Here is a 72,089-nt window from a genome sequence, read left to right on the forward strand (position 1 = left end):
TTATAACTCCCTTAAGCACAGTAAGGAAAACACAGGACGAGGGAGACATGCATGGACCAGCGCTGGTCCTCTTCTCCCTCGTCCTGTGTTTTCTTTATTGCGCTTAACGGAATTACAATAGATTGCCAACTCGCACGTACTCACACATTCTTCCAGGCACAAATCGTGTCGTAGCGTAGTTTCAAGTGACCGAAGAAAGTGCGATGACGCACCGGCGGTCGGCCGACTGACTCTGTCGGAGGGTCGGCGAGCCGCGCAGTAGTGCTGTCAAGCCAAGCCATGTCGTATGGGCGTCATACGAAACGTCATAGCAAATCGACAAGGAGAATGAAGACAGGAGGACAGCGCTTTTGAAAATATTTCTCTACGCGCACTGAGAGTGGTCGAAACATGGCGTGGGTACTCCAGACTACAATCTGCGCTAGTAATCCCACAATGTTTACAAATTACTTCAGTGTCGCTTGACATCGGGTCGCCGCCTTGCCACCAACGCCGCCTTGCCACCAACACCGCATTCTCCCCCGCGCTTCGCCACAAATTCTACGGCAATGACCCCGCCGAAGGACTCTGTCTGCAGTGTCGCCTGCCTGCAACGGCCGCACATTTGGTCTGGGACTGTCAGTGTTACGCTCCATTCCGTGCTCGCACGCTCCATACGCTCCCCGAGGACATTCGCCCGACGTCCTACTTCGACTGGGTGCTACCTTTAACGCGGGACATCACCACGCTCACTTTGCTATGGACCTCTCACGCCGCGTTTGTCTATGCCGACGAGGGTCCAGGGGGCGTGTTGGGTAACTACCACAGACACTCCCACCATCCCACCCGCCCTCCCTGACGACCCAACCACCCTCACAAGCCACCACTGATGCAGACAGCAAGAGTGCTCTCGTACATGTCTGCAATAAAGCACGCATTTCTCTCTCTCTCTCTCAGTGTCGCTTTAAAAGTGTGTTCGGAAAATCACAAGGGGGTGGGGGCGCTCCGATCAACGAAGCGAATGTATGCGTTCACATCGGCTCTGTCGTGTAACTTTTTCGCAGTGATAATAAGCTCGCACCACACTTTTTCTTCACAAATGTGGTCGTGAAGTTGAAAGACATCGACGGATACCAATAGTCCCCGGAGGAAAGTGTTTGTCACGGAAATTTTCGCCCTCTTGAGCCACCGCCGTGCGAAGGACTGCTAAGCATAGGCCTCGCCGTCACACCTGCTGCGACCCGCCGGCTCGGCGGGTGCCGCGCTGGTCCTTGATGGAATCGTCCACTCGGACATCGATCTCTGATGCTTAGATGTGCGTGCAAGTAATGGGAGAGGAAAAGCCACCCGAAAAATATTAGGAAGACGCCGGATGGAAACTCGCAGGAAAGTGACGGTCTAGAAACCGCCAACGCAGACCCGACACGAAGCTTGCCGGCAGCAACACCCAAGCCGGGAAGCCAGCGATAGTAGCCAAGAACACCAAAGCTTCAATTATGAAGGCTTCGTAGGATGCCGGCAATGCCTCTCGAGAAAATCAAGGTAATTGTCAGACTGACACATCGCCTGGACATCGCCAAGACGGGAACCACGACGGTTGCCGCAGCCATTTCGCCGCATCCGATCTCACCACCGAGGAAAGCTGCTCGGACACGATATGCCCGAACACGCAATATAACGACATGGTGATCAGCACGCCCAAAGAGGACAACGCTGCTCGCTACGAAAGAATCCAAGAAATCAACATCCAAGGCAAGCTGCACGAAGTGAGCGCGTACCGCATAGCCTCGCACGACACCGTGAAAGGTGCGATCAGGGGCTCCCCTACCGACGTAAGCTCAAGGGAAATCGATGCCAACATTGCCAACGCATGAAATCCACTGGCCTTGGCGACAAAACGAATTGGGAGCACTACAACGGGTCATAGTTGCATTCAGAGGGCCGAAGGTGCCCAATTTTGTCAAGAACGGATTCACGCTCGTACCATGCCATCTGTACCGGAAACAAATAGACGTCTGCCACAAGTTTGGACGCATCTGACTCCGAAAAGACGTATGCCCAACGCCGACTAACTGGATCTGTAGAGAATGGGGTCGTGAGTACCCGGCGGAGGGCCATCCATACACCCCCAAATGGAAACTGTGCGGCGGCGAACAGTTAACCACTGACAGAAAATGCAAAGTAAGATACATGGCACCGTACGTAGTGCGCAAGCTACAGTGGGAGCGGCGAAAGGTTATTACCCAGCTGTCATTCGAGCAAGACTTCCCACCGCTCGGCAACCAGCTGCACACAGGTCGAGAACGCCTTCCAGAAACCACTCACAGTCACGAGAGACCAAGCCAATAAAATACAGCCCCGATGCGAACGACCCTAAAATCCTAAAATTAAGAGATTCCCATCGAGAGAGAGTCAACTAGGCCGAAATTGCCCTCGCAACCATGAAAAACACGGCGATCAACATCCAAAAGGAAGACAAGCAACCGACAAAAAGCACGTAGAGGGAAAAGATCAAGGCACTAAGACAGGAGAACGCAACTTTGAGAACCGCAATCCAACACCTGAACGTGAGTCGGCGCTGTGGTTTGTCGCCTCTTTTCCTAGTGCCCGTGTCTAAGTGCGCTACCTTCAAGATGTCCCAAATGCATTACCAACTAGCCCAGTGGTCACTTCTACCTGAACAAAGAAATTGCGTATATCCCCAATGAGATTCGCACCAAGGAGCCACCGAAGAATACGCCGAGCACAAGTAAGGCTAAGGAGGTCAGCCCATCTAAGGAGCCAGCACTGAAAAAGAGAGCGGTATAAAAGCGCAGCGCCACGAGCAGCGTCGGTAATAACGACGACTGGTCATGCGGAGACAAGCAAGCAAGAATCAAAGAAATAATAATAGCAGTAAAGAGCGCCATTGAATCCATCCAAGCCACACTCTCAGAGGAAGCCAACAAGTACAGCTTCCAGGAAAGGAATCATCAACTAACGCTGAGCCAACCCCATCTTCGCACAGATGCAGCAAGGACCCCAAATGCAACAACCCAACGACTTTCACCTCGAACAAACATGTCCACCAGCCCATCAAGCAAATCGTGTGTCAGTGAAACTGCGATGCTTCGAAGGGAAACGGGCAGTACTTCAACAACGCATACAGCACGCTGGAGGCCAACCCTGTTTGCTGCCACTGCAGGGAACGCTCAAATAGACCATCTCTTCGCGGTTACAGGAACGCACGTGAGCCTGGCCGGCGGCAGAGGCCCGCGAAGCCCAGTCAGGAAGGGACTGGCTTTCACGAAACACGAACTGAAGAACGTCAAGATCGAGCGCACGCTGCCAGAACTTGTCCCAACTAAGCAGAGAAAAGGCAGCATCTTCATCCTGAACGTTTACAGCAATTCATCACAAAGGCTCCAAAAATTCAGCACCGTGCTATACAAGGCAAGCACGGCAGCCGGCGAGCACACGTTGATAGCATGCGGCGAGTTCAACGCCATGGATCAAGCGTGGGCCTACGCGAAGAGCAACGCCCAGGGAAGAGAGCTGGCACAAGACGCGCTAGAGCTGAACTGCGCCCTCATCCCTGACCCGGCACATCCGGCCAGTATGGTAAACTCGGTATCTAGAGATACCGCCAGTTACCTTACCTTCATCAAAAACAATGAGCCGATCGCGATCACGTGGAGCAACACGGGCACCGATCTTGGCAGCAACTACATGATCGTCGAGGTCAAGGTATCCACCCAGGGGAATCCGAACGACAACAGGAAGAAATGCACCTAGATCGACTGGACGTAATTCAGAAAATCCAGATACTGGAACCAAGAACGGACGGAAGAAGACGAGATGAACGACATCGACGAATGAACGGACAAGATCGGCCAAGACGTCCGCAAGTAAACCAAGAGATCGAGACGGACATTGAAACCGAAAGATTGGAGACCAGAGCCGCCAACGTGATGAAGCCAAGAACTCCATCCAGAACAGTCAGAAGGGACAGTCTCAACTACAAACTACGCAAGAGAGTGGCAGAGCACACCCCAGCCATCGAGAGAACTGCCGCACACTATGTGCCCAACAATGAACAAACTATGCAATGTTGCGGATGGACACATGCACAACGGCAAAACATGGAACCTATTCAACCCTCAAGCACTTCCTCGACGAGCCCAAGACCAAGTTGCACCAAATGGACCGACTAGAAAAGCTCCTACACCAAGAATTCATGACGCCGAGGTAAGGATGAAGATTTTTGCGTATGCAAGTACAAACAACATTACATGTATTTGTTCAGTTTAATTGTCCTCCTTGAGAAGCCAGATTCAGAGATATGAAAAAATAGTCTCCGGTTTTATAATTTTCATTTCTTCAGTTGTGCTTTTTGCCTAATAGAAGAGTGAACCATTTGTTACGGCATTTTTTTGGCTAGAAAAGCAGCACTTGGCAGATGTGTTTAGGAATATCAAGCAGACATTGCCCATCGATTGCAAGTTGTTCACTGTCGCAGATAGTGAGTTAAAGAGCATCAAAGTAAGACGTTCGCGTCCGGAGCAATTTTACAATTTTAAGGACCTCTATATCCTTGGTCGCAGAACGCTAAATCTGCTTGATGCTAACATTTTGGTACCGTTTCAAACAAATTCTAGACGTAGCTTTAGTGCTTTTTCCAGAGCAACGCCCGAAATTGGCAAAAGAAAGTGCACCCACCCAAAAAAGTAGATCATTACATTAAATTTCAATATTGCTTTTCTACCCGCCGCGGTGGCTCAGTGGCTAAGGCGTTGCGCTGCTGAGCACAAGGTCGCGGGTTCGATTCCCGGCCGCGGCGGCCGCTTTTCTGATGGTGGCGAAAAGCAAAAACGCCCGTGTGTACGAGATTTCGGCGCAAGATAAAGATCCCCAGGTGGTCAAAATTAATCCGGAGCCCTCCACTACGGCGCGCCTCATCGCCTGCGTTGCGTCGGCGCGTTAAACCCCACGATCAATCAATATTGCTTTTCTCTCAAAGTACTAATGAAACGGAGTTACCTTCTACAAAGTAAAAGTTACGCCGCATTAGTGACAAACCAATAAAAAGTGCTCTTGCGTAAATGTGTGTTTCATTTGTCGTAGGATGAGCCTGCCGCAGCTGCAATCTAAGCAGGACCTTTTTTTTAACGCAGTGTCTAGAGTGCCGTCCAACGGCTCTCTCGCGGGGCCTTGTAGTGCCGTCCGACGGCGCTGCAAGCGTATGTTCCCGTGACGTGCGGCCGGCCAGCCAGTCCGGCGCTTGAGCGGCGGAGCTTTCAGCGTGCGGCCAGCACCGCCCCTTCGAGCTTCAGTCGTCTTTTGATACCGTTACGATTGATTGATTGATTGATTGATTGATTGATTGATTGATTGATTGATTGATTGATTGATTGATTGATTGATTGATTGATTGATTGATTGATTGATTGATTGATTGATTGATTGATTGGTTGATTCTGGGGTTTAACGCACCGACGTAACGCAGGCGATGAGGCGCGCCGTAGTGGAGGGCTCCGCATTAATTTTGACCACCTGGGGATCTTTATCGTGCGCCGAAATCTCGTACACACGGGCGTTTTTGCTTTTCGTCTCCATCAGAAAAGCGGCCGCCGCGGCCGGGAATCGAACCCGCGACCTCGTGGATACCGTTACGAAAGAAAATAATTTTCTTACGACGCACTAGCTAGCTCAAGATCGGACGCTCGCGGGTGGTTATGTAAGACGTTGTGGTAATGTATCCCTATGAGCACCAAGGTGCAATGAGCGCTCACCCAGTGACTCGGGCACGTCGGGCGCGCGACGCGTGTCGCGAGATGAGGCGGTGTTCGCACTTGCGACGAGAGATGATGCGATTTCATGTAGCTACAATGCAAGACCTTTACGACTTCCTTGATGCTTCAAGCATTTGCAGTCAAAGAAAACTATGTTACATGGACGCGAAAAAAACAGGTAGAAATCGCTCTAAAACTCATGTTACTAACCTGGAGTTGTACCGAAAGCATTGCGGGTTCGGGAAGAGTCGAAAATAACGAACTCAAGCAGACACTTTTCAACATCTCGTTGCAGGAAGAAATAAATTTAATACACACGTACGTTTGCTTCCACGCCACAACACATGTATCCCAGATCGCAAAGTTCGCTTCTTTCAACAGACGCAGAAGTTTTGGCACCTTGGAACTCCACGATGAAACTCTACGGGTGTTTACTACTCGCCGATAGAGGTACGAAAAGGCTGCAAGTCAGCCTACCGTACCGGTATGCATCCAGCTACCTACGAAGATGACTTGCTTTGACAAGTCAAAGTAGTTTCTGCGCACTGATGAGTCACATGCTGTACGTCGATTGTACGCTGAAGCCACTGACCAAAGAGCCGGTGAGCACGGACGCTGCTTGCCGGCCCAGCGGGCCCGCCTCGGCGGGCTGGGCCAACCTTGACCGTGCGGCGGCTCGCCGCCGTTTCCATTGCGGATGTAAACAAACGTTTTGTTACCGGCTACGTCCGGTGACTCTGTTCGGTTTTCGTGATTAGCTATTGTTTTTCGATGGCGTCGCGCGACGAGGTACGAGCGATCGGCTCCGCCGTCGCAAAGCGATGTAAAGCGAAGGCCGCTTCATTGCTTTGCTCACAGGGATACATTAACACAAAGGCTTATGTAACCACTCGCGAGCGTCCGATATTGTGCTGGCTATAGTGCGTCATAAGAAACTTCTTTTCTTTCGTGCTGGCCGTGCGTTGAGAGTTCTGTACAGGAGCTGTTCAAGCGCCGGACCGGCCGGACGGCACGGGAGCATACGCTTGCATTGCCGTCGGACGGCACTGCAAGGCCCAGCTAAAGAGCCGTCGGATGGCACTCTAGACACTGCGTTTTTTTTTAAAAAGAGCCATTAAGATGAAATACAAGTTTGTTTTATTCGACCATTTTGGTGTTTTATAGTGCCCCCACGATCTGACCGGCAGCAAACGATGCTTTATTTACGGGGAAGTAAGCACTCTAAGCCAAAATTTTGCTCCTCCCTATGAATCCTGTGTTTCGTGATGTCTACGATGACGCATCTAGGGCAGGTACAGAAGCGAACGTAAGTATGCTGAGAAGGGCTGCACCCATGCTGCAGCGAACGGCGAAACGCTTTCTTTGACGTCAGTCCTCCTTGGTGGCGCCACAATACTGGTCAGAACCGCTGTCCGCACTTCCATTGTTTTTGACCGGTTTGTGCCTGGGTAATTTTTGTATCGCTTGATAATAATCGTGTCCTGCAACATTTGGTATGCTCGGAAAACAGAGTCACATAAACAATGTCGCTTTTTCCAGTTGGACAGTGTAAGCTCAACGCGCATCTAAGCAGCATAGTGGGCGTAGTACAGACTGATGCTTTAATGTTTACATCTGCGTTCGTAACATCCATTGTTTACCCAACCATTCATTGGACAGTGTACGCTCAACGCGCATCTAAGTAACATGGTGGGCGTAGTACACACTGATGCTTTAATGTTTACGTGTGCGTTCGTAACATCCATTGTTTGTACAACCATTCTTACGGATATAAAAAGATCACCCTATTCATCGTCGTCAATCGTCAACAACAACAACAGCCAACCAGGTCCACTGCAGGGAGAAGGCCCCTCCCATCAACTTCCAACCGCTCCTGTCCCGCGCCGCTCGAGTTCATTCTTTGCCTCCGAAATTTCTTATTTGGTCCCTCCATCAAGTTATGGACCTTCCTCTTTTACGGAACTGCTTCTCGGTGTTCGCTCAGTCACCCTGGTACTCCACATATGCATTAAATGTAAGGGCAATGTTCTGAGATCTAATCAACCACCCCACCCTAACACGCGCTTGCTTTTGCCAGCCTCGGCCAATAACACAACTGCCCATATTACGTCACAAGTTCTAATCCGGGAAATGAGCTAGCGGCTCGCATGGACATTCTTTCAATGCGTAGCATCCTTAGCCGAGAACCCCCACAACCACGACCGTGTAACGTCCTGCATTTCCACAAAAATGAAGAGTTGGGGGAAGTAACAGCTGTAGTCGCTTTAATTGTGTAGATGGGGACAATTGGTCGAACAGAATTTTAAAAACCAAAAAGTAAGAGAAATAGACAAAAATAACACGTTCATAAAACTGACCTGACAAAATTGAAAATATGTAGCTCATACACCTCCCCCCAAAACCCAAGAATGGATGGATGGATTGTGGGGTTTAACGCGCCGACGCAACGCAGGCGATGAGGCGCGCCGTAGTGCAGGGCTCCGGATTAATTTTGACCACCTGGGGATCTTTAACGTGCGCCGAAATCTCGTACACACGGGCGTTTTTGCTTTTCGCCTCCATCAGAAAAGCGGCCGCAAAACCCAAGAATCAACAAAAACTGTTAGCAAGAAACCGTTCAAAATACGAATAAAAAAGGGAAAAATAGTGAAAACCACGGAACGCTCTGAATTTCTACAAAAATCCAGATCTGGCGAACAAAACACCAATAGTCGTTATAACAGCGTAAATGAAGATAATTGCTCGAACAGAATTTTTAAAAACCCAAAAATCAGAAAATACGAAAACTAAAATTCCCAAAAAAAGTTATTACAAAATCAAAAATATTCATGTTATACATCTCCCCCAAAACCCCGAGAATAAACAAAAAAGTCCGAAAAAGGCGTTCAAAAAACGATTAAAACTGACCAAAATGTGCTAACTCTGCAGTACCCCTTGCTTCTTCGGAAAAAAATCAATAATTAGCGAAGTAAAGGAACTTCGTCGCTCTAATCAAATATATTTACACCTTTGGTGGAAAGAAACAAAATGAAACCTGAAATCAGTATAATAATCTGATGTCTTTCGCTGGTCATAGCATATATGGATATAACTTGCTCCCACCCTAGACAAGCGGCGTAAGAATGCCACGCATTAGTTCACAATTCTCTGAATTTCTGCAGATTTTTTACCTCTTTATGCAGCTCATTTGAGTGATGTTTGCGTTAAAAGTAGTGTCAGTGTTGTTTTTTAACAAGGCAATCTTTTAATGAACCAAACTTGCAATTTTGACTGCATGACCCCTTTAAACAGTGGTTGCTGTTACCTGCGCTTTGGCTGTGAGCGCGCATTGCTACTTCGGACATGGAACGACTCGTTAAACATGGGGCACTTTCAACGTGTACACGCATGCCACAAGAAAAAGTGTTTACCTATGGAGTTCAGCTCCGGACATGGAGGGAAGCTCCGGCGTTCCTCCCTTGGGAACTAGTACCACTTGCCTGCAAGACACCAGTGAAGAGTCCAAATGAACCATGTTAAAGGAGTACTGACACGAAATTCTCGTGCTACGCTTTTTTTTCGGTGCCACAGGTGTCTATTAGCCCACTAATCATAGAATGGCACATTAGACGATCGATCGTAGCGCAAACAATCATTTACGGCGTCGCTTATTCGTGTCAGTTTCGGTTTCGACAATACGAACGCCGAGCGGCCGCCATGACAGGAGGTCGCACCTGTCGTCACCATTCTTGTCGCAGCGAGCGCACGCGCTCGCCCAGACCGGCCGACGTCTTCACCATCCCCGCGCGCCCGGGCAGCATGACGTCCGTCCCAAAACCATGAGGTGTACACACAGTGTAGCAGTGCGCACCAAAGCATGCAGCCAGCGCGTCGGTTACGTCACGGGCGCCCCGACGTCGGCAGTTTGGGGCAAGTAGCAGATGATGTCATGCTGGCCCGCTCTGGGCTTTCTCGTGCGGGTACAGATAAAAATGTATTTAAAATATGTTAAACTGAACGGCTACCGTTCAAACTTGCTGGGAGATATCTTCTGTTAGAAAGGAAGCATTTTACATCGTTATCTCAGCTTTGAAATTTCGTGTTACTACACTCTAAGAAATCGGGGGAGCAGTTGAAGAGTCCAACCGTCATTGTACTCTTGCAAGCGTTGGTGGACTCCCCTCGAAAGCTGCGGGGAGTTTGATGCAATGCTCGCTCCCCATGAGGAGGAGAGCAAAACTGACCGCGTACTCTTCTCGTGCGCGGCGGAGTGCAGCCCCAGTTCTGCTCCCGCACCAGTGAAGAGTAAACCTGCGCATCGTCTCCCATCTCCAGTACGAAGAGTAGAATTGCAATTTCATTCTTGTCCAGTGCGGGAGTAAGCATGGAGATGCACTCCTGCCATCTGCGCACACCAACTCATCACCGATGTTTTATTTGCATACGAATATATTATATAAAGCGGTTGCGTAAAAAGCGCCCGATTACTTCTGCCGCGCATTCTAAACGTGTAAGATTATGAATTCGTGTAACGATTGCTCGCAGCGTTCAGTGGCGGCAGGCGGCAAACCGAAGGAACTAATCTACGGACCGCTGCAGACGGTCGCTTTGAAAGAGTTTGATCTATAGACGTACGCTTGTCCCTCGCCTAGTCGAGCTAAAAAAAACGGATTGTAAATCTGAGATCGATTGAGAAAAATGGTGTTGCAAGAAGTGAAGTCCGCGCTCTTCTGATAGCTCAAGCTGCAAGCGCAACACGAACCCGACCCAACAACCGTGGCTAGTGTCGCCGAGATAGGCATGTACATACGATAGCTTTTACTAGGTTAAATAAAGGAAATCCGTTTACATAACTGGTATTAACAGCAATATGGGGCCTATCTGCAAGATCGGAGTGTGAGGAACAGGCGATATCACTGCGAGGGCATCTCAAGTAGACCCGTACACACCGATCGGTTGCTGGAACTCAAGCGCCTTTGTTAAGCAAAGAGAAATGATGACCACCCCGCCCCCCCCCTTACCCCCCGCGGCGGCGCAGGCGTGGGTCACGATACATAACGCGTCATACATCCGGGGGATCAGGTAACGCGAACCGCCCGAGCAAGCGTGAGAAAGGCACCTTCAGCGAGCCACGAAGTGCGCGTGTTCTGCAAAAACCTACACAGGCGGTGAACCCGCCAAGGCCGGACGGGCGACTTACAGGCCGCGCCATACCGTGATGTCAATGTGCTACGAACGAAGTGGGCTTTCAAGCAGACGCTTCGTGCAACATGGGAAGTTGGACCTGCCCTTGTCGTCATACTTGCTTCGACACAGTATACGACGCGTGTTGGCTAACCGCTGGCCGCTTGTGCGTCAGCGCGACATTAGAGTGAACTAGAATATTGCGACATCATGCACACGCGAGCAAGTCGTATATTCGTTCATTCGTGCGTACGTGCGTGGTACTAGTTTTTCTTTCGGACGAACATCACAGCGGCGACAGCGCTGAGGCAGCTGAGGCCGATTTCGGAACTATGCGCACTGTGTAGCGATGCGCGCGCTATGGCCGGACTGTGTCCGCGGCCGTCGCAGGCTTCGCGCCTTGAGCTTGGGATCTTTCGCAGCTATTACCACCTTGGATTTATCTACCGGACGAAGAAACGCTGGCAGGAAGTAGAGGTAAGCCATTAGTTAACCTCGTATTCTTGTCTTGTGTATTTAACGAAGCAGAGTTACTCTCGGTACTTCGGTCCGCGGAAGCGGTTAGTCCTAACGTTTTCGTGACTGATTTTGACCGTTGCTTAGTTTTGAAGGGCGGCTTTTGTACCCGTGTGCAAACAGCGTCGATTCTTGCACCGTTTCAATCCCTTTGATTCGTGAAGTGTTGGTATCCTTGCGGAATGTTTTCGCAGGTAGGAAGCATGGTCGCGCGAGTAGTCGCCGCGCTACTCTGTACTCTTAGCTCGGCGGCTAGGGTTAGAGTGGCGGCCGTGCAGTAGCTGTGGCTACCTGCGCGGCTCCAAAGAATTGCGTACAATAGGCTGAGTGATAGGAGCGCGTCTAGCGCGTGGTAGTCACTAAATTACAATAATTTTAGTGACCGCCGCGCGTACAAGCAGACTGAAATGCTGTTCAGACAAGTTTTTTTACGTTTTGCTTGAGGGCAGGATGGACGAAAATGGGACTTTTCGGTGCGTACTCACCGCACTGTTAAGGGGTAATTACATGCGTCTAAGGCGATGAGCGACGCGAGAAACCTCACTCAGTGTGTACGGCAAACAGGTATTGTGTGCGACACAGACAAGCGAATTTTTTATACACAGGCCGCTGACGGCGGCGACAGCGGCAGGCGACGGGCCGTCGCCGTCGCGGGTTTATTCCCGGACAGAAGCAGCCCACAAGCGAGCGGCAGCAACGACGACGAAGGGCATTTGCAGCAATGCATTACTTTTTTTCGTTTGTCGCTGTCGCCCACACTGTTTGTTGTACCCATTACATTACTTTTTTAGCGTCGGTTGTCGCTGTCGCTCGAGCGTTCTGATCGTTCAATAACGAGCCTATTGGTTCTCATCAAATGTTGCGATCTGCAGCGTGCATGCAACGAAGCGTACTCGAGAATGAAGAAAACAGTAGCTATATGACCCATTAGCAACTTTTCCACGCTAGTCTTGTGAACGTATAATTGGCCCTACGTTGCAGTCGGCTGAGGACAAAATCCAATGCAAATTATTCAGGGATTATAACCTTACAAAAAGAGTTATGTTTCCTTAAATTTTGTGCACTGTTTTTATACCGGGAAAGATAGCGGGGTAAACAGTTGAAGCTACGGACACGTAAGCACTAATGGGTTTGGGGCGCAGTGCGTAGGCAGACAGCTGTAGGGCGCGCTGTCTGACATGACATTGGCCAAGTGGTACAATGAGCGTGGTGGCATCCAAGGTCACCACATCCGCACCTAGACTGGTTACTGCGCCAAGCAGTATGGCATTCCAATACGGGTTCAGTGCGTGCTGTCGGCGCAAAAACTAATCTATCACCCAATAAACTTCATTTAACGTTGTCAAACTCGTTAATATTTTTTTCATTGTAGAACTTATCTTTGCTGTCCCCCTCTTTCTGTATATGTAGGAACCACGGGAAGACGCTACTTGCCCGAAGGTTTTTTTTTTTTTTTTTGAGAGAGAGGAGGAGATCCCCGAGGGACAGCAGCAGTGGCCGTCGCATTCAAGACACTTCTCCTCACACCCTTGGACATCGTGGATGGGTTCCCATTGCTGCTGTCTGTGTTTTGGCCGTTCATTGTGTAATACGCTTCAAAGGCGAAGCGCACCTTCTTGCTTCTGTAGACGTTACTTTGGCTCAAGCACGGTGCCCTGGCCGGTACTGTTCTGAAGGCCGCCACCAACATTATGAAGCAGTCAGCTCGAACGTGTTTGTTTTTAATACCAAGTTATACCTTTTTAAATCTTACTAGCGCATCCTCATTTGAGAACCACCCGCCTAAAAAACCCAGTGGGAATGTTTCCTGCGGTTTCCTATTGTACCACCAAAATATATCTGTTGCAAAGTTGCCGTGTCAATGGCTTTGTATCTTTGTGTTGATTGCACCTTGTAATGCGCTAATAGTAATCCACGCTGAATTGTTTTAGTCCCAGATTTTTCTTTCGCAAAATTTATTTGTAAATATTTTTTGTGTGTTAAAGAAGAGCTGGCTTTTTCAGTCCATGTGAAGCACTCACTGATGTACTAAGGCCATTTTGTTTTATGTTAATGCTGTTAACTATTCTCCCACTGCTGTATTTCTACTTACGCTTTTCGTGCTAATGCCAGTACCTTTTTATTTGTGGATGTTAATGTCATTTTTATCGTCATAATTTAATGTTTATATTTCAGTGTTTTCAATTGCTTTGCTGCATTTTTATTTGTGATTTTTTTCTTGGATGTATCCTAAATAGGCGCTACGTCTCCTGTGTGCATGTGGAGTAGGAACCGTTTTTATGCCGTGATATTTTAATTCCCAATAAATTGCATTTTGTGTTAAATTGCAGAATGAACCGATTGTTGTGGTATTTTGAAAAATAAAGTCTGAGCTTGTTTTTTCTTCTTTTCCATGTTTCAAAATAGCTTGTCCTGTTTTGTTTGCTTGTAACTGCCTATAGTACCATCGTGGGGAAGGGGGGGGGGGGTCTAGTAGCAGGCGGAGCGAAAGCACGCTGCCTCGCTGTGAATAGCGGAACGCTCTTGAGGCGTAACGAGATGCTTTCCAAGAGAGAGTAGTAGTACCCGTCTGCAGTATCCGGGAACGCCGCCAATAGAGCTTATTTACGCCTAAAGGGAGTGACGGAACGCTTCCTTGGAGATGGCATTGCAATTCCCACACAGGGTTCAAGTACTCCGCTTCGAAAGCAGCAAGTAAATCCCACGGGGAGTGTTTCGCCTCTCGTTCGGCCGCCACGCGCTACTCCTCGGAAGAGTCGCCCAATGCTTCCAAAGGGAGTGAAATATGGGACAAAAGTTTTTACTCCTAGACAGAGTGCCCAGCACTCCTCGAGTTCTTAGAGTGTACTCCTTTACGTACACTCCACGCAAACAAAATCAGAACGAGTCCTCTGCTTTTCTTTGCCCAACGTATGTTCTGCATTCAAGTAACTGATCCCAGCCGCTCCAAATTCACGTTCTGTTGCAAGTGTGACACAGTGCGTGCTGTATATTCAGAGAAAATAGTTTTACAGAGGGGCATGTTGCATTCTTCTTCAAGATTTTGTGACTCAGCCGACCACCGCACGGGCCACTTGGTGTATTCAAGGTATCGGTACTGGCAACACCGTAGACCCCGAACCTTCCTACCCCCCACCCACTCACGCCGTGACCAATAGTGGCAAAGAGTTTTAATGCGAAGGGTAAAAACCTAACGGTGGCCGTAGAAGCCCTGGTCAAGCCCCCGGCCGATTGGCCCCTTGTCTGTCGATCAGGCAGAGAGCTCCGGGACCAAACGACCATCAGGGTAAAGTTAGCAAATAAAGTACCCTAATTTGCTGCTTTTTTCTTATGCCATATGAAATGCTCAGCCTCCACAAAAAAAAAAAAACGTGATAGGGCCCTGAAAAGCGGCCGCATCGAAGTCTAGTTTCCTTCACTTACAACCATCAAATTCTTTGAGCCAGACAACTACTTTCGCTTTCTTGACATTGAACCCCTTGCTACAGCCCAGCTTGTTGTTTCGCAGTCAGTATTTCTGATTTCAAAGTTTTTGCAGCTTCCTAGCGAAGTCACATAATGCAAAAAAAAAAACAAAGAACCGGCGAAATTGTTGTCGAGGTAAATATCCAACAGCAAGCCACACAGCTTCTAGCTGAGGCTCAAATGGTCGATCTTGTACCAAAGGTCGTACCCCACCGTAGCCTAACAGCTCGCAGGGTGCGATCTCCGAACCAGATCTGCTGTCCTTACAAATTAATTTCAAAATTGGGAAACGTGATTGAGGATGGGATAATTACGAATTGGGTGAAAAACTTCGCACGCGACTGCTAACAATTCGTGGTTTTCGAAGGTGCATCATCGGGGGCAGCGTCTGCTAATTCAGGTGTGGGTCTGCTAATTTAGGTGTCTGTCCGTCTGTCATTATTACTTCTTTACATCGATGACATTTCGCCCAGTATAGAATGTAAAATTAATCTTTTCGTGAAAGACTATCATTTAGACAGAGATCAATGTATTTGATTCCTTACGACACTAACTATTTTATTGGATAAGATTGCTCTGTGGTGTGCGGAATGCCAGATGGTTATCAACCTAACAAAAACAGTCTGCATGAGTGGGAAAAGAAAAAAGAACCACCAGAGTTTACCTGTGCGATAAACAACACACCTTTACATAGAGTTACGCAGTATAAGTGTCTCGGCGCCACGTTAACTTCCATACTGAAATGGGATGTGCGCACAACCAATGTCACAGGAGCGGCTTTGCGTAAACTGCTTTTGATACGAAGGAGTGTACTATTCGCAATAACACCAACTAAGCTTTTAACATACACAACATTCGTCCGAGCAATTTTTTCAACGATTTTTATTCCCTCGGATGAGGAGGCAAGCTGGGACTAAAGGCTACAAAGCTTGACAGAGGCCCCAGCCCCCTTTGGTTCAGTACAATGATGAAGCAAAATCAAACAAGCAGGAAATTCTAATGTTTAAGTTAATAAAATACAAGCGACATGCAGACTACAAGACATTAAAGAAGAATATGAGAAAGACACGGTAAAGTACATCATAGTACAAAGAGTAAAGTAAAACAAAGTATAAGTGGACAATTAGGGTAGAACTGTGAGTTTTAAAGATTGACTCAATTGCAAAACCTGCACAGTAATTAAGTCTAAACAGAACTTCCACCGTTCTAGCCACTGAAGCACATATTCTGATTTAAGATGTATTCTTTCACCTGTGTTTTAAATATGTTTCTACTGCATTTGAAATCAATGTGGTCTCTAACTTTGTTGAGTATGTTGGTGCATTGAAACAGAAAAGACCACTGTCGTAGTTTGTTCGCAATTTCGGTGTGTGTATTTTGGCACACCTAAAACAGTATATACTGCTAGTGTCGTTCTGTTTGCCATGGAGATTTTCTTTGTGCATAACTCGTAAACGATACATATAATAAATTTGGTCAGCCTTAAGCATACTGTACTGAACAAATAGTGGACCTGTTCTCAAGTCGGCACAGTATCCGTGAAAATTGGCAAATAGACGGACAACTCTTTTTCGTAAGACGATCAGCCGTTTGTAATTTGCTTTGTCGTTCCCCACGCTAATATTCTGGAGCAAAGCCTAGAATAGACAAGAGTGTTAAAAAGCTGTGTTTTCAACCGAAGCGAGACCACTATCTCCGCGTATGCCTGGAGTCTCGAAACGACTGCGTGCTGGGTGTCAGGTCTCGTTCCCAGCGATCCCAGAGTCTGGGGTCGCTAGGAATGAGACCGCGCATCAAATGACCGTGGCTGCTGCACTCAAGAATACAGTGGACAATGCAACAGTGCCCTACATCGACCTTAATCCTCACATCAGACAACACCTTCGTAAAACATGGCAAGCGGACTGGGGTCAACAAACAGACAACTACACTTAGTAAAACCACACGTGGGACGACACACAACTTGTTCACACAACGGACCAGCCGAAATTACATTAGAAAGATTACGGAGAGGCCACACACATGTAACAAAGCACTACTCTTTGGTTCTTCGCTACCTTTGCGCAGCAGGTTTGGAGAACACTTAACTGTACTCCACGTTCCGATTCCATGTATAAGGTCCATGACAAAACATGGCACATACACTCCGTTGAACTCGACAGACAGCATAACCAGTCCGCACAGCGTTCTTCTTGTCTGACAATTCTATGGTGTCGTTGGGGTGAGTTTTTAAGTTCTCGTTCGAGATTTTTTAGAGCTGATTTCATACGATGCTTAATCACAAACTGCCAACTACACCAACCCTCTTCATTGTTTCTAAATGATGTTACACTGATTCTTGTTTATAGGTTTTAGTGGTTACCTCATTTTCTCTATTGGTTAATTACTTCTTTTTGGCGTTCTTTGCCTTAACTGGGCTTCCGTCATAAAGATCCAACCCTTGTCATAATCGGCTTAGCCCCCTCCCTCCAGCCACTACCCCCAGAAAAGAACTTGTTTGCATGACATTTTGACTTGCAGTGTCATTACCGCTTGTTAATAGAGAGTTTTAGCTGACCGTTTCTGACGGTCCGCTCCGCTCCGATAGCAAGCGGGAGCGCCATTGCGCATGCCTGGCGCGCTAGCGCGCTACCGGAGATACCGCAGCGGGGCCCCGCTCCGCTAACCGGGGCCTCTTAGCGGTCCGTCGCGGCAGCTTACGCTACCGTACGGAATTTTAACATGGCTGCCCCCGCGATGCGAGCGCGCTACGGCGAACTTCGTTTCTTCAGTTGAAACACGAGCGACGAAGCCGCGAAAGCGTTTCCGAATAGGCAATGGTGCCACACACCTCAAAGATCTTTAGAACGGAAGCGAAAAATGCCGGCCGAAGCGCGGGGCTGCTTCTATGCAGCGCCGAGAAGGGCAGCCTTGGCTAGGCTATTCCAAATTTTATGGGCTTCTTTTGTTACTTAGAAAAATTATACCTTGTCATCGACTACATTATACAACAAAAAAGGTTAAATGCGGCCAAGAAACAAGGTATTTTCCTTTGTTTGGGCGACCAAATACAAATTCGTTTGTTTCCTTTAGGATGAAGTTATGGCTGACACGCGCACGCGAAACGACCAGTCACGACCCGCCGCGGTGGCTCAGTGGCTAAGGCGTTGCGCTGCTGAGCACGAGGTCGCAGGTTCGATTCCCGGCCGCGGCGGCCGCTTTTCTGATGGAGGCGAAAAGCAAAAACGCCCGTGTGTACGAGATTTCGGCGCACGATAAAGATCCCCAGGTGGTCAAAATTAATCCGGAGTCCTCCACTACGGCGCGCCTCATCGCCTGCGTTGCGTCGGTGCGTTAAACACTACAATCAATCATCGAAACGACCAGTCACGCGAATCATTCCCCGTCGAGGGAGATACGGTTATCGCTTAGCTAAAAGCCTCTCGGCTGCTGAAGCTCCGGTTGTGCTGAGCGGGACGTCGGGAGCAAAGCGGAGCGTCAAAAGCGGAAAGCTAAAACTCTCTATTATCAGCCACCAGCCACCAGCGACGCAGAGGGTGTCGTTGGTGAAAGCAGGAAAAAAGGAACCTTCAGGGCTCCTTGTTTTTGTCGTAGCACAATGCAAAATCACCGAGAAATGCAGTCCCCGGAGCCACTTAGGTACGGCGATTCTCGCAAGGTGCATTCGGCTAAAGTGCGCCCGCAGATGTACACGTGCAAAAAAAAAAATGAAGGAAGCTCACACTAACGCGTAAGACTTGAATGTAGCGAAGCTGTACGCAACCTTCACGACCATCACGAAGGTTTAAATTTACAACCGTGGTCGATTTGCTTCTTTTTTGCTGCCGCGACGACCTTTGCTCCATCATTGTTGCTATAAGTGTGATGTTCCTTCATTTTTTTGGAAGTGATAATATTTGGACATCCCCTTGGAGGGGCGTTTGCTATAACGTGTCTTTCTCTTTCGGCGCAAATGTTGCACGATTACGGCGAACGCTGCAGTCTTTCTTGTTCCGAGCAAATGTTGCCATGATTACGGCGTTTTTTTTTTTTTTTTTGTCAATCTTGGCTAATCTCCCTAAGTATGCTTTGCTTGACAAGCGTGTGCCGGGGACGCTGGGCAGTTGTCGTGAGGCACGCACACGCGCGCTCGGCGTTTTCTTGGTTTTGTTAACTGCCGGGCGTCGACGCTCGGAAATGTCTTGGTATTTTTAACTGCGAACACGAAAAATTACGATTTGCTGAACAGCTTCGCTGTTTAAGATATTCACGCCACGTTTCACGCTACACTAATGAAAGACGAGACCGAGAAGCACAGAAACTGCGCTCGCTGAACCTGATCCAACGGTTCCTGCGGTTCCAAATAACAGGGCCGCAATTATTGTCAGCCAAACGCGAGTGCCTGAATGGGGAACAGGCGTTATAGAGGAACGGCCCAAGCTAGGCTTCCGGGAATGGTGAACCAGGCCGAAAAGGTGACCTGTAGCCGAAATAGAGTTAGTGCACTCCCCATGCGCACCTCAGCGCGAAGTCGCTGACGAGCACTTTCAGCAGGGCCCCGACGCCCGGCACGGGCGGCGCGTGGAACTTTTTGCCGCCGGCCATTGTGTGCTTGATGGTGGGGGACCAGTGCGCTCGGTAGTGGGCGAAGTCTGCGATGTCCACGAGGCTCCCTGCGAGGCAGTCGGTGAGAATGCTGGCGTGAATGGTGTTTTAAAGACGATAGTCTTTCCTTGGGCTACTTAAACGCAGAAAGTTTGACTTATCCGTACGTCTGTATGTCTGTCTGTCTGTCTGTGACTCGACTGAGACACCCCGCCAAATTTAAACGAGGTTTCCCAATAGTCTTATATACCCACAGCCAAATCTAAACGTCTAAGTCCGGTTTATATGTTCATACTTGTCAACACTGTTGAACAAAAACAAGACACTACGCAAATATAAGACAGAAAATTCATACACAAGGAATATTTAGTTTCCTTTATTAAAAATTCATAGATGCTTGATTTGCGCGAAAGGAAATACAACATCCACAGCAGAAAAAAAAACAAATTCACAGTGTCGCTTGCTGTCGCCTGCGCCACTGTAGCTTCTGGAGGAATTTTAAGAAATGAGGCGGCAAACGTTACAAAAGGTTCCACTAGATAGGTTCCACGTTCTGCTTGGAACGCACGTGGACTAGGGCAACGCGGTACTATAAACGTTTAACTAGGGCGCCTTCACTCAAGCGGGACTCGGCCGTACGGCAGCGCTGCATCGAGACCCGCCGCGGTGGCTCAGTGGCTAAGGCGTTGCGCTGCTGAGCACGAGGTCGCGGGTTCGATTCCCGGCCGCGGCGGCCGCTTTTCTGATGGAGGCGAAAAGCAAAAACGCCCGTGTGTACGAGATTTCGGCGCACGATAAAGATCCCCAGGTGGTCAAAATTAATCCGGAGCCCTCCACTACGGCGCGCCTCACCGCCTGCGTTGCGTCGGCGCGTTAGACCCCACAATCAATCAAATCAATCAGCGCTGCATCGAGGCACCCGGCTTGGAGCAGTGAAATGCGGTAAATTTAAATTGTCTTGACCAAACCATTAGCGCGGTCACCTTTGAAGGAGCGCGATGCAAGAGACAACGTGAGTCGTGAGCGGGAAAGCGAAGGGAGGCATTTACTTTGCAAATGTCAACAAAGACTATCGTCTTTTGTCGAAATTTGCGACAAAACGAGCAGATACGCGGCCATTTTTTTCGTATACGCATCGCGTGTGACTACTCCATTAATGGATATTTATTACGCCGCCTGCACGTCCAAGGCAATCAGTTGCGATCACTTGGTTTGAAATCGGTCATGTAGAGACTGGTTTATTATAATAGACACATACAGTAATACCCTCTTAACTCGAACTCGCATATCTCAAACAATCGCCTAAGTCGAAATTTTCCATGGCACCGAACCATTTCCTATACATCCCATGTATTGCTGCACTTTATTTCGAAGTATTTTTGGGCCAAACTGCGAATATCCCGAAACCTTGACTGGGAGTGGCACGAAAATCTCGCCGCTGCGAACCGTCTCACAAGCTTCGCGCGATACTGCCGCGCCTAAGTCTCTCGGTTTTTTTCTCGTGTAGCCCCGCCTTCCAGAAAGCCAATGTTTCCCTCGAATGTGAAGTCTAAGCCTAGGGGCATATCAACTTCGTCAAGCAACCCTGGTGCACGTCATGTGACGGTAGAGACATGGCGCAGAGGTAGAGTGTAGTAGAAGATAGAGGTGTGTCGTGCGGAGAAAAACCCAATGAAGAGCGCGTATCCCTTTTGTGATGAAAAACATTGTACGGAGCGCAGGCGAAATAAGTTTGAGTGCAGAGTGCAGCGGCGGGGAAGATCGGCTCAGAGAATTCGCAACTAACTCCTTACCTGCGCACATTCATCACGAGCTGACATGCTACATGGCAGCCCACAGTCACCTGCACGTATTTCTAGAATGGGTCCCCGGACACCAGGGAATGGTAGGGAATGAAAGGGCTCATGCCCTTGCTCGTGCAAATCGAAACCCGAGCGACCCTCAACCCTGGCCCCAGGACTACAGCCCCAAGGAAGAACGCGCCGCCCATCGCAAGGCTCGGAGGCAACAGCTGAAGGACCTTCGCAGATCTCGCCGTAATCTTCCTCCTCCCACTTCTGACCTCACACGCCGCGAAGGCAACTTACATCCGCCAGGCTCAGACTCTCTCCCTCCCTTGTGACCTCGTTCTTCACTATATCATGACCCGAGATGGCACGCCCCACTGTCAGGTGTGTGGTGCCTATCCCGACGTTAAACACACCTACTGAACTTGTCCTCGCGCCAGGAGATCACCTCACTTTCTTCATCCACACCTTTTACCATCCCACATTCCATACTCATGGGAAAACTGGGCCGCTCCTCCGCCTGATCTTCGCCCCATCCTTTGGCCTCGCCTCGCCCGGCACATTGCCCACGTGCGGGGCCCTGACACCTGCGGAATTCCCACCTGAACGTCTTCCAGGCCCACCAGAACCACATTTTCGGCAGCCCGGACATGGGCCGCTTTAAATAAAGTTTGATCTCTCTCTCTCTCTCTCTCATGCATGCGTCAAGCAGTTAGAGGACTCCTCACTAGGCCCGAGTGCGACCGCAAAGCAGACCAGCAATACGCAGTTCTTTTCTGCTAAGCAACATTGCAGTGCCACAAACCCCAGCCCGTGAACGACTCTTCTATGTTTTGTAAAGCAAAGCTTTCTCTACCAGCCAGCGATTCCTTCGTGGCGTGCGAGACAAGAAATTCCTAACGTGGGTGGGGAGGCAGAGGGCGGTTTTCATTCCCGGAACACAGTGTAGACGGCGCGGCGATAGGGCGCTATTACCCAGCGTTCCCCGCGCGCAGCTGTCTGCTCGCCCCGCGCGCGCGTTGGAGGGATGGCTTTGCCGTCTGCGTTAGCGACAGTTGTCTTCTGCCTATTCTGGCGTGCTCCGCGTCTGTTCCGCGCTTCCTTCGCGCGACTTGAGTAACTTGTTCGACAGCACCTCCTGGGTAACCCGGACCCGACGGAATTAAGTGGTCGTACGGCAAGGATACGTTGATTGGTTCGAAGGCGAGAACGCAAAATGTAGAGCCCACATACAGACGTCTGGCCGCAAGAGAAACGCGACCTTTTGCGCACTGCTTGCCACGAATTGGACTCCATTTTCTAAATTGCTGAATACCAATTCGTTTGTGTTTTAAGAGGTATTACAAAAGGCGAAAGTAGCAACTGGTTCTGATAAATAGCGATTATATAAGTTCACTGAGCTTTCTCGCAATTCTCAAACTTACTAAACTAATTAGTTTAAATCGGTATAAATGGGAATCAGCAAGCTCACATGCCAAATTGTTTCGGTGTCTACGCTTGTGTCGCGCAGTGGTAGCCCCGCGCTAGCACATCAGGATGGCTAGGTTCCGGTGTTTCAACCTTCGAAAGACGCCCCTCTCCGTTTTCTTTCCGCCGACGCACGGCCGGGCTACAACGGCGGCGTCCGCCGCTCTAGCCCGGACGTGGCCGACGCTCCTGCGCTCGGGACGCCGCCCCCGCGAACTCTAGGTAACGGTTGGCAGAATCTCTGCTTTCGCTCTTTGTAGAGCCACGTGTGTGAATTCAAGTGACGTCGCATGGGCAATTGTTGTGGGTTTCGTTTGAAAATCTGCTTTCCAAACACCTTCACACCGTGTATTGTAGCCAATTTTTTTCTCTCTTTCAAGCCTTCTTGACAAGCGAGATTGGAAGGTGCTCTTGAAGAGCTGGTAAGTAGTAGCGCTTTTTTTGCCAAGAACTCGATATTTCATGGCGATTCGCGAAACTTTGCTTATCTCGAAAATCCGCTTATCTCCAAGTCTTTCTCGGTTTTTACTAGGTCGAGTAAACGAGGTATTACTGTATATGCACATACACTAATTAACGCTGTCCCACCCCTACTGCTATACATGCGTCGTAATGGGAGGCGATAGTGCAGATATAGTGACATTTAGGCAATTACGGGACAAAGCGGTCGCTTGGTCTAGTTTTTCCCAATAGTTTGACTCATTTCACTAGGCGAACGTAACTAATTTTCAAGGTGTGTTCAACCAGCGCGAAAATAATGAACACAGGACGCGCGTCCACAAGCTGGAACTGTGCTAAACAGGGAAAGCGCAAAGTTCACAGAGACTTGCAGACCTGCTTCGCGTGAGCTTCGTGCCATCCCCCCTACTTTCCTCTCGCTCTCACACACACTCAGTCCCTGGACGCCCTCCGCAGGAAAGTACACAAGGTGGCCTTACTCCTTCCGCCTTCGTCATTAAACTATCGCCTTACTAAAATCGACCTCCACAACACCATCACGGAACTGCTCGACACTGATCTCAGCGCCCAGTCCGTCCGTCTCTCCCCGACCCCCACAGACCGGCGAATCCTCCGCCATCTTCGCATCAATCCGCCAACACACCCCTGCCTATCCCCCAACACACCCCAGCCGCCTGCCTATCCCCCCCCCCCCCATCCTTATTCGGCGTTTGGGCCGTAACATGCAACCCTCTCACCACCACCACCGTTGCTTAGCTCGCGCTCATTACCATGCAATCCCCTATATATTCCTTCTAATCACACGCATTACGTAAACGCAGCCGCCCACCCCGCTGGCGAAGCGTTCCTATCGCCGAACAGGCGACATCACCCACCTCCCCGTAATCCCTTCTACTATAGTCACCCATTGGCCCCCTTGCGTGAGGACATGGTCGGGACAGTCTCCAGGCGCCTTGAGTGGTAAGACGCGTTATCCATGACGACAACACTACCCTGGGGCAGCTTAGTGAGAACAGAGTCAAACCAAACCTCGAAGTGCTCGCCGTCCATTTCCTCGTGATAGTCTCCCGACTTCGTTCCTTTGAAGACGGACAGACAGCCGTCAACAAAGCCATCCTCTTGCCGATGTGGGTGACTATCAGCCGCGCTCCTCTTCCGGGTGGCTGTTTGAGCCCAGTCGTCAAACCACGCTGGAAAGCGTCCTGAGGCGTTTTCACTGTCTCGCCCCTCCAAGCCTTCGTGACGGTGTGGGGAGGTTTACCCAAGTTTCGTCTGTGTAGAACACCTTGCGGTGCTGCTGCCTGTACTCAGCGATCTGACGAAGGTACCCCTGCCGCCAAATCAGCACGTCCTGACGCTCCATCATCATCGAGTTTCTTTCGCGTTTCTCGAAGACGAAGTCGATGTCAGTCCGGAGGCGGCTGATGGTCCACGTTCGAAGGCTGGGGAGATGCTCACTCCTCCGAAATTCTTCCGCAATCTTCTGTGCAGTAGGAGCCTCGTTGCGTAGGAAGTGGTCGTTCACAATGTTTCTCAGCGCGCACAAAGTGAAACCGTCATACATCGCAGTGCGGCGTTTGCGCTTCTCGCTTTCTGGCCTTTTCCGCGAAGGTGTTGTCAGCTTCCCGCCCGTCGCCTTCGCTTTGGATTTTATGTCCAAAATCTTCCGGAAACTGACACCGGTGTACTCACTTGTCTTGTGGCAAGTTTCTTTCACGCCAACGTGCTGGTGCCCCCCTCGCAGCTTCATGTAGACGTTCAAAACTGTCTGCTGAACGTGGCGACAAAGAACAATGCCGCTGCAGTTCCTCCTGTACAGATGCTTCGGCGTTGATGGGCTCTGAGGGGGAGGTGAACTCGCCCCAGACCGCAAACGCGACGAAGAATCTGGAGTCGAAGAAACAGTAACAAATGCGGCTGCAGGTGGTACTGCGTAGTCATGCTCCGCCAAAAAATCGACCTCGTACGAGACGTCCATGTTGGAGAATGAGATGGTGGAAAATGTGGGGACAAAAATACAATGCGTGAAGCAAAAAGGCCACTATACACTAACACATCGTAATTTCAAAGCTAGTGAATAATGCATACGTGTGTAAAATACAACACGTAAGCCATAAAAAGTAAACTGAACTTTGTTATTTTTTTTCTTAATAATGTTCTGTTTTGTCATTTTCGCACCGGGTTTTGGCTGGGAATGGCAATTTTTTTATAATATTTTTACGTTTTGATACACGTTAGCTGTGGTAATTTATCTCACATTGAAATTTTAAAATCCCAAAAACATTAAGTTTACTTGTTTTGTTTTTGGGGGTTCTTTTATTTTGTGCTTCCAAAAACATTCGCAGTAACGCACTCTTTGCGCCGAGCGGATGAACAGCCGGTTGCGGTGGTAGAGCGGCGGAGCGCGCTGTGTGCGCCGCCGCTCTAGCCCGGCCGTCAGTGTGGATGGCGCTCTCGCGTCGTTTGCTTGTTCACGTTGCGCGCGGCGCAAGACGTGCTGAACACGATAAAACAACGAATATGTGTAGTTGTTTGGCAGTAAGCAATGAAACAGTTACCTCTTCTTGCGCATTTGCTCTCGAGGCGCAATATTCGGCGGTGGTTGCGGGTTAATGCGCTGGTTTAATTCCACGAAACACCGCCCTGGTCACCGCTTGGGTGTGCAACGTGTTATAAACATTGCTTCGACACATTGCACTTTTCCTATTGATGAGTGCAGTCGTCTGCCGTTTCGGAAACGCCAAAGGGTGTTTTTTGACGTTGGCTTGGTGGTTAGTTAAAGGATCAAAGTTTAATACACGAAACGGGTAAGAAGCGACAAGACCTGTGCATACCCGTGCATAAGCCAGACCCTTCTAAAATTGCGCTGTGTCCTTATAGAAAGAAGAAACAAACAAAAACAATTACACTGCACACGACCGTGCGCTATATCGCCCATGCATTGCCGGGGACGTATTTTACACGTGCTCGCAAGCGCCTGTGTGATCGAATTCTTCCCTTAACTTTTCGAATACAAATAGCATTTTTGCACAGTCGTTGCTTATACGGAGTTGCTAATGTTAGTTATTATTTAAAATACGTTTCGGTTGTTGCGGAGGAGTATTTCGGGGGATTTCTCGGTAAAATTAAGCAGTGATGAGTTTACGCCTGTCCTGTGGCATTTCGTGTGTCATTTTTATATATCCCATTTTCCAATCCCTACATTAATTACCTTGTCCAGAAATGTGTTCCACTCAGCATAACCAAATGCATAATATGGTCACGTCTTAACCTATTAAGGTGGACCTAAGTTTAAAGAAGGAGGAAAAATGGCGTAATATAATGCACGTTGTTGCCCACATGTGTAGGGGTGTGTGCCATGACACGCTGGATTTTTTTATTCTTCCCACAATTCTCGCTTTCAATACAATTTTGAAAAGGCGAACCACAACTCCTGGACAGCCTCGGGCCAAAAGGGGGGTTAATCAGTTTTGAAAATACTGGCGTCTACTTGTTGAAGTACTGCTTTTTTGACCGTTACGGAACACGATGCCTACCGTATTTCCAATTGCAAGTAATACTGATAACCAACTTTTGGCTTTTCTTGTTACATGCGTTCAAGTCTCTCTGCACTTGGAACGTGGCAGAACCCCACCACCCTCCAAAAAAAAACGGAATGCACAGAAAACTTTTATCCATGCCTCCTTTAACCAACCCTCAAGAATTAAACGCCACGACAAAAGCAAGGTTCAGTTTACAACACAGAGTAGCGGGAACCCGTTGCGCTGTTTCGTAACGAGAAATAAAAAGGAAAGTTTCACTACATCTGGCACAGGGCAACTTTATTTGCCATCTTTATGGTTCGTAAGCGACATTACGCAAGAATGCAAACACATCTCGCTATTCTAGACACCTTTTGGATTTTGAAAGGAACGCAAATGGCAGGGGTGAGACAGCTGCGCATATTGCGCAGTTTTTATACGAATTTGTTTTCCGGAGCCAGGCTGCTCCAAAAGCTGGAAAATTGCAAAAATTGCGCCAGACTGTTCCGAAAGAGTATAAGAGCCAAGGATTCTAACGCTCCCGTCAACTTCAGTGGGGGAACATGCTCACTGACGGCATAATTTTTCAGCACCTTGAAGGTGATGCTGTTGGTAAAGGTTTAATTGATTGGTCATTCAATAAAAAACCAGCATAAAATTGTCCACGGGATAGTTTTTTCGAAAGTCACAATGTCGGGTTGCACATGTTATATTGTGCGATTTTTTAAAGTTTTTCCATATAAAGTTTTCACAAACTACTTGTGCAAGTTGATTTTAAAACAGCAATTTTGGGAGCGCCGCATCTCCAGAACGACATTACCGGGCGCCGCCATCTTGGTGCGGTGAAGATAGGAAAACATGGCCGTTGCGCGAAGCAGTTTCTCGTGGTTCAGGCAGAGTGCTCTTCGCCGATTTCTACCGCGTTTTTGGCTATAGGGGTGGCCGGGTTTACATTTGGTCGTTTGACCTATTGCGGGAAGTTACGCGACTCGAAAGACGGGGGTTTTAAAAAAAACGGGGTACCAGCGATATCGCCGTGTTTCGGCTTTGGGTGTGAGGCGCGGTGCGTGCTTGAAGTGAAATTTGGGACTCATTGCGGCGTTATAAAACGCCGAGTTATTGTTGCTATTGACAGTAAGCTTGCGAGCCGCGGGAGTGTGACGATGGACACGGCAGAAGTGGCGGCGCAGGCTGCATCACCGCCTAATGTTCAAGCAGTGTCCGATAGCGGGAAGGGCTATTATCGCACGCTAGTAATAATGGTTCATCTATCTGAATTGAAATTTAATGCCAAAATGGAGGTGACTAATCATACCAATACTCTAATTACGATCGTAGTGAACGCCCACCGTGGGGCTTGAAACGGGAGGGCTGGTGGGGTGCGACGACTGTCACCTCACTTTGCACAACTTTTGCCGTGGCTCTCAGTTGTGCGTAACGCCGAGTCTGGGATTACAAAAATACAACTTCGGCATTCAGAGGATAATAAAAATTCCTTAAAATTGCTGTTTTTCAATTCGATATTTTCAACGGAACACCGCGTTATCTATGCATAGAGCCCAATAATGTAAAAACGGTTTGACAAAAGTAGTGTAGTTCGTTCCTTGTGATTCTCAGGTAGAAAAAACTTTATTGAAAGGCTGTTTCAGTGTTATGTACGTTCAAAACCGATTAAAAAGCGCACTCCCCCACCCCCCCCCTAGTGGCCAAAAATTTGATTTTTTTACGCTCCTATGGTGACATAATAAATGTCGTTCTTCTGCTCCAAATCAAGGTTCTTCTGCTCCAAGATCGAAATTTCGCTGCTCCAAAAGCTGCGCCCAAATCTGGTTCAGCTGTCTCACCCCTGCAAATGGTCAGCAGTGCAGCCGTAACAGAGAATCTGTGCTCACTGTGAGGTCCCAGAAGCTTGGTTCACGCACTGTAAACCTGCTTGTCACTTTGCAAGTGCAGCTAAACATGAGATATTGATTGTACTGTGCGCGTTAGCAATTTAATTCGCAAGTTCATTTTGTGACGAAAGCTTTAAAAAAGTGATCCGACATCGTTATTCATCAAACCTTCCTTCAGAGTCGCTGAAATTTCATTTAACTAAAGCTGCGCGCAAAAGACCTGTTAGAACGGTTGCATTTATATCTCCGCGCTGGCTAACATTCAGTAATTTTATGTTGCCTTTCGAACACTCAAAAAATATCGTGAGGTCTTAGAAAAATGTCGGGCAGTTAAGTGGTACGTGTTACCATTTCAGGGCATCCCACAAATGCAAGAATGCGTCATGCTACGTACAGTGAAAGCGATTGAAACTGCTGTTGTAAACTGAATTCCAGAGATCGAGGCTTCCTGATTTGTTTCTATTTATGATTTTATTGAAGTCTCGAAGCCATAGTCTGAAAATACGAGCCACGCCGTAGAAGTTCATCGCCTTTTAAGGCGGCCGTTCTGATATTCCCGATGGGTCGCCGCTTTTTTGTCGTACTAATGACTAATTATTGCCGCTTCCATGCTATTCATTGAACGTTGAGGAACCTAACTACAGCATACCATTCTTGTTTGCGCCTTCAGTGCGCACATATGGCGCGAGAAAGGCACGAAGCGCGCACATACCCGTGCTCGCATTGCGAAGGAACCGAGATGATTTAGCGGAGACGTGCGTACTGTTGGACTCCTTTAACTGCGACTGCTGCCAAAGCCAAACAGATAGGGATAACATTGAGAGGGCACTTTGAAAATCAACACTTACGCTATCGCAGACACTAAGTGGGACCGCTTGGGTGCCGTACTTATTAATCGGCTGGCGGTATAAACGCGACTCAAAACAATCCACGGGCACTGCCGTAGCCCCGTGTGAAAAGAAGAACTCGTGCTTTGGAGGCATGGTATTAGGGAAGAGAAGGTGCATACATACCGCCTCTCCTCATGTCTTCCACCAGGTCTTCGGCAAGACGGCCGCTGTAGAAGTGCCTATCACCGTTTTCGGCGATCTGGGTGAGCGTCTTGGCAAGGAAATCGTTGTTTATTGCGTCCCCCACGGTCTTCCACGCTTTCGTTGAGTGGTTCCAATACACCATTCTGCATTTGCGTTCACCCGGAAAAGAGACGTAAGTGCAGCAGACATTAAGGCCGGCAGAGAAAAGCGTCGAGTTTCATACTAGTATACACTACCGGGAAATCAGTCGCTGCGATCGCTTTTGTGGGTGCCGCCACATTTGGGGCCGCCAACGTTCCTGGCATACTTGGCTTGCCAAGCCACATGGCTTCTCTGCGCTCTTGAAGCCAAAATTGACAAAAAGTGGCAATATTTTTTAAGTGCAATGCACTTCTTAAGCGACCCTGAACCTGCGTCCACCGGCGATGTCCGCGCACGTGGAGATGGGCGCGCGCAGCCTGGCCGCTGACATAGCACATACCCACGTGGGGGATTGGCCAGGAATCGGGCGTGAGAAGGGCTAATGCACCTGCTTAAAGGAGTACTGACACGAAATTTCAAAGCCGAGATCCGCTCTAGCAATCAAGTACAACGACAACACAAATAGGTGTCTGTGAATAAATGCATCTTTCTTTCTTTGTAGTTGTGTGTGTGTGTGAGATCTCTCTTTCGCGAACATTACCGAACCGCGCAAATTCAACTCCTGCATTCGCACTTTCACATTCTTCCCCTCGGGGAAATGCGGGGAATTTTTTTCCTTGTTCATCTTGCACGAAGCTTCCAAAATATTCATCCTCATCAGAAGCAGCCTATTTAGTTCTACTGCAGGATGAAGGCTCCTCCCATTGACCTCCACCCGCTGCTGTCCTGCGCTCCCCGGGTCCGTTATTTGCTCTGAATTGGCCTATTTCTTCTCTCCATCAAGTTAATGGCCTTCTCCTTCTAGTCCCGTCTTTCGGTATCAGTTATGGTACCCGGTAATCCACCTGCTCCCGGTTCGTCTCACTTCGTGGCCAGAGGAAGGCAGTGAAACACTAGAACCGGCTACAGCGCATATTTGATTGTTCGCGCACATTAGCCTGGCAGGTGGAATGCACGCGCGCTCTGCAGGTTGAAGAGGATTTCTACCAAATAGCCGCTTCCGCTTCCTCGCGTGGAGGACAATGAAACGGTATGGCGCAATGAAATGACGCAAGTAAGGAGTTAATTGCGTCTAAGAAAGCGCTCCAGTCACGCGCGTGTCGTTTCTGCTCATCTGCCGCGACTCATCTCTCGTATACTGGCTTGTAGAAATATTGGCGTCACCGTGAGGGCCCAAGTTACGCGGCTTCCGAGAAATCGGTACTCGCGACTTTGTTTTTTTTTTAATCATCAAATTGGATTTTTCTTTAAAATGTTTGGTTGGCTTTTCGCCCTATTTTTTTTTATTTTATATTGGCTCTAACCTGTCATAGCCTAGCTGGAACAGGTCTCGTTCCCCACATTTTTTTTTTCTTTCCTTTAGATGCGATGCATCTCTTTAACTCGTCTTGTCCCGCGTCGTTGTCGCGGCGTAGTCCGTATCCTCGGCGCGGCAGCTGTGCGCTCCGCCGCTCTCACTGCAGCGCCATCTGTGCGTCAGCGCGGTCAGCTCGCTCCCGTCGCCGTGCCAGCTGTGCGTTAGCGCGCAGCTTGCGCTCGCGCTTGCGCTCGGTTAACACATGCGCATGCGCTGCTATGCGCTTCTCTCTCTCATTCCGCTGCATATAAACGCGGTAAGTGCGCCGCTCCGCTCAGTCGTTCCGCCGCCGGCGCTCCGATGACATCGTCCGATGATTTGAATAACGCAACGGCAACCCCCGATGCGTCGCATCTACCCCATGGTTCCCCTCGCGGGAAGATGGTGTAAATTTTTCTTTCTTCAGAAAGGGAAGGGGGAAACATAGAATTGGAATTGGTAAGTTGCGTACGGTTTCTATTGCCGCATTTCTGTCTTTGGGTAGGGAGAGGGACGGCTCATTGAGGGAGAGTGCATCTGTTGCAAGCCATAGCACTTTCTCGTCCGCTTTTCTCCGTTTGCTTTATAGCCGTAGTTAAGAATTCCTGTCGTTCTTAAATCCGCCTTGTTCTCTTCGGCGAACTATGAGTGACCACTGTCGCCCAGGGCGGCCTTGTTAGTGCATTCTTTTTTTATTTTCTGGATCGCGTCCGTTCATACATAAAATGCAGCCTCTTTGAAAAACGTTCTCCTAGTCTCTTTTGCGAATGTCTTGCAAAAGAGAACATCTGCATTTATTTAGTGTGAAGCGAGCGCCTTTGCTGACGGTTACATATTTAATGCAGCCGGCTACGCATAATCTCATTACTCGAGTGCGACGAAGTGTCAGTGACCACTGTGGCGCAGTTTGGCTTCTTAGTCAATGGATTTTAACACGACAGTGTTTTATTCCGGGATTCACGAAGATTTCACTGACGTCATATCCGTCATGGAAGTGACGTCAATACAATGAAGCAAGCCGCCTGTAAAGGGTGCACCCCTTCATACCGGGTCTTCTTGCGGGGAAGCAACCTTTAGTACTTAATTCCTAGGGCTTCCAGAAGCCATAGGATTTAAGGTTAGCACCGAGGAAGTGGACTTCAAGGCTGTCGAGGCGACAAAAAGAAGATTAGAATGCTGGTGGACAAAAAGCAGAGGGGGAAATATTGCCTCGGATAGTTACCACCTCTAACAGAAAAAAAAGTATTTTGTGCCTAATAAGCTTTTTGTGCCAGCCCTAACCAGCGCTAGTATTAAACCAAGAGTATAAAACATAGGTATATTAGTCCTTTTTGGTAAGATGACATGTCATCACCCCGCTACAAAGGGGAAACCAATAGCGATCATGATCATCATCGTCGTCGTCGTCCGTATGTTTTACTTCGGGTTGTTCATTTTTCGGGTTTTATATACGGAAGTGTTTTATGCCGGGATGCACTGAGATTTCACTGAAGTCATATCCGTCACGGAAATGCCGCCAGTACACCTTTGCCGAAGCGACCCGCCAGCAGGACGTCGCTCTCCAAGTACACCCACAAGACAGCCGCCGACCCGGAAATCATGCTCAGCTGCAGATTTCGCTGCATTTTCGTGTTTTACCGATTCCTATGACAGAGGAATCATCAAATGCATTTTTTTTCCTTTTCCGTTCATTCAGGGACAACTGCAACTGCGCACTTCATTCTTAAAGACCTTATTCTCGCTCCAAGGCAGTATAAAAGGTCGAAAATTTGGCGCCGATTGATCCGATCTTCATTTTTTTAGATCTCGTCGCCGCCCATGTAGAACAAAAGGCAGTAGCGCGTGGTGCTTACCTTATCAAAGCGATACCCGCACGTTTGTTTTGTTTGCGGGCAACAATCCCGGCCGCTCTAAATTTGCGCCCTCGCTCAGCAGGTCGTTGCTCTAAGACCACACAAAGGACCACAAAAAACGGCACGGCAAAAACACCCGCATTTTAACGCGATAGCCTTATTAGGCTCATTTTTCGATTTTCTTGAGGCTGCCAGCCGTCCGCTATCAGCCGTGCTCATCAAGCTTCAGCGGAAATGCGTCATCGCTGCCACCCGGATGCTGTGAATGCGGCAGCCAGATACGAGAGCGCGCCTTAGTTTGTAATATGGCGCAGGGGCAACTGAAGTGTGGAAAGGAGGACAATGATACTACGCCGGATACGGAAGAAAGGATACGCATTTTCAGCATGTTCCACGAATGCGCAGAAAAGTTCGTACCACGCCATGTGGAGGTAGTATGTTCGGAAGACGCGAGCGGCAGCCGTGCCCGCAGGTGACTGCATCAATCAAAGCGACGCTTCACTGGAAATAAAAACGCTTAAATTTTCCGTGTGGCTCAAGTGTGGCCCAAGAAGCCACACTTGGGCCATCAGTCTCCGGATTAATTTCGACCACATAGGGATCTTTAACGTGTGCCGAAATCTCGACGCACGGGCGTTCGTTTTTTGCATTCATCAGGAATACGGCTGCCACGGCCGGTAATCGAACCCGCGTCCCTGGGCTCAGAAGAGCAACGCCTTACCCACTCACACTTCGCGGCGTTCCTTCCACCAGATTTGTTGCCGGTGCCAACAGCGGACACCTAACTTAAACAGGGTGCAAAATAATTATTGCGAGGCCTAGAAAATAAGGAGGCACAGCTTATGAGCAGAAACGAACTAAAATAAAAGCAGAATATAGTCGTCGCATCACACGAATGCGAAGCTACTTTTCAATATCCCGCCGTGCTGTTTCTTCTGCTAGCTATGTTTGGCAAACGACGGATGGTGTCACACCACCAAGGTAAAAATTACTTAAAATAGTAGCGGACGTCGTCCCAAATAACCCTCACGTAAAAATGTTCGGCATTGCTCTACAGTCAAGCGGCAGGTGCGATCTCATAATCGCTGAAATGGAGAAAAATTTTAAAGGGTCCCTGCAACACTCTTTGAGCAGAGCAAGTAAACCTGCGCGACGTTTAGATTACACGGTCAGGAGTACCTGAGCCAAATATTACACGTGCACGTGAAGCGGTGAGCGCGCAAATCGCTGTGAAAGACGCGGAAAAACCAACCGCGCTCTCTTCAGTTTTCCTTATTATGTGCCCCTGGCATGGCCTAAACGACGTCATTGAGAAAGATGCTACAGTGCGAAATAAAACACGGACACAAAAAGACGACGGGACGGGCAGCGCTCGTCGCGTCGTCTGTGTCCGTGTTTTATTTCGCGCTGCAGCATCTTTTACAATGAACTACCAACTCGCCCAACAGTGCACTTTGTTAAGACGTCATTGGGGGCATGACTGTCCTATTGGCTGTCGCAGGTCAACTTAGCGGCTTAGTTTTCGGATTTCCTGTGACGACGCGCCGTCGTCGGCGCTGTGTACCAAGCTCTTCTATGCCTGAACCCGCACGCACAGTTTTGGTGTTTCTTTGTTGTTTGGAGTCCGCGCGGAGTTTGAGTGGTGAACTCAATACTCCCCTTTCGACGAGACCACTCGACAAAAAGCGTTTGTTGCTTCAAAAACACCGTACCAGCCTAAGCGTGCACTTCCGAGCAGGCAGCCACGCCTGCTTTCTTGTGGCACCAGGCCGGAAATAGGCCCCTCCACGTTGATGAGGAAACGAGAAAACTCCCTGGTCTGTAATATTGGCCTCGAGGACATACCGTGGCGCCACCTACGAGAGACGTCACTTGTAGGACGCCGAATCGTGTTGTCGTCTGCTACAACACATTTCACGTGCGTATGCGGAAGCGTGTTTTTTTGTTGTGGCCACCGCCTCGCCCGCTCCTCGTGAATTTGATGCAAATTACCAAAAAAGTTGTCTCTAAACCAAATAATTCGGGCAAGCAATCAGCGACTCGCTCGTTCCCGGCGACACCGCCGTATTAATTAGTTGCTACCATCGCGACCCACAGCTCTTACATACGCAGCCAGCTAACGCCAAGGACGATGCAACTGATGCCGAGAAAAGTACGCTGTAAATTCATTATGAAATACTTGTGACAGGACAATTGTGTGCAAGCAAACACCTTGTAACAGCGACGGAAACGCGTCGCTCACTTATGATCTCAGCGCGTGAACTGCTCGTATTGCCTGGTAAATGAATGATGCGAGAACGGTGATCAGATTGCTTCGCCGCACATGCTTAAAAGTATTGTTATGGTCTGCAGTTTGGCTTAATCAGTGCCTATTTCCCCTACGATGTTTTTATAGTCATGCCCGGATTTGATTAACGATCACTGGAGTAGCCTGTACTCTGCACGGCTGATGTTTACTTTTCGCGACTTGTCCGCAATGTTTGAACGGTATGAACGCGAGTTTTCAACACCTTCGAGCGGGTTCGGACAAGGCTATATTTAGTTTTAATTAGGTGCTCGGCGTGGTAATTTATAATTGCAGCGTGTTTTGTATGTTTACAGTAAGCCGGCATTTCTCAAGCATCAATTTCGAAACTCACGACTGCTCACAGAAGGCGAGGCGTACGAGGCGAAACACGTCGTTAATGATTTCGGGTAATGGGGATATTTCGAATAGGAGAACCGAGCGTTGGGGGGCTCCAAGAAGTTAGAGGAACCCAAACGCAACACGCGCGTGCGCGACGGGAGGGCCTTCGCCAACAGCTCGCAGCCGGCTTCGGATGCACGTAATCGGATATTGGGAACTTTAGGCTTGGCGTCGCAGCAGATACTTCATCGCCGTTAGAGTTGCGAGTGACAGTCCCTAATAGTCCCTAACAGAATCAGCCGAGGCCGTGTAGGTATCTTGATCGTCGATCGCTTCAACGGAAATCACGCGGTGATTTCCGTTGAAGCGATCGACGATCGCGGTGATTTCCGTTGAAGCGATCGACGATCAAGATACCTACACAGCCTCGGCCGATTCTTGCGCGCAAGCATAGCCATCCTTCGGCCGCTCGCCGCACCGTGCATGAAGGGTCCGGCGCTGCCGGGACCGACCTCCGCGGCCGGTCGGAGTAAATCGCGGCAGATATTTGAGCATCGCTTTGAAAACCACAGCTGATGACACTACCTATCAGAATTTTTCATCACACTAGCATCCACTTTCACCAATGTGGAACTTCTTTTCCACGACTTGTGTGATTTTGTTGCTGCCGCGACATGCGTCGGTTCGAGCCGCACCGTCGGCTGTGCGGGCAGGCACGGCGGGTGCGTGTGCTTCTGCGAGCAGTTAACCCTTCACGATTTCCTCCTTTATACATTTCTTGCAAACAAGGGAAATCTAGAAACTTCACTCGGCGATCGTCGTAGTCCCCATTGTTGATCGGGGAAACAAGCCGCTGCTTACGCTTCGGTCGCAAGCGTAATACACCACCAGGCTCATGGTGTTTGCGGATATTCTACCACAGTTGATACAGTTATGCAGTCACCATTAGGTCGAACTGCGTTTGACGCACTGAGAAATAACTTCAAACGAAGGAAATGAACACGAAAATACTTTTAGAACTCGCTTCTTAGGCGAAGTGTCACGCGCTGCAAGCCAACTACGCAGCAAGATAGGAACGGTGACGTTACAAGTGACGTCAAAACGATCGCAGCGCCGGCCTCTCCAGTGGTGGGCCTCGCGGCCATACCGAAGGCCGCCGAAGAGAACGCCGCGCGCCGCCGCCCTCTCCGGGAGAGAGCGCGCAGCTTTCGTCGCGTTGTCCGCGGTAGAGTTGAGAACTTGAGAGGGAACAATTATGCGCGATTTCTCATCGAGCGTAGTTTCGGTCATAGTGGACGGATTTTCATAATTCTTGCGGGAGGATACAGCTGGGACAATAGACTTTACCCCAAATACATTCCGAGTAGTTGGCGGTTAGTGCTGCCGGGCACCTTTAACAAAGTGGCTCACATCATAAAACGCCCAACCAAGACAGGTGCAAGGATGAGAAAAAGAAGAAAATATGAGACTCCTGCAGCCACTCGTCACGAACCGAATATCGCAGAGCCTACCCTACCGCAGACTTACCCTCAAAGGAGAAAACCAAATAAACACCTCAATCAGGTCACCATATAAGGCAGCCCTCAACGTCGCAATTTTTACCACAAGAGAAGCTGACAACAGACGGACCACAAGGGTGAAAAAATAGAAACCCCGAGACGTTAGAAGGAATGGAGACCCATTAAGTTGATGGATGGACGAAATAAGAAAACTAGGAGGCAAACACTGGACTCAGACGGCGGAGAGGATGACAGGAGCGGAAAAAGATGAATGGGAAGGGTCTTCGTCATGCACTGCGCCTTAATAGGCTGTTCATGGTTAAGATAATTAATGAATAGCTTATCGAATTGGGTCTTTGTAACGACTTTGAAGGTGTAGCGGCCACTTCCTCCCCAATCGAAAAAGACGACAGAAAAAATTTCTGTAGTTTTGTCCTATTTTCGCGTGTCGTACTGACGTCTTGTCGTACTCTTGTCGTGTCGGGATTCTTGTGCTCTGTCGTGTGTCGTGTTCCTGTCCTGATTTTGATGTTCCGTCGTGCCGAATTCCTGTCTTGTCGTGATCCTGATGTTCCGTCAGTAGTTGCACAAGGTTTGATTGTTAATGCCCATTGTGAAGAGTAGCGTAAATGGCAGTTCTGTTGTGACTACAGGAATGTTTGTCGTTGAGAAAATTGACTTTGTCGCCACGACAGAAATGTCTGTCGTAACAACAGATGGCTTTGTCGTAACAACAGAACTTCTGTTGTCACGACAGTTTTTTGTCGTACGACAGGAATTCTTGTTAGGTTATTGCGGTATTCCTGTTGTGACTTTAGACTGGGCGACCGCCAACAGAAAGCGCCTAGCATCATCATCACTGGCCACTGCTACATCGTCACCATCGCGTGGTCTCAGCACGAAGGACGATCCACGCGCCAGAGAACACCCAGGCTTCTGGGCTGGCCGCAACCTACGAGCACTCCTCGGTTCACGGGTTCCTGCTGCCGTAAAATCTCAACTGCAAAAAAAATTGTAGGCCCTGCCGCACAACCACATCGACGCCTACAAATGAAGCAGAGATACTAGCCGGCCAACACCAAGGGAACGACTGAAAAAAACAATCTGGACGGTCCATCGTTAGGAAGACCGGCACACCCCACCCCCTGGAAAAGAAATGACCTGACGCCATGATGGACATGTCACCGAACCAGCCACTCCGCATAAAACGTCGCCCCTGCCAAAAACATGCATCCAAACCTACGCAAGGACAGCCGATATTGGAGGATCAAGTTCATCTTGGCAAAGCTTTAAAATCATCACAAGACAGTATACAAAGACTCCAGAATGCATGGAAGTAGGAGGCTACAATTGTCGTAGTTGACTACGCTGGCAATCTTTTTGACAGCATGACCGCCCTACATACAGGAAAGAAGAAGTTGGAACAACTTGGAACAATCCTCTTGGCAACAGGACTAGCAAAAGTATCGAACAGAAGCGTAAGCGTCATTACAGACTCTCAAGATGGCCTTACCTTACTGGCGGCGGGCAGAGTATACCTCACGCTTCTGGATGATACTCCCATCCGCACTGAAGAAAGTTTGCGACGTCCCCAAGACACCCGGCGCAAAGATTGGAAGAAATCGAGGGACCGACCAAGATGCAAGTGAAGTCACCTACCCTGATTTTTTAGACCACGACTACCGCACCTCCTACCCGAAAGACGCAAAAGAACGCCAACTCAGAGGAGGATAATCTAACACAAGTACCTGCAAAATACGTCGGCTGGGAATATCAGACGTTATCTTCAAACTGTGCTAAATTCGGTAAACACGCAACCACTTCCACGCGACTCAGCCATGTCCAATAGTATGCTCAGAGAAGACCGACTCAAACATTACATATTCCACTTCTATCAAGACATGGGAGTCAGGTTTCACCAGCTCGTTACCTCAAGATCAACGTGAGCTGATTGAAAGGGAAATGGACGGATCTACTGCATCTGGGGTCCTGGACTAAGGGTTCAGCTCCCTGCCGTACGTTTCCCGCCTTTTCTTAGACCGCTACTATTTCTTCCTCAACAAAAGCCTCTCTCTCTCTCTCTCTCTCTCTCTCTCTCTCTCTCTCTCTCTCTCTCTCTCTCTCTCTCTCTCTCTCTCTCTCTCTCTCTCTCTCTCTCTCTCTCTCTCTCTCTCTCTCTTTCTCTCTTTGCAAAAAAGCAAAAACGCCCAGTCCGACCAAGGCTTTACAGAAGAAACACTTTTAAACACTTACACTGCCGTCTTCTCTCTCAAACTAACCAACATTCCGCAGCCGCAACCTTTCACGTTTACATCTTCCGCCACAGATGCGCAGAGGGCGTCTGTGTTCCCTGGGACGCGCTGATTAAAAACCGTTGCTGCTAGTCTTTCCTTCTTCGCTGACCTTCAGAAGCATCGATCGTAAATGGACATACTCTTTTAAAACGCTCCCTGTGCATAGAAATCAGGCTATCGCATTCCACTTCTTAAGTCTGAAGCGTAGATGTCATCCACAACTTCTTATTTTCCTACATTTTGTAGATTGTTTCTATGTTTGTGTCACTATTTTGGGGTTATCAGCACCTGTCACACAATGTATTTCTGTTTTTTTTTAATAAGGTTCTCAGTTGCTAGTAGTGCGTCTACTCCCTTTCTGCGTTGCCATCTTTTCTCGCGCCTTTTTTATAACGTAGCAATACCAATTTGCACAAATTTTCTTTGTACTGGAAAAACAAATGTGCGCAGATTGGGCCCGTCGAAAGGTGTACAGAATTTTCTACCTGCATGATGGACACACAGACACGCTCTTATCTGTTTCAATGCGCAGCATTCTCTACCGAGTACACCCACAGCCAGGACTGGGGGGGTCCGTTTTCGCAAAAATGCATATTTGGCAAAAGTAATACTTTTAACCGTAACAATAGCGTGAATGGAGATATGGTCTGAAAAATTTAAAAAAACAGGAAAACAAGAAAAATAGAAACAATGAAATTGTCAAAGAATGAACTTACAAAATCAGAAGTATGCATCCTATACATCTCCCAAAAAACCCGAAGTCTAAGCAGAGAGGTCCGCGAAAGACGGATAAAAAGTACCGCAAACGAACCAACTATATATATATATATATATATATATATATATATATATATATATATATATATATATATATATATATATATATATATATAACACAGAAAATAAGGGTTGGCAGTCGAGAAAACCTCGGAAAGCAAAGGGGAGGATGTGGTAGATCATTGAAACAGATTAAGAATTTGGAAAGAAAGAAAGAAAGTGAAGAAAAAATGCCCGCCAGGTGGGATCCGAACCCACGACCTCCGAATGGCGCTGGCTACCACCCCCAAGCACAGGAAACAAACATACCTAACATAAATACCCCAGAAAGTGAATGGGAAAATCGCCCCGCCGGTAGCGTAGTGGTTATCGCACCAGACCGGTATTCTGGAGGTCGTGGGTTCGGATCCCACCTGGCGGGCATTTTTTCTTCACTTTCTTTCTTTCTTTCCAAATTCTTAATCTGTTTCAATGATCTACCACATCCTCCCCTTTGCTTTCCGAGGTTTTCTCGACTGCCAACCCTTATTTTCTGTGTTATTTTCAACGAGCCCCTCATTTCCTACTCTGATTCGCTACATGCATAGCGAGGGCCTCGGTTCTGGCAGTCTTGTTGCCAAAGGGAGCTTAAGAGGGTTCAAAGCTGGTCGACCACTCTGGACATGTCGTAGACACTCGAGTCACGACCCGGGGGTTAAAAAGAAGGTCCCCTTCACCCCGATTAGTCCGAATGGCGCTGGCTACCACCCCCAAGCACAGGAAACAAACATACCTAACATAAATACCCCAGAAAGTGAATGGGAAAATCGCCCCGCCGGTAGCGTAGTGGTTATCGCACCAGACCGGTATTCTGGAGGTCGTGGGCTCGGATCCCACCTGGCGGGCATTTTTTCTTCACTTTCTTTCTTTCTTTCCAAATTCTTAATCTGTTTCAATGATCTACCACATCCTCCCCTTTGCTTTCCGAGGTTTTCTCGACTGCCAACCCTTATTTTCTGTGTTATTTTCAACGAGCCCCTCATTTCCTATTCTGATTCGCTATATATATATATATATATATATATATATATATATATATATATATATATATATATATATATATATATATATATATATATATATATATATATATATATATATATATATATATATATATATATATATATATGTGTGTGTGCAAAACGCCTTGCAGACCCGCCGCGGCGGCTCAATGGCTAAGGCGTTGCGCTGCTGAGCACAAGGTCGCGGGTTCGATTCCTGGCCGCGGCGGCCGCTTTTCTGATGGAGGCGGAAAGCAAAAATGCCCGTGTGCACGAGATTTCGGCACACGTTAAAGATCCCCAGGTGGTCAAAATTAATCCGGAGCCCCCCAGTGCGGCGCGCCTCATCGCCTGCGTTGCGTCGGCGCGTTAAACCCTCCAATCAAATCCAATCAAAAACGCCTTGCATCACCGAAAAAAAACATAACTCGCAAAGTGACGCACTTCATCGCTGCCATAATATAAATTTACATGATTGGCGAAAAGAAACTTAAAAAGAATTAGATAATCAAAACCTTTCACTACCCATGGCCACATTTGGCTGTAAACAATGACACTCTAGACGAGCGGCATAAGATTGGTGCGCATTAGTAGACAATTCTGAATTTCTGCAGCTTCTTTTTTTATGAACATGCTAGAATAAAATAAATTATGAAAAGCAGGGTAGACCACTTCAGGTGAAAGAGGTTGATTTTAAACTGTGTTGTCAAGGCTCAACCTTCGGCTGATCCTTTTCGTCAAAAAAAACTATTTACACCGTAAACGTGTACAAATTAACGCGCCGATTTCTATTAATTGCGTCAAAGCAACACCGCCGCATTGTCGCAAATTTATGAGTAAGAAAAAAATTACACCATCTCCCCGAAAGGAACTATGTGGTGATGCAAAGCATCTCGGAGTTCCCGACCCCCCCCGTCACGCGCGCGGCCGCTTTCGCGGCGCGGTCGCGTTGACGAGAGCGGCATCCGGATCCGCTTGGCGACGTTGGCGTGCCGAAGCGGCTTCGCTTTCTCGCAGTGTGGGATCCGCTTCTCGACGCTGGCGTTTCGAAGCGGCTTCACTTTCGCCAGTTCACTGACAGAATTTTCGGCGTCCATTCAGTTCATCGAACAAGCAGCAACTGAGGGAGCGGCGTGCGAAGAGGAGGAGAGGAGAAGCAGAGCGCGTGCTATCGCACAGCTGGTGGGGAGAGTGGGAGAGGAGGAGAGCGGCGTTATCGCACAGCTGGGGGGGAGGGGGAGAGGTGCGGACGGACGCCGACGGACGGACATAGCCCCGAGCAAGAGATGCTTTGCATCTAAAACACCTGTGATGTACCTAGCAGTACCAAATCCCAAATACAAACATTTTTGTCCACAGCAAGCTAGTAACTGTATGGTATCAGGGGGACAAAAATCTTTTGGGACACTATCAATATTCTGTGCATATTTTTTGCAGTTGTGGTCATGAACATGTCCTATAGACGCAGTAACGTTTGGTGAATTCCATCTCTCTGAAACACGACAGGATCGCCTCTGAAACTTGATGTTGCCCCTACAAAACCACCTCAAATTTTATTCATACTTATTCCATTCAACTTGGTGGCTACGCTCGAGAACTTTGTATAATTTGCCGGAAGAGTGATTTTGCGTTTAAAAATTCCGCAAATCTTACAAAATAAAAGTGCCTTGCAGTTCTTGATCATTTCTTTAGACTACGTACAGTAGTATCCTTGTGTATTAATTTTGTAAGCTAGGCTCGTACACGTGCTTAAAATTCTGAAATTACGTCTAGTCCTAAGCATTGGAGCTGAGCAAGAAGTCACTGCGCGCACCGCATCTTGGTGTCCGCGTTGATAACCGAGTCCTTCCGCTTGAGGGCGTCCGCCAGGTGCTTGTCCACAGGGAAGCCTTCCTTGGCTATGTTGATGGCCGGCTCAAAGAGTGTATCCCAGTTCAGTCTGCCCAGGCGCCTATGGAGGTACTCATAGCCCGATACCGCTCCCGGAACGATGGCCGCTGGCCTTCCTGCAAGAACGGCACTCCACTCCGCCAACTCGTCCCGGACTGAACTATTGTACGAGAAAAACAAAAGACAAAAGCATACAGCTGGTACTTCACTGGGTAGCTCTACGGGTAATTGTCAGGGGAGACTGAGCTTCTTAAAGGAGCACACGAGACACACATACAACGTCCAATGGACCTCTGTGCACGTCGGAATGGTTGGACGTTAAAGGGAAGACTGGATCGCCCAAGAGACGAAACTCCGGGAACATGCAAAAGTCTCCATTCCCCGAAATATATGGACAGTTAAAACAATAGCAAATAGTTGTCTGTCCCAGACCAAGACCTAATAAGACAACACGCTACAACGTCAGGCACTAACACCCAACTGATCCCGACCAGATTGCACATCCTTAACTTTCATAGGGCCGAACCTACGCCTTGAAACTACTTCGGAGACTACTCCAATGCTAGCCATGTACTGGGGAATGCCCTGGAATTGTTCCGTAAATAGTTGCCGTCCACCCACAACAACACCAGCAGATTTTTACGAGTCACACCTGGCTGACTCAGGCTACCTCTTCCCTCTGACCAGCTCCTTCTGCTAGCCCACATCAAGAAGGCCGTGTATCTCTGCATTTCAGAATAGAGCCTGGACTAGGGCTGTCCATATCATCGTCATCTGCTCTTGAATAAAGTTTACTCTCTCTCTTCCTCCCTCTCCTGGGCCTAATCTTTTGAATCAACGACTTTGTCGGCGAATTGGACGATTACAACAATGTGTCGTCTCAGCACCAACTGCGGCTGGCCCCCCTTGCATGGGGGAGAAAAGCTACCTGAATCTCACCACAACGAGTGGGCATCCTCCAAGCGAGGAACGTGATCGCTGCTCTGACGGGCACTGGTCTTCCCTGTTGCAAGGCACCCGCACGCGCGCATTAAACATGCAAAACACACACGACCTCTGCCCTGACTTCGTTTATGAGAAAAGGCCATGTGCAATTTTTATCCCTGTAAACTGCAAGCCTACAGCAAAAAACTTCTGGAAATTCTTGGATTGGAAAATACTGCGAATTCTAATTGTTTCCAAGAGCCCATCTCCGCACATACATCTCTACGTATGTTTGCTTTGAAGGCACTAGGACCTGAGGCATTTTAATTAAGAAGAGTATTATCACGAATGGTACTCTTTTTTAGACCACCCAACCGCAAACATTTTGGTCTGTCTGTTCGTCAGTTCGTCTGTCTGTCTGTCTGCCGGCCGGCCGTCACACTGTCACTTGGTTCAACCGTCGGGATAAAAAACAGGGTAAAAGAATGCTTGGACGTTCTAAACTAATAAAACTCCTACCATGGGTCATATGTGTCCGCATTATTCTGCTATAAGAAAACCTCGGGCACCTTTGAGCGAGAAGGTATGTACATAACCGAGAGTTACCAGCGTTCATTTAATAAATACATGTTAGATTTTTTTTTTGTGACATCAAATAAAAATTTGTCTGTGTATCTTTTTGCATGGCAGGAAATATTCTCGAAAGGCCATAACCTCCTGTCATCAGTGACGCGCAAGACCTACTACTCTATTTCCTTCTCATCTTCCACTCGCATTTCATGCCATTCGTGCTGCTCATGATGAACGCAAAGCAGGTTTGCTCAATTGAATTTAATTTTATCCCGGTCCCACTGCGGACAGGCAATCTATAGGGTCCTCAGAGTCCACTCGGTACGCCGAACGCACCGTGCCCCAATATCGACTGTTTTCACAGTCGAAAGGATGATTGATTGATTGATTGATTGATTGATTGATTGATTGATTGATTGATTGATTGATTGATTGATTGATTGATTGATTGATTGATTGATCGATCGATTGATCGATCGATCAATGTTCGATCGATCGATGTGGGGTTTAATGCTGCTCCAAAACTACACCTGGGCTGTGAGGCGTGCCGTATGGAGGAGGGCTCCGGATCAATTTCGACCACCATGGGGACCTTTAACGCGCGAAAATTTCGGCACAAGGGCCACCACGGCGGATAGCGCAATGGTAAGAGTGCCGCGCGCGGGGGGTACGATATTTTCCGAATGTACACCACAAATAAAGCCGAAAACTCACTATCGATATTGGGCTATTGATATTATCTACGGATGGCTTTGTGATGGTGGGCTATCATTTCTTTAACTCTGGAATAGACAGGTAAAAGTCTTCGTTTCATAAAAAGACGGGTACACAAGCAAGATGCGAAGTCATGTGGATCCTTAGCCGACATTCCTATTGAAGAATTCATAAAGTCAGTTAGAAAAAAAAATTGGTGCAGGTTGCACTAGTGGTGGAAGGCTGTAGAAACAGCAGGCCTGACGATCGACCTCGCTTCCCCCCACACTGGCAGCGAATCCCAGGGTAGAGGCGGCAGCAGCCGGACCCCAGCAGTAAAAAGTCGTTTTAGATGGCACTGTAAAGCAAAGACTATTAAAGTGCGTACAATGTTTTATTCTGTAGCAGTCGCCATCATCCCTTTCGTCGCCGTTTTCCGACGGCAGAGCCGCGTAACGCAAATCCTCTTGTAGCGCGTCCTCGCCTCGCTAGACCTCACTTCGTCTGCTGGTCAAGTGGCCGTCTCAACGTGTGGACTGTGAATGGGTGGCTTGACATATTCGTCGTCATCGTCGTCGGCGCGGCGGACCCGTGGCGCGCCAGTCGCCACACGACGACGACGAAGGGGGGAGCTCCTCATGTGCCGTAAGCCCACGCGCAAGCCTGGACGACGCCGGGCGGTCGTCGCGAAGCACGCGCTCACGTGTGCTTAGTATTCTTTTGTTGCTAAAGCCACTGCGCGAAAGTCGTGCTCGGCGCCTCGCGCCGGGGACACCAGGCGGTCGCTGCGAAGCACGCACTCACATGCGCTCGGTGTTTTCGGCCTACGCCGGACGGGTTTGTGTCAGGCAAAACAGCTCTGCTGGTAAAACAATGCAACCACTATTATTAGTAGGACTATGTGTAATCTAACTTAGAGAATTACAGACATGCTAACACGGCGAAATACAGTGTTCAGTCAGGAAAGTGCTCCTGACGAATGAGTGCTGTTTCCCATTAGCTTTATTCTCAAAGGGTTGTTGTTACATTCTTTGGCCGGCAGCAAACAGTGTCGTAGCCCTACACAATACGCATTTGCGGTAGGTTAGAATTTGATGCTGGGAGTTGGGGTGTTTGTGGTGTCTATGTACGGCTGAATTAGCAAAAACGATTGGTTCGGTGTTTCAGTAACACATGTACTAGTAATCATGTGTTATAGTCAATGGCTTCTGTGAGGCTTAGTTCTGTGTGGGGCTTAGTGAGGCTTAGTGAGGCTACTGTGTAAGGCTTAGTTCTGAAAAAATTGGTGACGCTAAGTGGGACGGGAATAAGTCGTTAACATGATGGCGCTCTTTTGACGACGCCAATCTAAACTGGCGTGTATGTAAATCCTCAAGACCTTATACAGTAAGTAACATGACTGAAAAACATGCTGGAATATATACTGTTCCTAGTTTCGTCGTGTCGAAATGCTTGTGGGTCCGAAAAAGCGTTTAACATACTCGCGATAATTTTGTGCAAAGTTCCTCAGCATAAGCGGCCAAGTGCATTGAGCGATCCAGGGTTACAGCCAGATATTTGTGTTTTTCGACAGTAATGAGTGCCGTAGTTCCAATGCATAAATTGCGTGCTTCCGTAACTAGTTATAGAAATTTCTGTTTTAGTGTTAATAACATTTTATTAGCAGGCCACTCAATTGTCTGTAGTAGTTCTAAATTTTCTAGGGTTCCGCTTTCCCTTCGATTGTGTTTATAGGTAAGTAAAGCTTTATCAACGGCATAGGTAGTGGCGTCGGCGTCATTTATACAATTGGGGTGCTCAATAATGGATAGAGAAAATAATATAGCAAGAATCCATTCCTGAGGTGTACACCAAGTTTTGTCTGCTAACGGTGGTTTGCTCTCAGTTATATCTACAAATAATTTGTGGTTAGTTCAGTAAGTGCAAAAGAAGGCAACGCCTAGCCTTAAGCATTCACACCGTTCGAACTGCTGTTGCAAGATGCTAAGGTCAAATCAATCAAGCATTTTTTTGAATATCCAGGAACAAGCCTTTTTATTAGACAGTTATTATTTAGGACTTCGGGCTACTTCAGCTACGACATACAAATTCTGTTGTGGACGAGTAGTGTTTCAGAAAACAGTGTGCTTTTGTTAAGATTCCTATTTTTTGTTCCTCTAGCATAAGCATGAGAGCGACTCCTCATACCGTGTATTCTGCCCGTCGTGCTGTCTGCATGTTGCCAAAACCATGTGTCAGGGGTGTCTATTGGAGTCTTGCCAAGGGCATCCAAGGCCTCTACATCGCCAGCCGTGCTGCAAATGATCGAAAGTGTTTCCACAGTGTAAACTCTCCAGAAACTCACCTTTTTGGCCGCATGCAAGCTTTGGCCTATTGAGAGACGTAAGCTTCACAAAGGATTGGTTATGACTCCCACTTCCTGCATCACAGCCGTCCGCTCAGACGTTTGTAGCCTCTGGGCTGTAGCGGTGGCGCCCGGGACGGTCTGCTGACCGCCGAGGAGCACTTGGGCCTAGCTCATCCCCCGAAGTTACGTCATATATCTACATAGTAATCGTGGAGATAATAGCTCGTTACATTCCACAGCGTATTAATATTGGACAAGGCGGAGCATGTAGGTGCATTATGTAGTGCAGTGCAGGTGGCAATTGGGAGCATATTGTCAAGCCTCTACAACACCAATCTCGTACCACCACAAGCTGACATTATCATCATCATCATCATCAACAGCCTACTCAGGTCCATTGCAGGTCGAAGGCCTCTGCCACTGACCTCAAACCACTCTTGTCCTGTGCTGCTGGAGTCCACAGTTTACCTCTGAATTTCTGTATTTCATCCCTCAATCGGGTTAATGGCCTTCCCCTTCTATTGGACACATCTCCTTTTGTCCACTCTCGTACCCTAATTCTGTTGTCTGTTCGCCTCACTACATGCCCAGCCCAGGTCCATTTCTTTTTCTTTATTTGAACTATGATATCTTCTACTCTAGTTTGTTCTCTGATCCAGGCAGCTCGTTTCTGTCCCTGAATGTTATTCCTAATATTATTCGCTCCATGGCCCATTGAGCCGACCTAAGTTTCCTTTCCAGCTGTTCTGTAAGGCGCCAAGTTTCAGCTCCCTTTGTCGTCACCGTCAGTATGCACTGGTTGTAGATTTTTCTTTTGAGTGGCAGAGGTGGCTTACTTTTGATTATTTGGGAGTCCTTGCCGAGTTCTCCCCAACCCATACCTATTCTGTGCCGGATTTCGCTCTCGTGGTTGCGGTCAGCACTAACCGTCTGTCCGAGGTAGTTATATTCTTTTACTTTTTCTAGCGCTTCGTTTCCTAAGCTGAAGAGTACGTTTTCGGCATGCTTATTCCTCATTACTTTAAATTTATTCATATCTATTTCTAGCCCCACTGCCGCGCTTTCTTATTGTAGTTCCTCAATCATTGTTTTCACGTCTTCTGCAGTCTCACTCAGAAAAACTATGTCGTCCGCAAACCTCAAATGGCTCACGTTTTCCACATTTATCCTTAATCCTATGTCTTCCCAGTCAAGCTTTCTCAATACCCCATCCAGACATATTGTGAATAGTTTTGGCGAGATGGTATCTCCCTGTCTTACTCCCTTTCGGATGAAAAATTTATAGCTTTGCTTGTGGAGCGTTACCCTGCCCGTGCACTCATTATATACGTCTTCTAGAAGTCTTATGCAAGTTTTGTCTATTCCCTGTTGTTTATGTCCTTCTAGCGGGGCTGCGGTGTGTACGTAATCAAACGCGTTCTCCTAATCTATAAAGGCCATGTAAAGGTGGTTAGGGTACTCTGCGGATTTTTCTATCACTTGATTGACGAGACGCAGTTAATCTACGGTTGAGTGTCCTTTCCTAAATCCAACCTGCTGTCTCGGTTGTTGGGAATCTAGGCTGTCACCAATGCGGCTAACTATAAAACTTTGGTAAACAGCTTGCAAACAACTGAGACGAATCTCTCAGTAAGCAACTGAGACATTATTTTGGTTCATTTCCGGTCTTATGAATCAAAACAATGCTGGCGTTTTTTCGGGCTATGGGCACTTTTTGAGTCCTCAAGCATTGTGAAAATAGTACACCGAGGTTTTCCAGCACAATTTATCCTCCCTCCTTCAAATGATCCACGTTTATGCCGTCGTCACCCGCAACTTTTTTCTATTTTCATAGAAGCTCAGAGCATGCCATTAACACCTTCAGCAGCCATCTTCCCCAGTCTGCACGTTCTCCCAAAACCCGTCTTCACAGGCGTGTGCTGGAAGCCGATCGCATTCCCCTGCCACGAGGGTAATGCGTAACGCGACACCTAGTGAATAGCGCGGTTGAGCGTCGAGCACTCGGCGGTTGTAGGACGCTGTTGGGTACTGCGCAGATCTACCGACTACCGTATGCGACCCCGCCACAGATCAATACGAAGCGTTTGCCGTATTTACAATGCATTGGATACAGTTCGAGGTGAAGGCAACGTGTTCCTGTGGTATTTACACCGCGTGCATGATTCTGTCTTCGCGGCAAAGAGAGCAAATTGCCTCATGGCCCGTGGAATAGCCGTTGTAACAGCCGCGTAGTCCCAGTTTCCCTTAACCCGGCACTTGGCTGGCTGGATTCACCTGTTGTAGTAGAGGGCCAGTAGTCCTCCGCCGAGCCCCGTCTTGTGCGGAAGGAGCACTCCCATGCAAGCCAGGGCGGCGACTGCGGCGTCCCCCAGACCTCCTTTGCTTTCCGTGATGATTCTCCTGTGGTAATGGGAACGCTGGGTTACGCGGCCAGACAAGACCGTACCACCAAAAGCTGAACTCGGAGCAGCGTTCAACTCGTCAGCGCTCCGATAGCTAGCTTATACTATTCCAAACAAAGGCAATGGTGCGCTGATAAAAGCTTCACTTCGCGGTTATCTCTGAATTCGCATGTGCGGCTGCGCTTCCTACCCCCTCCTATCACTTCCATCTCCTCCCTTCCCTCTATAATATCTCCCCTCCTGTAACTGCTCTTCCTCGTCCCATTACCTTTCATCTCTTCCGATTCTCCTCCCTCTCACTCCTCCACACCTCTTCGCCCCCGCATACTCTCCTTCTACCCTATCCTACACTCCCACCCCACCATTGCCCTTCTCGTACTTTAGGCTACACTTTCACCCCCTGCGGCCTCCTCTCTGCCCTGTCTTCTCACATCCAACTTTCTCTCCCCCTCGCACTTCCGCTGCACTCCAATTCTATTCCCGATCGCCTTCCTAGACTAACCATCACCCATACCAATTCTCTTCCCTGTCATGTTCCCTTCTTCAGATCACTCTCCCCCTCCTCACCCGGCTTCTTATCCTTCCCTGCCCTTCTCATTATATTCGTTTCCACATTTTCTTCTTCCACCCATCTCTCCCCCTTCCCCCAGTCCCCTGCAAGCACTTTTTTATTTTCTACCTTCTTTCTTCTATACTTTATGCTTCCTACCAACCCGAAAAGTAAAAATGCAGAATGCGAGATTTTTACAATTCACACGTAAGGTTAAAAATGGACAATAAAAAGGCATTTATGAGACAAAAGTACCCCTGGCGGAATACAAAAAACTTTTGGTCTCATGCGGCTGTCATGTACTGCGGCTGGTTCCATGGTATTGAACCGGAATTTTTTCGGGTTCGGTTCGGGTTCGGGTTCAAGCCTTTTGGGTTCAGTTGCGGGTTTGGTTCCGGAGCACCATTCCGTTCCGGTTCCAACCGGTTCGAATTGGTTCAAACTGCTTCTAACGGGTTCGGAAGAGAAAAACACCGGAGTTTTTTCGTGTTGAATTTTTTAAGTTCTGCGTTTTCGTTCCTCTGTCAAGTCGCTATAAAAACAAATTCTTGATATTTTGACTTGGAAAACTTGGTCTTCCATGTGAGGTCAACAATTACAAACTACTTGAATCGAAATAAAAGGTTCGCAGGGACACTTAAGGCTGCTTATGTCTGTTAATTACTCCTTACTATGTGTGTTAGCATTACTGTTTGTTTCCGCCAGTTCGTTTTCTCATAACGTAGTTTAGATCATTTACATCATTGAATTTATATTATTTTGGCCCATGAAGCCGGTCGTTTCGGGTTTATGGACCAGTTATGCTGCCAAGCACGAAACAACGAAACCAGTTGCTTCGTTGAGGAAACAAAAAAATTTGGCTGAAAATTAGATTACTCCTGTAGCAGCATTGACGAAGACGAAGTCGACGAAGCACCACTCCGAGGCTCACTGCGCGAGCCTCGTGGCGCGAGCGGTCAGTGCTCCCAGGAACTCCGAGCGTTCAGCGAGGCATAGCTGCCGTTGGCCCGCGCCAGCTGCTGACTTGTGTTCTAAATATATGTGTGCTTCTGTGGCTCGGCGTTTTCATTGCCTCGTGCTGCCATGCTCCCTAATGGGGAATTTGAGCGCAGCACCAACTGCAGTCTTCTCGGCGATGGCGCATGGCAGCTTCGTGTCAGGAGGTGATCACGTCATCAGCGAACGAGCGGTGGCGCGCGCTATTCTCTGGCGTTATATCGTAGCGCGTTGCCGCAGGACAGCATGGCTCGCGCGGCCTCGGCATGGCGCTCTCCTCGTTCACACTTCTGCACACTTTCACCCTCCGCTTTCCTGCGCGCTCTCTCTTCGATGACCTCTTCGTTATCCCAGTTGCAACAAGGACGACGATAAGGGGCTACGCGAAACCGGAGGAGCGGGCGCTTAAGGGCTGCGCTCTAAATCACGACTCTACGTAGTCGCCGCGGTGCCGCCTTGTGGTGCACTCCCCTCGCCGACCAGTGACGGGCCGCACCTCGTCTCCAAATTATGTATCCCCGCCGCAGCCTTCTCGCAAGGAGGCATGTAGCCTTCTTGCCAGGGGGCAGCGCCCCGGTGCCGCCGACGTCCCCTCTCCCTCCCCCCCCCCTCTTCCACCTTTCCATTGTCGCGTCCTCTCCTGAATCTTCTTGCAGCCTCCCTGCAGGCTTCCCGTTACCCGGTCAGTCCACAGAGCAGACGAACCTTTCGCCCACCTTAGTTTTTTGGTAGCATCGAATGTCACCCTAGTGTGGCTTTGCATGCGAACCCTCCACTGGGGGTTCGTGACGGGCTGTCCTCTGTTTCCAAATCACGCATCCCCACCGGAAGCTTGTGCTGGAAAGCACGCAGGCAGACAGGTAGTTTACTGGCAAGCGGGCAGCCTCTTTTAAGGGTAGGCAACACCTCTCGGTATCAAAGAGCCTGCCGACCGCCATCTCTTTTGGTAACATCCAATATAGTACGCGTGCACGCACATGCATTTTCGCATACTTTTCTTTCCCCCATGAAAAAGGGTAACATTTTTGTCATGTTCATCGTGCTTGAAGCTTCTACATAATCACTGACAAATTATTCTTTTTGTAGGTTCAATTTTATAATAACAAAACAAATTTGATGAACCTTCTAAGTAATATTGTTGTTTTTTTGCAGCCAAAGCCAAATTTTCAGCCTGTTCATGAGCCATGCCAAGGACAAGTGGAGCGTGCTTGCCGGGTACATGACGAAACGCTCGCTGAAGCGCGGCTCCCCTAGACAGTGGAACCAGATTTCCCTCTAGCATATATTAGTATGAAACTCTATGGCAGGCACCACGGAAGCGATGCGTGGTTGCCAACATTATCCGGCGTTAAATAAACCGCAGCGTCGCATTCGCCAAGGTTGCAACGGATAAACTGGGACAAGCTTCCCGTGGCGGCCGAGATACGAGATGGTATGCGTTATGTCGGCCGGCTATGCAGTGGCGCACCCGCACTGAAAGCAGCGGCAGCAGCAGCGCCCCCGTAGACGCAGAAGGAAGCGCCAAAAAAATCTTACGCTTTAAAAGCCTCCTGGACATTCGCTCTCATATTTATGAACCAGGCAGGATTACTCAAACGTGGCTACATCGTACTTGGATTTTTGCAACTAAATGCTAATGAGGAATGGTGCCAACACTCACTTCGAAGCATTTCGCACACACCGTCCATTTGGTGGGCCGAACTATCGTCGACATCTAACGACGTCCATACCCTCTATTGTGTCTGGTTAAGACGGCGTTTCTACGAAACGTTCCACGCGCGGTTCTTGAAATGCAGAAGGAGACAGACGGACTCACATGGCTATGTCGGCGCAACGGCCGGAGCTGCAGACAATGGCCAGGTTTTTGTATTCCCAGTCTAGCGCCGGGTACTTCATCCAAAAGTACGTGTGCGTGTAGGTGACGTAACCCACTCCGCCGAGGACCGCGATGACGAGCACCAGGCATGCGGCACACATCAGGCAGGAGGAGGTCACTTCCATTTCCCGGCTTCGCGTCTGCCGGCGCTGGGGGACAGATACACGCATAATAGGGCGAGTGCAGCGATGGGAAACTATTGGCGGTGAGATCTTTGAGTGGCGCCCCCTGGCTCTGACGTCGGCTTAGGGATTCGCGCCGCTGTCGTCTGCTACACTCCGCTTGTGAGGGGCAACAGTGCCTGGGCTAGAAATCGCCCGCTTCGTTGCTGTAGTGCGTTAAAAAGCGTATTTCTAGTGACTCAGTTATTTTGCCAGCTTCTGACGCATCTCGGTAATTTGAAGCTGTATCCCCCACAAGTTTGCAACGCACGAAGAGATAGAGAACAACTTTCTTCAGAGTATCGGTCAGAAGATCGTGTGTAACTCGTCCTTTCTTGCTTATTCGCGAGGATCAGCGATCAGAGCTTCTCGATAAGTATTCAAAATGCGTAGGCTTCCCAGCAGTATTTTTGAGATGCTCCTATGAAGACTCAACAGTCTAATAGTATACGTACCAAGCAGCGGCCTGTATACACGCTCATCGCACAGCAGGAAATAAAGCGGCTTTCTTCTGTTTCTTTCGTTGTTGTCTTGTATCGGATTAATGTTTCTTGCTTTTTTTTCTGCCCAACGAATTATTTTTTCCGCGCCGTCACCAACTTCTTATTAGGAAGTTGCGGGATCTTTGGGAGCCTCACAAAGGTCGTGTGGATATTGCCTTCATTTTGTATGGCATACATTCCCTTCTTCACAAATTGGCTTTCATTACGGCTGCGTGCAAGAAGGTGCATATCCGCAGCGTGCTTTGTTTATTCACGTGCAAATACAATGAGAAGGTTTGTGCTACGCCACCGCGATCACGCCCTAAACAACGTGGTCCACAGTACTCGAAAGCGGCTTTTGTGCTCCGAATTTCTATCGTAATTATATCGTTATCATAACGAACTGACTCTCAACTCGAACAATGATGACATGATTACGGTGTTGAAGGCGTGATATACTCGCTAACTAACGTAATAAATCGTATACCTGCATATATTACAAGACTCGAAACCGAAGAAGAATTCCAAGTAGCTCTTTATTGCTTTTCAACTTTTCCAGGCGCGAAGAACAAATCCTATTCTACTCGGAATGACGTTCTATGATTTGAAGAAAATTACTTTTACTCCCTTGTCCTGGACTGAGGACCCGGCCCACTAACCAAATCGATTTAATTGTTAGACAAAGTTTTCCCCTCCTCCCCTTACTCCTCCTCCTCCTTTTGAGTGCAGTTTTCCTATAACGCATATCCGAATATCGGGAAGATAAGGCTGTGCAAAATGTTCCGAAATATCCCTCCAGGTCTTAACAAACATATATGTGTTACTATAAATTTAACGAAGGCGTGACTCGTTTTGCTCAATAAACCTCCATACTGGTTAGATGCCTGGTATAGAATCAGCACGCGCGTATATACACACTGGGTTATTTGGAACTCAACCTACAGTTTTTGCCGTCTATAGTGCATATCGGCAAACTTTCATGCCTTGACAACGTAAAGTGATGTGGCAAAACGCGTTCGAGCGTTCGCCAAAGTTGCAAAAACTGTTTTACCTTACATATGATTACCGGGAATCGTGATGCCTTCTGCCAAAGCCGACAGCCCTGAAGGCCTAGAATTTGTTTTGGTCTTCCATTTTCGCTGTTGTCGGTTATTAGCAGCTGACTGTTCCTTTTGTTCGAATGCTTACATGAGAAGCTGACGCCCAGCTCCGACTCTTCGCGCTCCGCACAGGACCGGCTTCGCAAGGAATGGGGTGGCGCCGGCAATGTTTCTCCCGTAATGGTATCCAAAACTATACTTTAATTGATACCATGAGATAGTGTATGCGATTTTAAGCCTATTATTATGATAAAAAGTTACCCACATGCCAATTCTGGTGCGGACAAGCATCAGACGTTGACCGAGCGCAAAGAAACAGCAGGGAGAGCGATCCTGAGTGAAGCAGACGACAAATGCGAGAATCCCTAAGCTGACGTCACGGAGGCGCGCTTCGCAGCGCCGCCTGTGTTCGCGCTCACCGCCAATAAAGAAACAAGGCATTCTGTACGCGGATTTTCTTCGTTTATATATTCATATGACGGCACAGCCGCCACATGGGTATGTTTTGGGATATTACCATACTGCCCCGTAAAACACAACGCAATCAGTTTGTGTGGGAAGTGCCCTGGAAATTTCTATTTGGTGCAACATTATTCCCTTTGCATCGACTGTTCTCGCGAACTCCCGAGTACAGCGCTGTTTTGTTGTTTAACATTCGATTGATTTATAGTGCGTTTCTTTTCTAGATGCCTCCAGAACGTTCTGGTTCCGGGCTCGCCTCTGGCTTGTCATCGGGCGGCCCAGTGGCCGAAACAAGCATACAAAACAAGAAGCCGACATTCATGCGTGGCGCTGCAAAAGTAAACCCCGCCGGTAAGTGCCTGGAGGCCTCGTAACGTTCACTCTGTAAGCGACGGATGGTTCCAGAAAGAGGAAAAAAGGAAGATGTCCCGACAGTACGCATTGTTTATGTGCTATTCTATTTAGTTATACAGTAGCGCACTATATAATATTTGTCAGCTCTTGCCGAGTGCACTCCGACCCATACCTATAGATGGTATGCACATCGATTTCGTCTCTTGGCAACACTGAAAACCCCCATGATAGCGCCCAAAGTGTGTTCGCAGGCGTCCGCATCTCGCAGAAGAAAAAAAAGCCCCGGCGTTCGTCGTCTGCACCGTTACCGCCCGATTCTCGGCAGTGGCGTGAACAGACATGAGTAATAGCAGTGGCATTGCCTGGTGATGCTCTACTTGCCCTAGAGAACTCTGCATCACCACTGGAGGCTTGAGGCATGGTTGCAAAAGGAAGCGACACGACTCACGAAATGCCTACGCTGCCGCGCAGTTGCCTGCGAACACGGATATGGACATGGGCGCCCGCACCTTGCACACAGCATAGTCGTTCAGTACAAAAGCCAAATAATGCTTCCGAAGAAATTGTGATGTTCACGTGCACACCGATTGAGATACGACGACAGCGTAGCAGTTGGCGCATTGTTAACTGGGGTACTAGCGACATCTGTCCGCAAGCGGCCGAAAGGCAAGGCGCTCGCCGACAGATGATCAATCTGTTACCGATATCAAAACACGGCAGCTGGCAATCAGCTGATCTGTGCCGACGACTTCACTGGTGCCGTGCGACAGGTAGCCGGTAGGACGCTGCACGGAACAGTAGTTAACGTCTTTGAGCTCGGTGGGACGGCGTCGTGTCTCCGTTGCCAAGGCGACACGTATGGTGGCGGCATCCGGGCCGCCACGCCAGTGAATACAAAGTGTACTGCGCCGGATTTGTTTATTGCGATTTGGATCAGCTCCGACGTCCTCTCCAAGGTCGTTACATTCGCCTACCTGTTACAGAACTTTGTTATCGTGGCTGGAAGAAGTTCTTCCTGTGTGTCTATTTCTGGTAATTTACATAGATTTGTCACATATAAGTACAACCCTACGGCCAAGCTTTGACTGTAGGTCCTGAAGCATTTTTTACAGCTGGTCTCCATACTCGCTCAACAAGACTATGTCGGCCGCAAACCTGAACTGGCTCAAGTACTCTCCATTTATCCGACATTGATGACACTGATACGGTAATTACGTTGTATGGTACCGAGTTTCAGTTTGGTACATAAGTACCTGGTTCCGAGGAAATATTTCGTCTCTGTGGAACTAGGGTGGCAAGAGGATCCATCAGCCTCCACATTATCACGCACCGCACAGCGAGTAACGTCCCACACGTACTAACTTTCTAACGCGAAAGTCTGAACTTCACTTTCCAAATCTTCCACGGTCCGTGGCGATTTATTCAAGTGGAGCTTTACATTACCTAACCCAGCTAACCTAACCCAACTAATCTAATCTAACCCAACGTAATCTAACCCCGCCTAACGACACAGAACACAACCTGTAATAAACCTAATCCAACCTATCCTGGAAATCGTGTGCGTCGATCTCGATACAAAAATAACCAGAATAAAAAAAACATTAACAAAATCACCATGAGGGAAAACTTCAATAATTCCGAAAGCTAAAATAAAAGATTGGCTGGCGATTACGACACTCCGTAATGAGATATTTAGGCGCAGCAGCAGTGCGCTGAGGCAGCACTCACTCGTGGGCTCCCTCGACAGCAGCGATGATAACCCACTGCGTCAGCGGCGCGAAGTGCGTTTCAGGAAGGGACCGCGAACTGAGTCTTAGGAAGCGAACGCACATCATCGTCACGCGCACGCCCCCCTCACGTTTTCCCCGAGCATCGCCCCGTCGAGCGCATCGTGCGGGTACAGCATACTGCTCCCTCTCCTCCTCCCCCGCACACTTTCGGAAAGCGCTGGCTCGCGCCGCCAAGACGAACCGCCCTCCCCTCCCGATTCCGCGACACTCTCCTCCTTTGCTTTCTTTCATCGTTCGCTTTTTTTTCTCTCGTCGGTCTTGCCATCGTTCACTTGGTAACGACGAAGGCGACGCGACTCAGCCCAGAGACAGCGACAAAGGGCTGCGCTCTAAATGAAAACTACGGCCATGCCTGACTCGAACCAGAACCTTCTCGTTCAAAATCAAGTGCTATACCACAGCGCCAGAGGAGCTGGTGCACGAGCGAGTTTTTAGAAAATACTTTTTTTAGGAAATAAATCCCGCGTTGCCGTGTCAGTCGCGTCGTGCGCATACTTGCTTCCGCCAGACCCACGACGCATGCGTGTAGAGGTAGTCAACGCGAAATCTGAAACGCTTTTAGCTGCAAAATGAGCCACGTTCTTTCGCCCACCCATTCTCCCAAAGAAATGATCGACTTGTGTACGTTCTTCCATAGTGACGGGGCGGAAGGTTTAAGTACGGGCTGCGCGCACGAGCGCGCACTACCTACGGCTTCCCTCTGCTTTGTGAGTACAGCGATTGACGCACCTTTTATACTCCGGCTACACACGGCGGATGGCGTCGGCGCTTCAGAACCTTTTTCGCCGGGAAGTCCCAAGTCCTGGAAGAAGGCCAACAGTGACGCGCTGGGTAGGCAATGAGAGTACAAGACGGTTTCGGAGCGCGGATGGCAGCTGCAGTTCCTCTCGTGGGTCTTCTGGCGCGTGCCCTCGAGTGCCACCGTAATGATGAGGACGATGGTGAAGACCTCGATGTGTTTGGCTCGTACCCATAAGGGGTATTGGCCAGGCCTAAACCACAGACTGTGCCCTTGGTGGAGCTGAAGAGATAAAGCTGAATGCACTGAAAATGAATACATTGGCCGTTGGCAGACACTGATAAAGTTAGTAACGTGAGAGAGAGAGTGACAAGTGCCGGAGCGCCGAGGCAGCAGGCGGACGCAGAGAAGTAGTTTGGCCTGGTGCCGTTGGCCCTACGCCGCAAGAGGCTTTCTTCATGCACAGGGCACAGCAGCAACACACTTTATAGGGACGCCGACATGGTCCCTCGACCGCGAAACCTTAAAGTTCAACACTGCAGTTCCGTGTATGGATAAGGAACTGGATTATGTGGCTGCTTATCAGTGAGAGAAGACTTGGAATCTGAAGTGTACTTGTTATGTTTGTTTTAAAAGGTATATGTTTGCCATTTCCAATAAATCATTCAGTAGTTAGTCAGCACTGTATGCCCGTCCCTTCTTTCTGTCCTTTTGCTGCGCTGTGCATGAAGAAAGTCAAAATACCGACTAGACCGCCAGTCTGCACTTGTCAACTGTAAGAGGCGTCACGGGGGCCAGGGCGATTCCTACCCGGCCGTATAACGGCTCTTCGCATTGAGCGTTCCGGGGACATCGCGCCGTCGGCCCCGGAGGTGGCGTCGACTAGCGCGGGAAAGGACCTGAAGCCTTAACGGCGTTCTAGTGCCACCGGAACGTCCGCTGTAGTAGTGGTGGCAACAGCTGTGGCTGCATACTCAGCGCGGATCGCGCTTCACAAACGTATTGCATCGTCGCGCCTATTTAACAGGTACAACTATGAGCACCAGCTTACTTTTTCTAGCGGATTTCACTCACTCATTTTCAAGGACTGAATGTATTTTTCAGTGGAAGATCTCTAACTGAAAAAGCTTGGGGCATTTCTTGTTGTGTTTGGTCTAGTCCGTCGTATTCTGGTCGTGTTAATTGTGGTATTATTTAGCTCCATTATTATCGTGCCCTATGTCTGTCATGTCCTAATTTGTACTTTTCTAGTATGCGTATCTGTAAGTCTCCAAAACATTTTAAAACAAAGTACTTTGTACTTTGTTTGTGTACTTTGTTTGTGTACTTTGTTTGAGAGAAATAAAACATCATATCATGTCATATCATAGAGTTTTGTACCTCTACCAGCCAACGGTTCTTTCGCGGCGTGCGGGACAATAGACTCCCAACGCGGCGGAGGCTGCGGCGGGGCAAGGGGGGGGGGGGGGAGGAACGGATTGTTTCACTCATGGAGCACACTGTAGATGGCGCGGTGAATATACCCAGCGTCCCCCGCGCAGAGTGCCTGCTCTCGGGCGGACGCGTCGGCGGTACGACTTTGTCGTCTGCTGTAGCGACGGTTGTTTTGGACCTGTTTTGGCACAGCTTCGCGCCCATTGCGCGCTTCCTTCGCATCGCTTGATTAACTTGTTCGACAGCACCTCCTGGGTAACCCAGACCAGGCAGAATTAAGTGGTCCTACGGCAAGGATACTTTAAGGACTGGTTTGAAGGGCGAGAAAAATGTAGAGACCACATACAGACATCTGGCCGCTAGAGAAACCCTGCCTTTCGCGCGCTGCTTGCCACGAATGCGACTCCGTTTTGTAAATTGATGAATATCAATTCGGTTGTGTTTTAAGAGGTATTACAAAAAGCGGAAGTAGCAACTGTATCCGATAAGTCGAGATTATAAAAGTTTTCTCGGCTTTCTCGCAATTCTCAAACTTGCCAAACTAGTTTAAATCTGTATAAATGAGAATCAGCAAGCTCACATAATTGTTTCTGTGTCTGCAGTTGTGTCGCGCGGTGGTGTAGCCCCTAGCTACCACATCAGGATGGCTAGGTTCCGCTGTCTCACCCTTCGAAAGGCGCTCCTCTCCGTTTCCTTTCTGCCCGCGCACGGCCGGACTACAGCGGCGGCGTCCTTCGTTCTAGCACGGCCGTGGCCGACGCTGTAGCGGTCGGGACTTCGCCCCGCGTATTCCAGGTAACGGCTCGCAAATCTCTCGTTTTACTCTTTGTAGAGCCACATATATGTGTATTCAAGTGACGTCGCATGGGTAATTGTTGTGGGTGTCGTTTAACTTTCCAATCACCTTCACATGGTAAATTGCAGCCAATTTTTTTGCACATGGATAAGTAAAATACATAAAATTGTGCGTGCTACCGTTGCCTTGTAGAGGGTGCTCATGCAATCAAAACACTAACGGGAGTTTTGACTCCTCTCCAGCATCTGTGATGTTTGAGAAAAAATTGATTGGACTTTATGTGGTTTTATGGCGGTGATTGTGCTTGTTTATTTAGTCTTGTCATATTGAATTCTGTGCATGCATAAGTTTTCTAGAGAAATAAATGATGATGATGATTATGTCTGCGGTAGGATTTTTTTCGCTCGCCGAGTCACAAAACAGTTCTGACGCCTCTAACGGGGACGCCGGCGCCGGGGGGAGGGGGGAGGCAGGGGGTCCAGGCCCTCTCCCTCTAAGTATTTTTTTTTTGTGCGGGCTTCCCCCCCCCCCCCTCCCCCTCCCCCCTTCCTGGTCTATTGACATTTTTTCCGAAACTTATGATCTCCACGTTCTTGTAAATTTAGCTCCTTCCAAGGCGGGATAGCAGCCAGTTTTGCGTTGATAACACTCACAAAACACGAGAGAAGCCACGGGTTGCCGAATCGCCACGCTGACGCTGGTCTGCTTGCCACTGCCAGCAGCCGGCGCGGCGGTTGAAGAACGCGGGAGCCGTGTACCAAGCCTGCAGTCTCCGCGGTTTTTTAAAAACGATAGTCCTTCTTGGGCTACTTAAACCCAGAAATTTTGGTCTGTCTGTCTGTCTGTCTGTCTGTCTGTCTGTCTGTCTGTCTGTCTGTCTGTCTGTCTGTCTGTAACTCGATTCAGACACTCGGCCAAAGTTAAATAGATATTGCGCAATAGTCTTATATACTCAGTTGTTCTTGTTTTGAACAAGAACAAGACATTACGCAAATATAAGGCAGGAAATTAGTACACAAGGAATATTTACAGTGTTCCTTTATTAAAAAATTCATGGATGCTTGGTTTTTTGATAGCAAATGAAACTCAACATCTACAGCAGAAAACCGCCGCCTGCTGTTGCCCGCGCCACCTCCTGGCGGCATATGAGAAATCATGCGGCAACAGCAACGAAAGGTTCCACTAGCTAGGTTCCACGTTCTGCTTGGAACGCACGTGTAGCACGGCAATGCGGTTCTATGAAGTCGGCCGCCTCGATGCACGCGCGTCTCCGCCGTACTGCAGCGCTGGCATCGGGTAACCCGGCTTGTACCAGTGGAACGCGGTAAATTCAAATCGCCTTGCGCAAACCTTTAGTGTGTTTACCTTGGGATGAGCGCGACGGAACAGGAACAGCATGAGAGGTGAGCGGGAAAGCAAAGGGGGGCATTTGCTTGGCAAATGTCTTCAACGACTATCGTCTTTTGACATAATGGAACAAAAGGCGGTGAACTTAAAACACGACGACCGCAGCATAAATGGAAATAAAAGGACACATTTATGCTGTGGTCGTCGTGTTAAGTTCAGCTCTATTTGTTCCATTATGTCTAGATACCAACTAGCCCAACACCAAGCTTTATTGACGCCTTTTGACGACAGTTGCAACGAAAGGAGCAGATACGCGGCCAATTTTTGATTCTCAGTGCAAGCTATTTTAGTACGACTAGCTTTTCCGAAAAGCTGAGCGCGCGAGCGGGACATGACGTGGAGCGTCTATTCTTGCTTTGGGGAGCTCGTTTCCTGAGCGGACGCCATGACGCTCGAACAGAAGAGTAGACTGAAGGCAGACGGAGGCGACATTAGAGAGATAGCAGAGTGGAGAACAGGTCCCGGTACGGTACCCGGTACATCTGCGCACACGCGGTAGTGACGGTCGCCTACCGGGTACCGTACCGGGACCGGTACGCTCTGCTATAACTTTCGATTACAAGAAAGAAAAAAAATCACCGTGCGAGTTCCGGCCGAATCGCGCGGGGGAGCAACTTCACTCGCTTCTCGAAGCGACCTTGGCTGCGACGGTGCTCTCGATTTCTAATGGGAGAGTATTCGGTTGTTCGCGATCTGCCATTGGCCCGTGTGTGATCCAGACGGAGCAACAACGAAGCTCGCAAAGTGCTCCGGATCTGCTTTAATTGAGCATCAGGCGATGCACTTTCAAGGGACATTATTAGAGCGAGTGTTTGGTGTGTTTTGAGCTTCGTTTCTTTGCATTATTTTATAAAAGAGTATTTTCTTTCGGTAGCGTCAGTGTATTACTTGGTTAGCGTGATTTAGGCATCGCTTCGTATGGAATAAAGGTGTATTTTGCTAACTCGTCAAGGCCATTCCCTCATCCAGCATTCGGAACCATTAGAAGCGACGTGACAAATAGCCATGAACTAACCGCTTAGAACGCCGACAAAGATAAAGCGGTACGAACCTTTACATGGTCGGAGCTGTTAGCACAGTGGGAAACCTTTTAACAGCTCTTTATCTAGCTGAGATTAACCGATATTGAAAATGGTGCCTATTTCTACCTGCTGCACTCAGAATTCACATTCGAGTGTACAGACTTAGGAGATTTTGCATAGATTCAAGAAATGTTCGATTGCATTCGGGAATTAGTTTTTCTGTTTTTTGTTTTTTGTTTTTTTGCACACGCAGAACAAACATGCATGTAAGTATAGCCATCATCGGTGTAGCCTATCATCGGTGTAGTAAGTAAGTACATCATCGGTAAGTACATCATCGGTGTAGCCTATCATACAGTCAAACCCGGCTATAACGAACCCGGATAGAGCGAATTATGCTATATATCGAACAAAAATAATTCAGTTACGGAAATACATGGGAAACATATTCCTCATAACGAAGTTCACATCCGATATATCGAACTTTGCGCGCCTAGAATGGCCGCCGAAATGCATGGTCTCGGAGCGGCGATTGAGATGTGGATTGACCGCGACCACGGAGCAAGAGTTGCGACTTTGACATTACGCCTCGCACGGAGCGACATGACGCCCGACACTTTCCGTAACTGTTTCCGACGCGCGGGACTTACGACGGAACCCGCGCAGTCAGCGAGTCCGGACCAAGACAGCAGCATCGGTGAACTGTGGGAAGAACTCCCCCACATTCACGATGATGTCGCGAGTGAAAGCCGTCCGACGCTTATAATGAAGCGCTTTCGGCAGTCAATGTGCTCCGCCAATGCTTCTTAGATTTTGGAGGACGCGGACTCGAACTGGTGCAAATAATGTTTCGTGTAGAGAATGCTATGCTAGTTGAAGCCGCCAAAACGAAAGTGAAAAAAAAATCACCGCTTTTTTCTTCGCAAAGTAGGCAGTTCAGGGGGACAGTAGCTTTAATACTTGGAATAAATGGATTATTTTGGGTATGGTAACGGCTACTGTACTGTGTTCGTTTCTGCATGCGGGGATGGTGGATTTGAGAAGGGGAGGGGGGCTCCCGCAGATTGCGAACTTGTAACGTTAAGTTCGTTATAGGCGGGTTCGGCTATATCGAACTATTGGATATACCGAACTAATCGCGGTGCATATTGCAATTCGCTATAAACGGGTTTGACCGTACTCCGTACAGCTCCTACGGCTGGTACCCGCTCGGTTTCTTTTCGAGGAATCTCTCTGCCACCAATTTTCGGAAAATTTTAAAACGCAGCTTCTGGCGGTATACGTCACTGGCATTGATTTTAGCCCTACTACCCAAGTCAATAGGTCTTGACATTATTTTTCTTGAAAGTTTGAAACAGACGGAAACACAACATTGCTGCCAGGCACTCACTTTTTCATCGAGGGCTGCAACTTTGTGATTCTTAGCCGTCACAATCCTCTAACGTCTCCAAGTCTTGAAATGCTTCGTACGCAAGTTGTAACACAACATATGGTGCACTTGGGTAGACTAAGCAACGCTTATATCGGCGTGTACATTAAGCCAAAATTTTGGTGGATGCCCTCAGCCGTCTTGCTGGTTTCAGCCTGCAACACTCCGATTTAAGCTTGAAGGATTTGGTTCAGTTTAGACGCGGTTACAACCAGCGCCCAGATTCATCTTTAGGACGTCCAGTTTGCTGACTGAGGAAGCCGCGTTTTTCGCTGTATTGACCCGGTTTCGTGCAGCAAGCAACTGTCTCTTCTTCCTCCTATCAGACGTGTTTCTTCCGGTGTTGTGCACCGTCTCGGTGGCCCTGCAGTTTAAGCGCCCCGATATCCATGTCCGGTAGGGGCACTGAAACTGACGTGAGGGCCAGAGCCCATTCCTGCCTCGCCTACCAGCAACGCAACGCATCCAAGCATGACGCGACGCACTTTTCACTCTTTCGTCTCGGAAGAGTCCACAGGTCGACATGTTTGCCCAGCATAGTTACACCAGACAACGATTCCTACTTGAAAGTCTTGCAGTAACGCACACTCGATGCGAGACCAAAAAGGAAATATGCGAACCACAGCGCTGGTTTCTGAATAGCAACTGAACGTTTATTATAGCTGATACAAATACGAACAACCTCATGCCCATGTGACCACGCATTATACAGACGCCGCAAATATTCGTGTTCTCTTAGAAGCGCCAAGCATTGACCACGCGCGCGGCTGAACGCGCTTATTTTTTATGACAGAGAGCGTTCGAACAATACAATCTCACCTTTGTGTAAATGAGAGGAAAGTACACTGCACCACTCCCCCTTTTTTTCTTATATGGCACACCTTGAAGATGTCTCTTGTCCGCTGAATTCTGTGCGCAGAGATTCTTCTACAAGAATTCTTACCCACACATGTCTCACTCACGCTCCAACAGGCCACCACATACTCTAGGCTAAGAACTCAATAACTCCTCACTTCAAGACTGGTTAGCATTGTACACCCCAAATCTACTCTGATGCATGCCTACATTGCACCATCTTGTCTGCCTCAGTCCAACACATCTTATGGCATGCACACTCAACCCCTTACACCCAATCACCACCAGCCCATAACGTCGCCCCCATCACAAGAGGCCGCTCTCACTCGATCCCCTCCCTACAAGAAGTGCGATGTTTCTTCAGGCTTTATAACCTGAATACTCCTTTATTGACCGGATAAAAGATGTGTTTATTTGCGTGTATTTGAGCCAATCTGTGCTATGCAAACAGAAGCAGAAGCTAGACAAAGTCACTTTGACATCCTTTTATAGCAACAACGCTTTCCTGTCTGTTCGTGATTCGTTTCCCGGTTTCGTAGGTTCATCTCCTCCGGCTTTTTCACTCCAAACCTATCAGGCAGCGGCTCCCCATGGCGACACCGGCTAAGAAATCTCGACAAGACCTGATTTCTCCTTGTGCATCTCCAGTTTCTATGTGCAGTGAAGGCGTAGGTGCTCTGCCCCACAAAAAAATCTTATTTTTTGCGCCCTTTTTATTCACATCATGATAAATAAATACATCGTTAGAAGCAAATTCAAGATAATGATAATCCTACTGCATTCGCCCAAATCACCTCGCAGTTGAAGCAGAATCACACTCGCAGCAATGTAAATTATTAGAAGATACATTTTAAGCTAGACATCTAAATGCTTTCTAAATGTTAGTCAAAATATGTGCACTTCTGGGCCGGGTTCATTTTCGCGCCCTCTTTGCATCCGAAGGCCTTGGCGAAGTCTGGCGAGTTCATGACGGCCTTGTTGCAGCCACCGGCCAGGGTTACAGCGACAGTGCCAGGCAGTCGGCAAAGGGTGAAACAGGCTGTGATGAAGAACACCTGCGATGGCGCACAAAACATGGGATACTGAAGCGTACGAAGCAGGACCCCGTTCCTTTCTTTCATACCCGAAACGACAATCACGAGGTCACATCGACTAAAAGGGATGAGCGGAAAATTCTAATTGTGAGCGTAAGACTTCACGTGCCAGGTAGGTGCAAAGGGATCCAGCTAATCGTGTCTTGTGGCCGACGTAAACTTTTTCTACGGCGAAGAATGGAGGATTTCGAAATGCTCTAGGCACTTAATACTGTCCAGAGGCGCTCGTACGGACAGGACAGACACAGTAGATATATGAAGAGGCCATTTTCGCTTCCCTGCCATGAACTATGGCAATGTCAAAATCAGACTTGTATGGCGTGGCTCTTTCACCAGAGTACTGTGTTCATTCTGGTCTGCTGAGGTGTTCAATACAATACGTAAACCCACGTTGTAAAGTGTATCTTTTAAGCTTTTTTTTTTTTTGCACGGTGACTGATTACCGGCTGGCGCACCACCAGGCCTTTGTGTCACCCGCATCCTGTCGTCTTGTCTGCTGTAGTAGCCGCTGCTCTGGGTTGGCACCTGTGTGCTATCCTGCGCAGCACTTGGTCGCGGCACGGTTGCCCATCTGCGGCCGCAATATATCTGGTAATCACGACATAGGGAATGGCCGCGTGCGCCTTGCCTCCTATGGCGACGTTAGCTCAAGCTGCCCCAAATTACTCTGGTATCTTCCACGAAGGCCACATCAGGCTTCAAGCATTGCGTCATCCAAAAGCAATTCAAATTAGGTTTTTGTTTCGTCAATCTACTAGGTCAAACAGATAATGAACATTGTCTATGAAACAGGTTATATAGCTTTGCATAGACTATGGTGCACCCTAGATTCCTTTAAAGGGGCACTGACACAAAATTTTGAAGGCGAGATAACGTCGGAGATAGATTGGTGGGAACACATATACATCATCTGCAAAATATCAGCGGCGAATACAGCCTAGAACATATTTAAAATCAATTTTGAAGTGTGCGAAACGCAACCGAGCAGCCAGCAGAGGACCACGCGCAATTGTAAATAAACAACATCCAAACACGTCACGAGTTTGTGTTTGCCGCTTCCGCACTACCGGCGTTTTACGCGGGCTCGCCGCTCCAATCGGAGGGCCGGAGGGCGGAGCTTCTGCTCTCGAGAACGAACGACCCGATCGTTGGCGGCGGAGGCGCCGTGATTTCGTCAGCTAATCGGGCAGCTGGCCGCGACCAAAGTTCTACAGCGATTCCAGGCCCTCTGTTTCTATTACTGTTTATTACCATTGGATGCGAAAACGCGCCGGAGGCACGAAAAGCCCACTGAGCTAGCCGCACGGTCGCTGTGCAGGCGGCGGCTACGGCCGCGAAGTGGCCCAGGCCGGCGCAGGTAGCTCGAGTGATAGCTTGTTACCGCTGCACGAAATTGTCCCCAAGTCCCGACCATAGTGGCTTAAATGAGAAAGGAGTTAATGATGCGATGGCGGGTTGCATTAAAAATTGTCATCTGCACCGCTTACGAGAGCGGCACTCGAATATCCGCCGCAGTGCTGAGCCGAACACATCTGTAGGCGGACCTGTAGGCAGACCGGCCGGCTGCTGCCAGCGCGCGTCTTGCCACCCACCGTCTCGAGCGTCGCGCGTCGTTCTTTAGCCGCGGTAGCATTTGCACTCGCAGCGCCTGCGTCACATCCACGGTCGCTTTTTAATTAAGCGCCTCACGAGATCAGTACGTGGGGGCATTCGCAGAAACTGCCATCGATGCGGATTCGACAGTGCTACGGCGGCTCTGCTCTTGATATCCCTCCGACGGTCACATGGTCAGCTTTGTTCACACAAAATCCACAAAATCCATCGTTTCGCGGCACTCGCTGAAACCGAAACTGCGACTGGCCGCATTTAAAATCCCTCTAATTAAACAACCGTCGCACGCTGAAGCAAATGAGGTTTCTACAGGTTATAAGTAGGTCACTAGCTACTTATCGCAACGAAAAAAACAAGATGCTAAATTTTTGTGTCAGTGCCCCTTTAAGTCCGCGTAGCGCTAGTATGAGTGTTTTAATTTTATTACGAAAGTTCATTACAAGAATTCTGACTTCTACAAAATTTTAAGAACGTTCGCTAGAACATCCATAGCCTCTGAACGGCGTGAAAGACTGGCAGCATTACACAGCACCCGCAGTGGCTTTAAAGGAGCCATGAAGACAAAATCCAAGTTGGTTTTATTACAAAGACTGCTTAGCCCCGATAACAATGATACCCATATCATCGCAATCTTCGAGCAAATAACGGAGATATTAAAGAAAACGTGTGAAGCAGTCGCGACCCCCTAGCCAATTTCCCGCAACTTTTCTATGACGTCACAGAACCTTGTTTGTGCGATTGGCGGTCGTCTAACTGACCTGTCGCGACGACACATGACTGGACGTCTGTAATGGGGCCTCTAGTTCCATTTGACTGCATCACTTGAATGCTTACGTGGAGTTAAAGCACTGAAAATTATGTTTCATTGTTGGCCCGTATGACGTCATTCTTGCTCATAACACGTCACTGTGGCGCAAAATTTGAAAGTTTTTAAATACTTCTTGCTTTTTTTCGTTAAAAAAACATCTTTTGTGGCTGTAATGGAGCTGAGTGAGATACTAAATCCTAGTTCTTTCAAATTAAACGAAGTCGTATTTTCTCTTAATGGCTCCTTTAAAGGAGCCATGAAGAGAAAACACAAGTTTGGTTCATTCGAAAGATTGCCTCGTTAGAACCATAACGACACCACTTATAACGCAAACTTCGCTCAAATAAGCTACATAATTAGGAAAAAAGGAAATGACCATGCGACCCACCAGCTGAAAATTATGTTTCATTGTTGGCCCGTATGACGTCATTCTTGCTCATAACACGTCACTGTGGCGCAAAATTTGAAAGTTTTTAAATACTTCTTGCTTTTTTTTCGTTAAAAAAACATCTTTTGTGGCTGTAATGGAGCTGAGTGAGATACTAAATCCTAGTTCTTTCAAATTAAACGAAGTCGTATTTTCTCTTCATGGCTCCTTTAAAGGAGCCATGAAGAGAAAACACAAGTTTGGTTCATTCGAAAGATTGCCTCGTTAGAACCATAACGACACCACTTATAACGCAAACTTCGCTCAAATAAGCTACATAATTAGGAAAAAAGGAAATGACCATGCGACCCACCAGCTCATTTTCCGCAACAGAACCTGTGATGTCACTTGAGAATGCTCTGCGATTGGCGGAGGCCGGCAAAAGCAAACGCATGTTAGGCAGGGCTTACAGTTTGCATAGCGAGCTAAATGCCCGTGAAACATACTGCACATTCTTTTTATGACAAAGAACGGTCCAGTAAACGGTTCAAGTTCCGAACGAACACGCAAGCGTGCATGCCAATGCGTACGAAACTACCGTTGGCCGAGCTCGACATCTCGCCGTTGCCACCGTCGCGCAGACGAATTTTCGGGTTCAAGGCTCTTCGGGGCCAACGAACCGTCCAAGCACGCACAGCCGCGACCTTGCTTGGTATCGTAATCCCTTCACAGGAGGTTGGCCGTCATATCGCCAACCAGCAAAGGTAAAAATAGAAACAAGGGGAGTAAGGAACACAGAGCAGCAACGAGATAGTGCCACTCGTCGCACAGGTTTCGGTATGGAGGTCGTGTTGGCTTGCTGCTATCGTTACGAGCTCGTTTACAGTTTACAACCACTGAAAACTTCAGTTTGTTCGAGTACTTTACAATGAAATTTCGTTGCTGTGTTTTGAAATACCCATGTAGTACGGGCCAATCGTCGAGGGAGTGCGACATCCCCGCCTGTGAGATCTCCTTTCATGTGCTGCCCAACGACGAACCTCGGCGAAGCAAGTGGCTACGTTTTGTGAACTTTGCAAACGGAGGAGAAAGAGAGCTAAAGGAAGTACGAGTGTGCTCGCTTCATTTCCGAGGAAGTGATTACGGCAGGGACCCGGACATGCTGGCGCTCGTCGCCGACTTCGTCAAAGCGCTCTGACCTTGGGGAAAAAAATTGCCGTACACACCGCGCATTGACGCTCGAATCTTTCTGGTCGGAGCAGAGAGCTCGAGCGAACGGCTTTCCATACACGACACCGGCCAACTGACATAAGCGATACTGCTACTGAAATTGAAAATACGGCACATACGTACCAGTCTGTATTCGTCCGTCGCGACGGGGCTGACGAGGCAGCGGTGCCGACGGCTGGGCGTTCGTCTGTTGTGGCTATCGCGGAATGGTCGCTTTCCCGTCCACCGCGTATCCCACAACTCTTGCCGCTCGTGTACTTAGAAGCATTGAGCGTTCAAGTCGTGTGAGGTTGTTAAATGCAAGCCCGAGCTCCTCGGCGAGGGTTTTGTTCCCGGATCAGGTGATTCCATGACTAGGGCTGCGGGTGCACTAGGTTTTACTAGTATTTTTAAAATGGCCGCCGTCTCGGTCGACTCCCGCGTGTGGGTGCTATATGGAGTCGACATACTAAGTATCTGTTTCATGGACCGGCTCATGTGACGCCATTGTTCACGTGACAAAATGTTCAATTTTAGCGGGAGATTTAAAATTTTGGCTTAAATTGCCTTATTTCTCAGTGAATAAAGCATCATTTGCTTCCGGGAAAGCGCTTGGGGTACTATGAAACACCTAATCTTTCGAATAAAACAAACTTTTGTTTTCTCTTCATGGCTCCTTTAAGGATGTGATAAGTCAGAGTCGGTATATAACAACAGGGGGGTAAAGCGAACTGCGAGACCGTACGAATCGTGGGCGCTGACATGATACAATTCCCATGGTTGCCAGATCAATTGTATTCAGTTTTGTAAAGAGTTGTTCGTTAATTATTTAACTAAAACAAAGAACTGAAGCAAAACAGTTGCAAATAATTGCCTCAGTAATTAAAACTAGCTCTACAAAAAACTTTTAGTGTAATTAAGCTCTAATTTGCGAACAAAAAGTAAGTGCGTAGCTAAATTGGTTTCGATTTCTTTAAGTGCGCTATGAAGTGGCGATGCCCTTGCGCTGACTTGCGCAGTGTGTGTGTGTGCAGTACACAGCTCAAATCTGCGTGCGTGCAAAACGCGTACAACTGGTACAACTCGGATGCACGCTGAGCAAGTGCCTCCCCGGGCGCTTGCGAGCCTGTCATTCGTTTCTTCACGTTAAGCACCCTGAACTGACGCCGGAACAGCGATTCCGATCTGACCTTGACTACCGCAAGTTCACTACAGGCTACGGAGTGGCAGCCAGCGATTGTTCCCGTTGGAAGAGAAATAAAAGGAGCTTTTATAATTGTTCGGTTCCAGTTGTTTTATTTGTGACACTTCTTACAGCTCACCGTGCTTCGAACTTTCGCGCAAACGTTCGTGAAGGTAGAACGAAAAAATAGGTAACGAAATGCTGTTTCTTTTTTAATCAATCACAATAAGTCAACAAGTCAATGTTCTCTCCTCGCACGCTCTGTGCGGCAAATTACGGCCCATTCAGTTCCGCAAGCTTTCCCTTTGAAGTGGTGGAAAGCAGCTAGAACTTG

At 48.4% G+C, this 72,089-nt stretch overlaps 2 protein-coding genes across 2 annotated transcripts in view; both read right to left on the reverse strand.

Annotated features, from left to right (window-relative positions):
- Positions 1-1,275, reverse strand: part of LOC144168265 (uncharacterized) — an 11,927-nt gene extending 10,652 nt beyond the window's left edge. Inside the window, exon 1 of the mRNA XM_077697283.1 lies at positions 1,211-1,275. Within this exon, the coding sequence (XP_077553409.1) occupies positions 1,211-1,275 (65 nt within the window). The remainder of the gene's footprint in view (positions 1-1,210) is intronic.
- Positions 1,276-19,370: 18,095 nt separating this feature from the next.
- LOC144168266 (glutathione hydrolase 1 proenzyme-like) lies at positions 19,371-53,577 on the reverse strand. Its single transcript, XM_077697284.1, has 5 exons — positions 53,393-53,577; positions 49,903-50,028; positions 43,018-43,254; positions 29,618-29,781; positions 19,371-19,546 (listed from the first exon to the last, which is right to left on the reverse strand). The coding sequence occupies exons 1-5, from the start codon at positions 53,575-53,577 to the stop codon at positions 19,371-19,373; spliced, it is 888 nt and encodes a 295-aa protein (XP_077553410.1).
- Positions 53,578-72,089: the final 18,512 nt, after the last annotated feature.

Source organism: Haemaphysalis longicornis, unplaced genomic scaffold (genome assembly GCF_048455015.1).
Source record: "Haemaphysalis longicornis isolate Haplotype H1 unplaced genomic scaffold, Haemaphysalis longicornis Haplotype H1 scaffold_2, whole genome shotgun sequence".
NCBI lineage: Eukaryota > Metazoa > Arthropoda > Arachnida > Ixodida > Ixodidae > Haemaphysalis > Haemaphysalis longicornis.

Coding starts and splice junctions, on each gene's coding strand:
- LOC144168266 (XM_077697284.1), bottom strand. CDS start 53,577: ATGGAAGTGACCTCCTCCTGCCTGATGTGTGCCGCATGCCTGGTGCTC. Junction 50,029..53,392: donor CGTTGCGCCGACATAGCCAT/GTGAGTCCGTCT, acceptor CCATTACCACAG/GAGAATCATCACGGAAAGCA. Junction 29,782..43,017: donor AACGCGGACACCAAGATGCG/GTGCGCGCAGTG, acceptor ACGCAAATGCAG/AATGGTGTATTGGAACCACT.